At 35.6% G+C, this 54,259-nt stretch overlaps 3 protein-coding genes across 6 annotated transcripts; 2 read left to right on the top strand and 1 right to left on the bottom strand.

Annotated features, from left to right (window-relative positions):
• Nucleotides 1-2,701: 2,701 nt before the first annotated feature.
• On the bottom strand, nt 2,702-7,651 carry LOC108986397. Of its 3 annotated transcripts, none has more exons than XM_035686784.1 (3): nt 7,469-7,651; nt 3,589-4,552; nt 2,702-3,411 (listed from the first exon to the last, which is right to left on the bottom strand). In XM_035686784.1, exons 2-3 carry the CDS (start codon nt 4,524-4,526, stop codon nt 2,940-2,942), a joined length of 1,410 nt encoding a protein of 469 aa, XP_035542677.1. In that variant the 5' UTR covers nt 4,527-4,552; nt 7,469-7,651; the 3' UTR covers nt 2,702-2,939. The 3 variants fall into 3 exon arrangements, with proteins under 3 accessions (XP_035542677.1, XP_035542676.1, XP_035542675.1); XM_035686783.1 differs by having other exon boundaries at nt 2,702-3,414; nt 7,469-7,630; XM_035686782.1 differs by lacking the exon at nt 7,469-7,651 and adding an exon at nt 5,720-7,062 and having other exon boundaries at nt 2,702-3,414.
• A 15,637-nt stretch (nt 7,652-23,288) lies between these two features.
• Nucleotides 23,289-33,185, top strand: LOC108986399. Of its 2 annotated transcripts, XM_035686495.1 has the most exons (4): nt 23,474-23,581; nt 27,518-27,659; nt 31,692-31,976; nt 32,730-33,185. In XM_035686495.1, exons 3-4 carry the CDS (start codon nt 31,724-31,726, stop codon nt 32,762-32,764), a joined length of 288 nt encoding a protein of 95 aa, XP_035542388.1. In that variant the 5' UTR covers nt 23,474-23,581; nt 27,518-27,659; nt 31,692-31,723; the 3' UTR covers nt 32,765-33,185. The 2 variants fall into 2 exon arrangements, with proteins under 2 accessions (XP_018814559.1, XP_035542388.1); XM_018959014.2 differs by lacking the exon at nt 27,518-27,659 and having other exon boundaries at nt 23,289-23,581.
• LOC108986400 (COX assembly mitochondrial protein 2 homolog) lies at nt 23,331-28,765 on the top strand. The gene is made up of 4 exons (XM_018959015.2): nt 23,331-23,581; nt 27,571-27,659; nt 28,212-28,316; nt 28,410-28,765. The coding sequence occupies exons 2-4, from the start codon at nt 27,615-27,617 to the stop codon at nt 28,521-28,523; spliced, it is 264 nt and encodes an 87-aa protein (XP_018814560.1). The 5' UTR covers nt 23,331-23,581; nt 27,571-27,614; the 3' UTR covers nt 28,524-28,765.
• Nucleotides 33,186-54,259: the final 21,074 nt, after the last annotated feature.

Genomic DNA, 54,259 nt, shown 5'->3' with positions numbered 1-54,259 from the left:
TACTTTATGCTGAGAATTAAAATCATAAATAAACATATTGATGCGTATGCTATGCGTGACCAATTTATTTGAATTAACTGACTGATCTGGCTGGCCAACACACTTAATCATGTGTGTACTAACTTCCCCTACTGCAACAAAAGAAGCTGACTGTACAATACTTTGGCATTTTACGGTGGACCACGCTTGAGTCCGTGGCTTGCATGCCCACCCTGAAACTACATTGGTATTATGCATCTGAATGATCATATGATTAACTGTTATGAGCTTATCTTACATTTGATTTGAAGAAAAATTACATATCTTATGCAACGTAAGATGTATAATATATATATATATATATATATATATATATATAACTATAATATGCAGAAATGAAACATGATGAATAACATGTTTGCAAATATCATGACATACGTGATACATAAACACTGGTTTCCAAAGAATTGGTTTTAATAATAATATAACTATCTAATGTATATTAATTCTAATTTATGATCAAGTTACTTACCTTGTAATTTGCTTTTTAAAATTTTCGACACAAAATCGATCATGGTGCTGAACTGGGATATTTATGATTTTCTTTCTAAATAACACGCGTGGAAGGGAGATATTTATAGAGAGATTTGTGAGAGGGTGACAATTAGTTTGAATTGGACTCAATTAATACATTTAGTGACACAAATATGCTAAACACTCAGTCGTAATCATCTAAGAAGAAAGTTTGAATTTAAAAATATGATCTAGTAGTTTATTCAATATAAGATTGACAATAATTGAAATTGTGTATGAGACTTCAATCAGTAATGATTTTAAATTGAAATAAACTTCTAATGACCGATATTTAAGTTCTAAAATGAGTCTAACTCATTCAATAAATACTAAATGAGATTGAACTTAGTTATTGCGCCTAATTTAAGTCTAATAAGAATTTTTAATATTCCGACCTTAGAATTATTAGACCGAATCGTTACGAATACCTTGCGGGAAAAAAGGCAACGATGCTGTTGGTTCTATGATAAGTTCTTCTGCCATGATCTAAAAGGGTAGAGTCATGTATATAAAATACTACGAATGGGTTTAGGATTTTCCTTATCCATTATCTATTTCTTCCTTTTCACTTAAATATTTCAGTTTACTATATTTTGTTCCATCTATTTCGATACATTTCAGTCCTTTTTGCATGTTATGTTTTTGTTAAGCCATTTTTCTCAAATACTTTTTGAATTGAAGATTGTATTGTTTTATTGTGTAGTGAATAAGTTAGATGCATTCGTTTCTCTGATTATTTTGATAGGTATATATAGTGTTAAATCTAGAAGATCGCTGGGATTTTCATGTGCAAATCTTCCATTAAATTGAAAAAAATATTATTTTAAAAAAGATATTATTGTAATTTAAAAATTTTTAAAGATAAAATTGATTAAGTTTACACATGTAATCCCCAAATGGAAATTGTATGTAGCATCGCTCTTGATGTTTTTGGTCTCAATAGATTAGTCGGAACTAATAATGGAAGAGAAATGAAACTTTAATTAAAATGGCATTTAGGCCTCATTTGTTCGCAGATGAGATGAGATGAGATAATGTAAGATAAAAGTTGAAAGTTAAATAAAATATTATTAAAATATATTTTTTTAATATTATTTTTATTTTGAGATTTGAAAAAAATTAAATTATTTATTTTATTTTGTATGAAAATTTTAAAAAATTGTAATAATTAGATGAGATAAAAAATTTTATAAAAACGAAAGTTGTAATCGTTTAGAGCATTGGCAATGGTCTAGCCATTGCCAAATCTAAAATTTGGCTAGAATCTTAAGTTTTGGCTATAATAATAATTTTTGACTAAGTGAGTCTACATTGAACTAGCTATTATAAAGTTAAAATAATAATATAATATTATATTTTTTGTTTTTTTTTTTAATTTTTTAATTTTTTTTTTTTGCAAATACAATTTATATATTTCTTAGATCTTCATGCTTTGTAGAAATAATGTGTCTACTCTATCAATCAGTAGAAATAATGTGCATACCATGCATATTTTACCATTCAAAGAGAGAGGGAAGTGATGAAATAATTAAATATTGATTTCCATTGTGAATAGTAGTTAGCCATATTTGGAGAGAACTTAAGATTTACTATTCATCAAGTCTTAAGTTTTGGACCATTGGCTAGTCCAATGTAGAGGCTTTTTCTCCCATCTAGCTAAAGTTTAGACTTGTATTGATATTTGACTAGTCCATTGCTAATGCTCTTACTCATTCTAAACGCTTAAAAGTCCTGTTGCTTAAGTCCATGTGCACCCTTAATATCATGGATAGAGTTCTGTTCTTTTTTTTTTTCTTTTTCATTTGGACGATTGTCAGCAAAAGTTTCAATCTGTTCTTTGCAGCAGGTTGTCCCTTACACCACTACGAAATCTGAAACAACATGAAATTTAACAAAAGAGCGGTGCTACTCGGCTGGCACCGCTAGTTGTAAAACAAATTTTCTTTTATTTAATTTTTTTAATGTATTTAAATATTTTTAAAAAAATAAAAAAATATATCAATATATTTAAAATTATTTTCTTCATCATTCGGTTAAAAAAAAAAAAAAAAAATTGCCGTGCGGTCAAATCGAGCAGTATATTTGGGGCGGCATAGTAGACTTTGTCTTTAACAAAAACACTTGCCCCATTTTTTTCTAAAAAAATAACTCCGAATGAAACCACGACGAAACGTGGGACGGTTTCTGTCTCAAGCAACATTCCCCCTCCAACATATACACCCATCTCATATCATATTTATATGCAAAGGCACAACAAAGAATTTACATTAGACAGCCAAAGAGTCCAAGAAAATACATCGTGCATATGATATCAATGTAAAGCAGCCACTTCCCCCTTGTAAAAAATCAATCTTCACAACAAACAGGGTTTTGGTCGAAACTGCTTTCTAGAAAGGAGGTAACATCCACCCTAGGGTCCAACCCACGAGCAAGCCAGCACTGACAATACTCAACCCCAATGCAAAAGCAACAGCATACTTTGCGATATCATGCCTTGCTCGCCGATCCTCGACTCTTCTCCCCTTTGTAGCCCTTAGCCTGCTCTTTCGCTGTTTCTGACCTTTGTAAGGCATCCATGGAAGGAACATGGGGAAGAGAGTGGAAACCGACCCCTCATTCTTCTCAATCTGGATGTAAAGGGTCTCTAGCAGCAGTAGTTGGAACCACTGCTTATAGACAAAAAGTTGGGCGGCTTGTCTGAAAAAGAGTTTATGAATGTGCTCCTTCTCAGCATAAATCTGCTTTGCTATTGTCTCGGATTCCCTTGCACGTGTTTGAGAACGGCACAGTGCTTCCATTAGCTGAGCTTTGCCATGGTCACTTTCAGAAACTTGTGTATCCTTGTGGTTTCTACTATAACTGCTTTTATGCAAGGCCCACCAAGAATCTTAGCTAATGTGTGAACATATATATGTAGTTCTGAATGCTAGGCTAAAAAAACAAATAATACAGTTAACAAATATTCCTATAGTGAGTGAGATGAAACAACAAGATGGTGTCATCTCAGAGTAGAAAAATGGAAATATAAACTAATACCTGAATGACTTGTCAGATCCATACTGTGAACACCCTTCTTCGGAAGAAGCCCCCTGGTATCCATGTGGTTTCCCAGAACCAGGACAGCCCTGCGCATGACTCCTATTGGGAATACCACCAGTTCGGGCCTCCCTACCAAAAGATGACGCTATTGCTTCATCACGGTCAAGGCACCCGAGATGAGCATATGGGTGCGTCCTAACATACATTTTCTGAGGTGGGGGAAGATCGCAATTCTCAATATGGTTATGTGACTTCTTGAGGACCAAGGAGACCAATTCGTCTTTATCTGTAATTCGCCACCATGGCTCAGGCTTATCACCACCAATCCATGGAGATTCTGGATCTAAACAAAACTCGTTAGGTAGTTTGGAAACTGGACAACTAAAAGGATCCATACCCATAAGTTCAAGACATTTCTCGGGATTCTTGCTACACAGAGCCTTTACCTCTTGCTCTCCGACTTCAGGAGCTTTATTCATACAAATGGCAGAAAGACTACATTTCATATCAAGAGAAGAATCACAGTTGTCCTGATCGTCAAAATGAATATTGTCTCCTTTTAGTGGGTGGACCTCATCAAACTTTGTTGTTGATTTCACAGTGTCAACTCTCATGGAATCAACTCGGGCCTCTAAGTCGCTTAACTGTTCATATGTTAAACCCTTTTGGTACCCATAGCTAGAATGTAATTGGAGCCACCATCTTGTGTCATGGGGTAGATTGGAAAATGAAAGGTTCCTGTTAAGGGGCATAAAACCCAAGGCAGGGTGATCTTGCCCATCGTCTGTATTGGTAGGTCCAGCATTAACCTGTTTGGATGTTGAAGATGATGACTGGCAGCAGGTGAACTTGGGAGCCCTTTTGGCATCTTCTTGGACGAAGTACCGATTAGATGTTTTCTGCCATGCAGCTCTTGCTTCTGCTGCTGCCATCATGCTCCCATTTTTTGACCCATCTTACTCTGTCAAAGTAGAATTTCTTAAAATTTGATGAAGAACCATTCAAGTACAGCCTCGATGAGAACAAAGTTTCTTGTCAACTTGAACATAACTTAGACAAAACTAGCACCATGATATATGTTTTCACAGTTAGACATTATAAATGCCTACTCCCCCAATTCAAAACCCCCAACCAACCCCAAGGGGTTGGCCCAAGTGGTGAAGGCCTTGGTCTTGGGATATCACTCCCTTCAAGGTCCAAGGTTCAACATCTCATGGGTGCAAACAATCCTTTGGAGCCACACATCCCGGTGAAAAGCCAACGATTTAACTAGTTTCGTATAGAGAAACTTCCGAGAGTGCGGTGCACAGGACTGGGGTTTACTCTACAGGGGTGGGTCCGAAGGGTCTTGCCTTGGAGAGGTTCCCCGGCATAACAAAAAAATAAAAAAAATCAAAACCCCCACCCCTGAAGAATTAGAAAAGAAACAAAATGCAAAAGCAAGTATACAAGATGGGGTTCTAAGCTTCAATGAAAAAAAGTAAGGTTTTAGCACGTGGGACAAGCCTTTAGCTTTCTAAGTTTGGGCTATTGTTAGACCACACCAAACCATATTGTTTCTTTAAATGCATTTGACCATAGCTGTAATGATTTTTTTTCAGCATATTTGATGAGTAGCCACGAATATAATGTGCTATTTTTCCAACTTTTCTACAAGCTCTAGCTCTCTCCAAGCAGAAAAATCTTTTGGTAGCATGGTGAAATTGATAAAGCCAGAATAAATCCATAAACTTCTTTAATTACTTTCAAAGAATGAGTTCCTCTAGTTTTCTTGGTTCCATACCTACCAAGTAATGCTCCAATATGAAAAAGAAAAAAGCATTCACTCTACTTCCAGTTACATAAATTCCAATCCTCCTCTATGTTTCCCACTTAGTCATCATGTTAACTTCATAAGCAAGACTGAAATGATCATAGAAATGTAGCCATCTCTCCCATCTCTATCACCTACCAGTTCTCCAATGCAGCCATGTTGCTCCTTGCTCAATTAATGTTTAACAAACTACTAACTCTTAACCAGATGGCATCATTCATTACAGAACATGCTCAGTTAGACTAAGTGGATGAGAGTGATTCAATAAAATGGAGTTAAGCTCTCTCAACCAGAGTTTATAATGTATGGCCTTACAAAGCTGGAAGTCCTTCAGCATCCTAGTAAAGCTGGCCTTTCTCGCCAGCCAAGCGCCAGCCAAACACTTCAACCACGACCAAGATGCCTCTCTAGTGAAGGATCTTCAATCCCACCACCAAATCCTTGTTATAAGCCTCAAAAAAGCGAATAAGAACTCTATCATAATCTTCACCACATAAGAACCTTCCTTAGAAAGCCAATCTCTCGTAAAGGAGAGATGGGTGCAGACAATATGACATTCAAACCAAATTCTAATAAAGAAACTCCCATTAGCAAAATTTCTTCTCTCTTTAAGTGAATGACATGCTATGTTCAGTCACAAAAAATAGACAAAGAAACTAAGACGGGATATCACTTAAATGAAGCAAGATTAGATGGCTCTAAAATTAAATAATATGATAGTAGTAAGGAAAGCTTATTAATTTCAATACAGTTTATCCAAAGCCAACAGAAGATAAGAAGCATTAAATGATCCAAAATAGTTGTATACATGGTCGAGTTAATAGTAAAAGCTAGTATTTTACTAAAAGTCAGCTCTAAAGGACATCACTAAGAAAAGTCGTAGTGCATGCAGCATGAACTTACCAAAAAAAAAAAGAAGAAGAATGAAAAAAGAAAAGAAAAGAACAGACACTATACATTAAAAATCCATAACTAGAGCGAAAGGGGTGAGAACAAGAATTTCCTTTGAAGCATACTGCTCAGACTAAAGATAGAAAAATACTTGGTTTGCATAGAGATCATACAAAAATAAACCTACAAATTGACATGACTTAATGTGATACATTAGATAGTAAAGTTCCCTTTATACAAAATAGATATGACGTCTCACATCAAGGCTCGTCAATTTGTAAGTTTGCTTTTGTTAGATCACTTTGTAGATATAGAACTTTTTTTTTTTTTTTGGTTGACAAGTAGATATAGAACTTCTTATGTACTCTTAGTTAGATACCAGGAAATAATTGGGGTTGAGCAATCACCTTGAAAATATTAGCCTGATATGAAACTAAATAACTTTCCACCCGATAAGAGAATGCGGCATCAAAGAACTAGACAAACCTTTAATATTATGACTTTGAGGAGCCAATGGACACAGCGAAAAAGTACTTACTCGAGAAAAAAAAAATCTACAAAGGACATAAGAAATACCAATGCAATTATTAAATCACAGGATAACCCACCTAAAGCTCACAGTTCATGGATCTTGTCATGAAAGCAAATGACTGTTATTTCAAAAAAAAAAAAAGCTTCATGTCGAATAAAGAGAAAAATACGTCTTCTGCAGAAAGATCGCGGAGTGAAAGTTTCCTCTCTCTCTCTCTCTCTCTCTCTCTCTCTCTCTCTATATATATATATATATCAACTTGTCTAAATTAATCCACATCCTTGTATCTGAAAAAACACAACAGACTATAGAAATACGGTATCTACAAAGAAACAGACCCAAAACAATCAGCACACAAAGCAACCCGAGGAAGAAGTGATACATTAAAGTTGAAAATACCAGAAATGGAAGCAATTCAACAAGAAGATCACACAGAGAGGCTAAAATAACACACGAAACAACAGTTCAACTCTAAAACAATTCCCATAAAAGCAAGGAAACAAATGTAAACTTCAGAAAACACAAAAGGAAAACAAAAGACAAGAAATTAACAAAGGGAAGACAGGGAAAGACGGAGACAAATCAAGAGATGGAGCGACAGAGCAATGGATGAAGTTTAATGGAGATGGGGAAGTAAGTACGTTCAAATCGATCTGGAGGGCTTGAGATCCAGAGGAGGAGAATCAACGACAAGGAAAGGGAGAAGAAGATGACGATTGTCAGAGAATCCTTGGCGTTGGGTCTCCTTTTTTCAAGTCATCGTTTCATTGCTCTTTTGTCCGTTTCCAGTTGCGTTTCCAGTTGTACAGACAAGCCTTTTTTCTGAATATCCCATCAATCAAACGCTATAAATATGGTGAGAGAAGAAGGATGCGGCGTCGTTTTAATACTTTTAGTGGGGCTACACTGGATGTACTACCTGATATGACCCTTCATCTTTGATTATTATTATTTTATATCCTACGTCAACTTTCCTAATTATTGCCACATAAGAAAATCACAGATGATGATTCAGAGATTCAACGGCAGGAATCGAGCTTACTTCACTCAACTACTGGAACTTTTATAACCACTACCAAACAAGCATTTTATTTAACATAAATGAAAGTCATCCAAATTTTTTAAAAAAATGAGATTATAAAATTATTTTTATTATAAAATATAATTAATATTGAGGAATGTTTTGTATAAGCCTAAACCTCTAAGTATATATATAAATTTCACATAAGTCTTTCATAAAAAGTAGACTATTAGAAATTTTTTTTTTTTTATCTTTTTATATATTAGAATTCACTTTTTACAAAAGATTACATGGGATTTGTACACCGAAAGTTTATGTGATAAGAGAGAAACCGAGAGGGAGATCGAGAGAGAAGTTTAGAGAAAATTCAAGAAAATTATTATTGATCTGAATATGTATATACACAAAAGTATTTATATACTATGAGTAAAACTAACTAAAGCACATGCTAGTTTACCGTGCACGTGAGTGTAGATGATTTAAATAAAACGTATATAATATATGATAATAGCCCCTTCAAGCTGGAATGTGAAGATTAATAATACTTAACTTGCGAAGAAGACTAAAATATCTATTTGAAACTAAAGGTTTAGTAAAGAAATCTCCTAACTGATGTTCAGAATAAACACAAAGAGTTACAAGATCATTATTTTGAACCATATCTCTAACTATATGGCAGTCTATTTCAATGTGCTTAATTTTTTCATGAAAGACTGGATTAGCTGCAATGTGGAGTGTTGCTTGGCTGTCATAGTAGAGAACTGGTACTAAAGAAAAAGAAATTCCAAAATCATGGAAAGAGATAGTAGCTGATACTCAGCCTCTACAGATGATCTAAAAACAGTGACTTGCTTTTTGGATTTACAGGAGATTAAAGAATCTAAAAAAAAAAGATAAAAACCAGCAACTGACCGTCTAGAATATGGATAGGTGGCCCAATCAGAGTCACAAAATCCTCTAAGTTGCAAGGAGGAGTTGTTGGGGAAGAATAAGCTTTGTCCTGTAGTAGCTTTGATGTATCACTCAACTCGGATTGCTACATCATAATGTGATTGACGAGGCAGATCCATAAATTGACTCAATGTTGCAACAGAAAAAAAGAAGTCAGGCCTAGTAAGAGTCAAATAATGAAGACAATCAATTAATCTTCTATAAGAAGTTGAATCATAAGTAAATAACCTCCATAATCAATTTTGGATAGTCTTAAATTCTAATCCATTGGACTGCTAGCAGGTTTAGCAGCTAATAAACCAAAGTCATAAACAATTTCAAGTGCATGCTTTCTTTGAGAAAGAGATATGTCCTTAGCAGATCGTGCAACTTCTAGGCCCAAAAAATATTTCAAAGTACCAAGATCTTTTAACTTGAAATGCAAATTGAGAAAGTGCTTGAGATCAAGAACAAACTGAGAATGGTTAGAAGCAATGACAATATCATCCACATAAACCAACAAGGCCATAAAAGAGTCACCAAAACACTTGGCAAACAATGAATAATCAGACTTTAATTGAGTAAAACTATAAGCAATCAGTGTGGATGAGAATTTAGAGAACCATTATCTAGATGCTTGTTTCAAGCCATATGAGGACTTGAGCAATTTACAAACCCAAGTGTCTCCATATTTAGAAAAACTAGGAGGAAGCTTTATATACACCTCTTCATCCAAATTGCCATGAAGAAATGTATTATTGACATACAATTGATGCAATTCCCAATTATGAATAGCAGCTAAGGCAAGAAAACAACGAACAATGGTCAATTTGGCAACTAAAGAGAAAGTATTAAAATAATCAATACATTCTCGTTGTGTATATCTCTTTGCATTTCCAAAGTGCCATAAGATTTCAACTTGCACTTGCAAACTCATTTACAACCAATTGATTGATTGCCAAGAGGTAACTCAGTTAGGATCCAAGTTTTATTAGTTTCAAGAGCAGTGATCTCAGGTGCTATTGCATCCCTCCAATGAGGATATGAAATGGATTGGTAAAAGAATTTGGGTTCATAAAGTGAATCAACAGAATCACAAAAGTGTTTATAGGTGGGTGAAAATTTGAAATATGACAAATATGAAGAAATAGGATAAGGAGTACCTGATGAAGAAGAACCATCAACCAGAGGAGATGTATTAACTTTTATATTTGAGATCAATGAACAATGATAATACTGCAAGTAATCATGTGCCTTTCTATTTCTTGTATAGTTTCTGATAGGAACTGGTGGTGATGTATTTTGAGTGGAAGCAGAAGAAGTAGGAGGATTGAGAGATCCAGATGTTACTGTAGATGAAAGAGCAACATCTGAAAGGGGGATTGGTAAAATAGGATCCAATGAAGAAGTAGGAGGATTCTGTTTTTCCAAAGACAGGTGATGATATGGAGAATCTGGTTTAAATGGAAAAAGATGTTCATGAAATATGACATCTCTAGAAATGAGAATTTTATGAGAATGGAGATTATATAGTTTGTAGCCTTTGATACCAGTAGGATATCCAAGAAAGACACAAACTTGAGCTCGAGCAGAGAACTTGGTGGATAAAGAATTACCAAGTGAGGAAGTATAACAAAGGCAACCAAAGTTTTAAGGTGATTATACGGGGGTTTGATATAAGAAAGTACTTCATATGGTGATTTGTTATTTAAAACAGGTGTAGGTATTCTGTTAATAAGGTAAACAACAATGATGAAACAGTCATTCCAAAATTGTAAAGAAATATTTAATTGAAAATGAAGAGATCTAGCAACATTAAGAATATGTTGGTTTTCTTTCAACAATAACATTTTGTTGAGGAGTGTATACACAACTATATTGATGTATAACCCCTTTACTAGCAAAAAGACTTTTCATATCAAATTCCAAACCATTATCAGTATGGATAGATTTGATTTTACAATTAAATTGAGTCTCCACAAGAGTTAAAAAAAGATTGCAAATATGAACGTGTTTCAAACTTGGATTTAAGCAAATATATCCAAGTACATCGACTGTAATCATCTACAATGGTAACAAAAAACCTAAAACCATCATATGAAGTGACTAAAAAATGTCTCCAGATATCACAATGAATTAGTTCAAAAATAGAACTAGTAGTAGAACTTAAAGGAAAATGAAGTCTTTTCTGTTTAGTAAGTGGACAAACATCACAATGAGTATTATTTGTATTTGTAGAACAAGAAATATCAGGAGCTAAATCATGCAGTCTAGAGTCAGAAATATGTCCAAATCGACAATGCAAAGATAAGAATTGTTTGTAAAACTTGTGCGTAGTATTACTCTTAGACGTATAATATTAAGTTATTTAATGAGTTAATTTACTTTTACAAGATCTTTTTGTGAATATAGCACTTCTCAATTTTAAATAAACACTTTTATCTTATGGCAATAACATGCGGTGGTTTCAGCATGAGAACATTAGCTTTTTGAGTGAGCATTTTCAAGAAATTCTAAATGAAGTTCCCCGGGAGTGGAGTCTCGGCAAACACCTTAGGTGGCTTTTAATGAAATATTATTTCATTAAAACGATCTACGCAAGAAAGAATACAGGGAGAGATTCAAAATGTGCGAATTTGAGGTTTAGTGAAATGATACGTAGTGAGGGATACTGGGATATGGGATAAGGCTTACTTTACCTTAATTCACATCCATCTCCATTGCCCCAACTCGCACCCCTTCAAGCCTTGGTCCTTCATTTATAACGGGTTGTGTTGAAATATGTAAGGTGCTAGCTAAAATTTAAAAGATAAGTTAACCACTTCGAGGGGTTACTCTCCAGACTAATAAGCTGCAATAAAATATTCGATAGATTTTTATTCATTCTAATAAGTTAAATATAACTCGGGAATAATAGACTCAATAACAGACTTCAACCCAAATCACTACAATTAAGGAACAACCCCAACACTACGAAAGACTATATCTACTATTGATTCCTTGCTAACAAATTGCCTAAGACTCAACCCATTAACTTATTGCCCAAAGACTCGAACTAACAAAATAACAATTTACTTAACCCAATTGAATAACTCATCTACCAACTATGGCTACAACCCATTCAAGTAAGCCTTAAGCCCACAAAAGCCCACAAGCACATGACAATCCCTTCCCCATCAGAAGACCTTGCCCACAAGGTCAGGAAAATCCTTAGACAACTCTCGATATGTGACCCACTAAGCATCTTCAATCCCTAATCCCTAACATTTGACTAGAAGCTCAATCATAACTCTGTACCCTTTCTTCTTCATGCGCCTCTCCAAGATCTCTTCCGGTGCAGCTCGTAACCCACCATCTTCAGCATCCGAAGGTATGGTCGATATTTGCACATTCTGATTTCCTAACTTCTTCTTCAAGAACAAAACATGAAATAACAGATGAATGCGCGCAACAGAAGGAAGCTCCAATTGGTAGGCAACGCTACCAATCCACTCCAGGATCTTGTAGGGACCAAAAAACTTGGGCAAAGGTTTCAGATTTCTTCGACAAACAAAGAAATATTGTTTATACGTCTAGAGCTGAAGGTAAACTAAATCTCCAACTTCAAAACTCATTTTCGTACATCGTAAATTCGCAAACTGTTTCATCCTTTCCTTTGCATCTTGTAGATTCTCTCGCAAAATTCGAAGGATTTGATATCGAGATCTCAGAGTGTCTTCAACAACTTGGACAACAGTTGTACCAGGAGAATGCGACAACAATGGTGGAGGTGGGTACGCATAATCTGCTTCAAATGGAGTAATTTTTGTAGAAGTATGCAAATTCTTATTATACCACCATTTTGCCTTTGAAATCGACCTTGACCATTCTCTAGGTTTATCTCCTATCTTAAGTAATGCTCCACACATTTATTCATAATTTCAGTTTGACCATCTGTTTGAGGATGATATGTTGTACTAAACTTAAGTTCTATGCCATGTAATTTGAACAGTTTCTTCCAAAACAAACTTGTAAATGTTGGATCATTGTCATTGACAATAGAGCTAGGCATACCATGTAATTTAAAAATCCTTGCAATGAAAATCTGAGCTATCTTAGTTGTTGTGTAAGGATGCGCAACATGAATGAAGTGTGCATACTTACTTAGGCGATCCACCGCGACCAAAACAATAGTAAACCCATGGGAAGGGATTAGCTCTTTTATAAAATCCATAGAAATATCAGACCACGCCTTATTGGGAATGGGTAAAGGTTGGAGCATACTTGTTGGCTTGATATTTTCAGTTTTATTACACAAACATACTTCACATTCTTCTTCAACCCTTTTCAATAAAAACTCGCCCAAGCCCTATGAAGAGTTTTATGGAGTCCAGAATGGCTGCTTGAGGGCTACTACGGACTAAATTGAGGATCAGCTCCTGTAGACTAGGATCATTGGCAATGTATAATCGATTCTTGTAAAACAACAAACCATTTTTCATATGATACTTAGAGTCATCAAGTACCTTACTTTCATACGTCGAAATCAGCTTTTGTAAATCTGGATCTTCTCGATAAAAAAAGGTAAATCTACTAGCCAAGTGGTTGAGGGAAATTATATGGCTGCCAGGTGAGTTATTGATTCATCAAATTTTCTCGATAATGCGTCATGAGTGTTAAATGCTTAATCAAATTAGTATCTAATAGTTTTGGAGCTTTTGGATTAATGGTTGGGTCTTTAATAATTTGCATCAGAGTATGGATCACGTCACGAGTTCAAGTCACAGAGGGGTTGACCTATAGACTAAATTAAAATGTTTTGGTACTATGTATGGACATGGTGTTAAATCATAGAATACTGATAGATGAGTGAAGCCGCCAAAAGGGAAAAGACTACCTCCGGGTCAGTTTCGATAGAGTGGGCTACCGTGGACGTCGTATTTGGAAGTGTGGTGGAATGTTATAACCTTGAGGGTTAAAAGCTTAATCAAATTAGTATATCTAACTATTATAGGGCTTTTGGTTCAATGGTCGAGTCTTTAACAATATGTATCAGAGCAAGGACCATGTCATGGGTTCAAGTCATGGATGGGCTGACCTATAGGCTCAATTAAAATGCATTGGTATTATGTATAGACATGATGTTAAGTCATTGAATACTGATAGATGAGTGAAACAGCCGAAAGGAAAGGGGCTACTGTCGGGTCAGTGTCGATAGAGTGAGCCGTCGTAAATGTCGGATTCGAAAGCGTGGTGGAATGTTATAATCCTGAGAATTAAATGCTTAACCAAATTAGTATCCAGCAATCCTAGGACTGTTGAAGCTTTGGGTAGGAGTGGGGGACTAGCAATGCTATGGAAGAATGAAGTTCAATTATTTGTCCTTAGTTACTTAGCTTCTCACATCGATGCTAAGGTAACTAATAATTCAAGACAATAGTTCCTAATAGGTGTTTATGGTCAACCAGAAATTGCACAAAGAATGAAAACTTGGAATTTGTTAAGGAGATTGAAAAAGGATCCTAATTCTTGGTTAGTCATGGGAGACTTTAATGAAAGGGAAATACTCTAACCACAAAGGGATCACATAAAAGTAATCCTACAAATTGACGTGGCTTGATCTGGTTCGTCAGATTATAAAGTTGCTTTTATTGTAAAATAGATCTAACGGATAAGATGAAGCCACGCCAGTTTGTAAGATTATTTTTGTTTAATTCTTTTGTAGATGTAGCAGTACTCTTAATGAAATTCTAACATCAAAGGAGAAGGGGGGGGGGGGGGGAGCTAGACTTAACCAGCAAATGAATGCTTTTCAACAAATGTTTCTAGATTGTGACTTAAAAGACCTTGGATTTAGTGGGCCAAGATATACTTGGTGCAATGGAAGACATGATGCTTCTCAGATCTCTGAGAGGTTGGATAGGTTTGTTGGAAATGGATCTAGGTGTAATTTGTTTAATAGGGTTTCAGTCATTCATGGCTCTATTTCTTACTGTGATCATCTCCCAATTTGGATTGAGTTAGAAGGTGCAAGCATTAGAATGGGTGGTCCAAAACCCTTCAGATTTGAGGCAATGTGGCTTAGGGAAGTTGAATGTTAAAAAATAATCAAGGATGAGTGGATCAAGGCTAATTCTCATAGTGACTTGCAAGGTGTTATGAAGTGTATTTCTGGCTCAGATTATAAAGGTGGAATAAATAAACTTTTGGTAAGGTGCATGTCAAGCTGCAAGAGGCTAAGAATAAACTGTCACTGGAATAAGAGAAAGATCCAACAGTTTTAAACTTTAGTGAGGTTGGTATTGTTGCTGAAGAAGTGCAGAAATGGATGGATAGAGAAGAGATAATGTAGAAACAAAGATTGAGAGCACTCTAGCTAGCTGAAGGTGACCATAATACAAAATTCTTCCATGCTAAAGCTTCCCAAAGGAAGAAAAAGAATTGTATATCCAAACTGATGGATGATGGGGGCAGTTGGAAGGAAGGAGAACACTGTGATCAGTTGATTATTAACCATTTTCCTATCTTATTTACCTCTGTAGGTTCTCGAGAGCAAGAAGTCGTCCTTGATAAGATGGAGAGGAAGGTCTCTACTGACATGAATGAGGAACTTACTAAAGAATACACAGCTACTAAAGTACTCCAAGCTATGAAAGAGATGCACCCTACTAAAGCCCCTGGGCCTGATGACATGCCACCTTTATTCTACCAAAAATTCTAGCCTAAGATTGGTAGTTCTGTCACTTTTGTTGTGTTAAAAGTTTTGAATTCTTGTGTTAAAAGAGGATTGAGGCAGGGAGACCCCATTTCTCCTTACCTGTTCCTCTTATGCACTAAAGGATTGGTTAGCCTTTTGAAAGAAGTTGAGATGTCTAGATATGCTCCTGGTATCCAGATTTGTCGTGTGGCCCCCAAGCTTAATCATCTGCTATTTGCATATGATAGTTTGATTTTATGTACTACAGATGTGGCTACGAAATACTAAACTTCAAACTTTGCCAAGACAGTATGAAGTGGCTACAGGACAACAGTTGAACAAGAAGAAACCATTAATGGTTTTCAGTGCAAATCTAGACATGGAGAAGAGGCAGACTATTATGAACCTGTGGAGCTCATCCCAACCGCAACAATATAAAAAATATTTAGGGGTGCCCCCATTGATAGGCAGGTCTAAAACCACTGCTTTTGCTGATATCAAACATAGAGTTTGGCTAAAATTGCAAAGGTGGAAATGTAATATATTTTCTCAAAGAGGAAGGGAGATCCTTCTCAAGGCTATTGCCAAATGTTGCTTTGGCAATTCCATCTTATGCCATGAGTTGTTTCAAGCTCACAACCAAACTTTGTTCTGGGATTGAGAATATGATAGCTAGATATTGGTGGGGACAAAGAAATGAGAAAAAAAAAAGGTGCATTGGATAAGCTGGAATTGTCCCAATCAAAATCTGTTGGAAGGATGGGGTTTAAGGATCTTGAGATTTTCAATATGGCTATGCTGGCAAAACAAGTTTGGAGATTATTGCATAATAAAGAGAGCTTATTCCATAAGATGTATGCGGCTAGGTACTTTTCTGATGGAAACCTATTGGAAGCTTCTCTAGGTGGCAACCCCACCTATACTTGGAGAGGAATATGATAGGCCAAAAACTTGCTTGTGAAAGGTGGTAGATAGAATGTGGGAAATGGTAGATCAATTCACATTTTAAGAGATGCTTGGATTCCTAGAATTCGAATCTGAGGAATTGTGTCATGAAAGTAGTAACCAGAGGGAGCAGCAAGTCTGTCAACTGGAGGATCAAGTGTCTTCTTTAATTAATTCAAGTACCAACTAGTGGAATCTAGCTAAAGTGAGAGCTCTATTCAATCCAAAAATTGCAAAGGCTGTGCTAAGAATACACCCCTGTGCCTTAGGTGACATGGATAAGTAGATGTGGGAGTATGAAAAGTCAGGTAACTTCTTTGTTAAAAGTGCCTATAGATTCTTTAAAACCAATTTGGAGCACGATTGTGGTGAGCCTTCAAATGGTGCTATAATGAAGAAATTTTGGAATGCTCTTTGGAGATTGAGAATTCCTCACAAGATTAAAGTTTTTGCTTAGATAGCATGCAAGGAGAGTTTACCATTTAAGGCCAATCTGATTAATAGAAAGCTGGATATAAGTGGCCAATGTTGTTTTTGTAAACACCAGATGGAAGATCTAACCTATGCTTTGTTGTTATGCCCCCTGTTTCTGAGATATGAGTTAAAAAATTTGATGTTTTACAACATGATTTCCATTTCAGTTCCTTTATTTCAACTGCAATGGAAATATTTTTAAATGGTTCAATTGATGAGTTAACTGATTTCTTCTTAATGGCTTGGGGCTTTTGGTTCAGAAGGAATAAGATGGTCCACGACCAGATTTCTTTACCACCATAGCAAGCTATTGGATTTGCTTTATCAAAGAAGTTGAAGACAGATAATGCATTGCATCAGAAGGGACTTGCTATTACTAAGCATCTGCAGTATAGGTGGTCACCACATTCTTAAAATTGTTTTAAACTCAATATTAATGGGGCCCTCTTTTTTGAGTTGAATAAAGCTGGTTTGGGTGCTATCTTAAGGGATCATGTAGGATATCATGCGAGCCATGAAATGCATTGTCTTGTAAGCTACTTTTATTATGAGGAATCTCTAACACATTACAAACTCAACATAGTAGTATAACTCAAACCCTTATATTCAAACACCATCCAGAATGTTTTCGCTTAAGTTGGAGTAATTATCCTATATCTAGAGGGTCATATGTAAAATTAATCATGCTTTCTTTATCTTCAACTAGGTTCAAAGGAAACTGTCTGGTTTCAAAAACTATATTTTATTCAATTTCATAGAGATTTCCAGCCTTATATATTTTATGTCAATCCAACCCTGACAAGCCTCGCATGTGGAACATGTGGAATTGCCATTACTGTCTCCCCTTGTCTAAAGTTTTTCCTCAAGAAGTTATATACAAAGTTGACAAGAATCTTCTTAAACAAGGATGATTTCTGCTATGCCACCACTTCTGCTTCTCTTAGGAGATAAACCACACCATTTTCCTTGGCATTCTTCACAAGCTGCATCTCCTCTTCAATCCACTGGATCAGACAAGAGACAATTTGTTTGGAGGAATTTGTTGAGCTCTAGCAGTATTGAATGAGCGTACGGAACCTGATGGCACCCGTGATGAGCTACATTGTTTGGCCCACTTCCCAACAACTTAATATAAACTTGTGGATAAAACATGCTATTCAATTGCATCCTCCATGCTATTCAAGGAATCTTCACTCGATCTCATTCAAAATATTTTTCAAAGTTATCTCTACATGGAAAAAATATATGTTAAAAATATAATCAATTGCAAGTTCTCTGTTTTCAAAGTTCTCTGTTAAAACATATAATAAAAATATGTTAAAAATATTTTTCAAAGTTTTCAAAGTTCTCTGTTGCTCACCTCCCACTGCCTAGGTGTGAAACAACACAAATTGTTGTAATGAATAACCCAAGCAAAAACTAATTTTTAGGCTATAGAACTAATAGAGATTGATTAATAGTAGGTAACGTTGCTTTATAGTCAATAGAGCCTACCTTTCAAGGTTGGAGCAATCTAAATCATAACCCTTTGTCATAACAAGGCCAGATCATACCAAACATGTTCACCTCTTTTTCTGTTGGATGTTTCTCATAAATGCCATTCATATTTAAACATAAACTGGCTGATATTCTTTCCTTGACAATACTCTTGCCATTTGCAACCAGACTGGTTCATGTACCATACTCCATACAGAGGACCATGACATTGAAAATGTTAGAGAACTGAGTGGGATTTCTTATTGATTACCGTGAAAGCTATTAATAGTTATTACACAGAGGACCAAGTTCTAACCATTTCACGTACAAGGCAAGAATCAGCACAGGCATTACAAAGCAAGCCTAAAATTATCATCAGGATTTGGGTTTACCCATCTGAACCATTTTAAAACGAAGGGATCCACTAGTTCTAATTCCATGCAATCAGCATAATCTGTTAAAATTGAACGCTTCTCTCTCTCTCTCTCTCTTCATATATCATTGGTGGAACCTTTTTTTTTTTTATATTAAAGCTAGAAATCCACCATTTTGATTTGGGCAATGCACACAGCACATTAAACAATCTTCATCCACTTCTTTCACCATCTTAATTTAAGCAGCAGAATAAAAAACCCAGATAGAAAAGAACTAAAATCATTCCCAAGTTGAGAATTTAAATATTAATATTATATATATACTATATATTTACCTTGGGTTTGGCCTGTTCTTGATAGAAAATTTTCCGTACTTCCTCCACTTAAACCCATCATCCATCACCTCCAGCTCCTATTGAGGTTCTAAATGCAACCCTATGACCAGGGCAATCATTTCCAAGCGAAACGAACAACCTCACAAAACCCTACTAAACTTACAACCAACATCTTTCAAGCTTTCACATTATCAAATATGCCAAGAGATTACATTAAATATATAAAACTTAACTACCTCTTTTCTGTTGTTAGGAAAAAAGCAGAAACTCTGCCGTTGCAATGGTGTTCCTTTTGTAAAGAGCTCCAGCTCTGCCTTATATTCTTGTGGTGAGTCGACAAGTTGTGTTGGGTACGAGGTAACCCTGAACAAGTCGACGACGATTTAGAGACGGTTGGATTTGGTGCGCTAAGGCTCAGAAACTGCGCCATGGTTTTGGCTTTCCACAACGTTAGAACTTAGGGAATACTCTTTGTTCAGGTTCAAATCAGCCAACCCAAACCCTAACCCGGGCAAGTTTGGGGGGTGGGATGAGACACAAAATTCTCATCTTATCTTATCTCATCTCATCATTATACATTTTTCAAATCCTCATACAAAATATAATAAACAATTCAATTTTTTCAAATCTCAATTCACATTTTTCAAATCTCAAAACAATAATAATACTAAAACACAATATTTTAAACTCTTAAACAAAATACAAAATTCTCATCTCATTCTCCAAACTTGTAACAAGTTCAAGTAATCCTTACCTGAGAAAGTGAAGATGCGACTGAGAGTGAATATGTGAGTGAGAGCGGTGGAGGCTAGAGCTGCGAGAGTCGAGATTGAGTCTAAGAGACTGAGAGAGGACAAAGTTGGAACTTGGGAGATAGAGAGAAGAATCAAAGATGGGGGATGGGAGATGAAGACCCGATTATGAGAGAGTGAAGTTCAAACAAAAATGTAACTGTTGCAAACATTGGTCTTAATATTTTTGGGTAACGACTAATTACCCCATATCGAACCGTTTTAAACGGGAAAAAAAAAAGGGAAATGGAATCATTTACCCGTTTTTGTGTTTCGGGTCAGTTAATTAGGGTCAGGTCGGATCGGATCAGCAGCACAATTTAAATGTTCCGCGCTAGTAAAAAGGACATGGACTCCATAGATACAGGCACAATCTGTCTCTCAGACTCCTGGTATAAGTAGCAATTTCTAGGTATGATAATGCTCTCTGGTCTCTAGACTCTCTCATTATTTATAAATTTCTAAAATATTTTATTGACTTAGTAATCGAAGAGTCCCTAGCCCCAAGGCCGCCCTCTCCTAGTTGCTTTCTACTTCATTTTTGAAGGCCTAATTCTAAAGACATGAGTTGCTGGAACTTGGCTCAAAAGCGTACGAAACATGATGTTAACCGTTAATCAATTCTTGAGAGCTATGTGATGTTGAAGGTCCACCCCCAAGTAGTTTTAAAAAAGTTATAAAAGTTATGACTAAATTAATTGCTAAAGATTGGCATAAAGTGGGTAAAAAACATTGAAATGGAAAAAGAAGCATACTCTTGTAATAACACTTTATTGTGTGTTAGGCAACAATACTTCATCTATTGGGAATGAGCACCACTCGTATTAAGTACATTTTCGATAAGTTGGGTTGTCTATATTTGATTATATAAACAAATAAAATATATTCTTAAATTAAGATTGCCTGAATTTGATGTCATAACTAAATTAAATCTATTTTTCCTCTTTCTGTTTAGATTGTTTATTGGAAAATGATAAGTTTACAATGTCTACAACTAATTTACTATACTTAAAAAGAATGGTAGTTAAATAAAATTGAAACTATCCTTTAATGAAGTGTCACAATTATATTGGTTTGATTTAAAATGAATTGTAAACTAATTGTAAAGTAGTTGTAAGTGTATCATTATCCTTGTTTATTGATAGATTCTAGGGGTGTAAATTCAATCGGGAAACCGGAAAACCGGACCAGACCGGTTGGGAAAAAAAATAAAAAATTAATTTTATATATTAAATAAAATATTTTTTATATATAAGATTTAAAATTTTATATATAATATATAATTATATATGAAATTTTTATATATAATAAATTATATATCATATATCAGTGCATTGTGGCATATAGTTATTCTATATATAGTTATTCTAATATATAACAAATACTAAATTTATAATAATACTATAGTTATTCTAATCACTATAACTAATACTAATATTTATAATAATACTATAGTCTAATACTATATTACTATTAGTACATTAATAATATACTTTAAGTCTATGTATAAATTAGTATATAAATCACTATAATAGATAATCACATATAAAATAATGATATAGTAATAATAATACTAAAATACTATACTAATACTATCACAATAATAAATTACTATACTAATGCTATCACTATAATAAATTACTAAACTAATACTATCACTATAATACTATCAATAATATAGTTATAATAAATTAAACTTACTATAACGATTAACAAATACTAATATATAGTTATTCTAATAACTATAACTATAACTAATAGTCTAATACTAATATTTATAATAATACTAGAGTCTAGTACTATATTACTATTAGTAATATACTTTAAGTCTATGTATAAATTAGTATATAAATCACTATACTAAATAATCACATATAAAATAATGATATAGTAAAACTAATACTAAATTACTATACTAATACTATCACTATAATAAATTATTATACTTATACGGTCACTATAATACTATCAATAATATAGTTATAATAAATTAAATTCACTATAACAATTAACAAATACTAATATATAGTTATTCTAATCACTATAACTAATAGTCTAATACTAATATTTGTAATAATACTAGCGTCTAATACTATATTACTATTAGTAATATACTTTAATTCTATGTATAAATTAGTATATAAATCACTATACTAAATAATAAATTATTATACTAATACTATCAATAATATAGTTATAATAAATTAAACTCACTATAACAATTAACAAATACCAATATATAGTTTAAATCACTATAACTAATACTAATATATATCTATACTAATAGTCTAATATATTATATAGATATAACTAATATTAATAGTATAATATAGACTATAGTTATAGTTATACTAATATAGTTATATTAAATCACTATAATTCTATAAAAAAATTTTGTTTAATAGGTCAAATCACTATAACAAAATGAGTAGTACTAGAGAGCAGCCACTGTACCTGTGCACACATTGCACACACTACGTGGCTGCTTCTCATCCTTTTGTTTTGTTTTTTTTTGTTTTGCAAAACGCAGACGACTTCTCATCTCTCTCCATCGTCTCTCTCATCCACTCTCTCTCTCTCATCTCGGTCTCTCTCATTGTTACTCTCTCTCTCATCAGATCTCTCTCTCTCTCTCTCATCGACTCTCTCCCATTTGCCTGTCCCCCGCCCCGCACCATGCGGGTGTTGGGGGATTTTCCCCCGCCCCGGTGCCGGGGGGCGGGGGAAAAACCCCCATCCGCCCCGCCCCCGCCTAGGCACTATATTATATTAAAAAAAATATTTTTGGGTCTCAAAATATTTTTTTAGACCCAAATTATAATATAATTTAAATAATAAATTAAAATTTATAAATATAAAAAAAATCTAAACTCATTAGAGTTAGATTTTGGATTGCTTTGGCCTCCTAGACCAATCTTTATATAGGAGGTCAAGGCAATACAATAGTTATTTTTAAGTAATGTGGGACTTAGTAGCAATCCAATGACTTGAATATAATTTTAAGTCTTTTATAAATTGTGTATATCAATATACAATATATTTATTTAATATATATAAATAATTTTTTTTTTATATGTAGAGCGGGGGCGGGGGCGGGGCGGGACCCCGCTGGGGTCATCCCGCCCCCCGCCCCCGCTAGGCCCTCTCTATGCGGGGCGGGGGACCCTGCCTCGGCATGGGCGGAGCAGGATAGCCTGCCGGCCCATGCGAGGGCAGGGCGGAAGCAGGGCGGGGCAGCGGGGGCGAGGCCCCGCTGTCTACTCATAGTGAGATGTGTGATTTGAATGATGCCACATAATGTGTACAAAATGACTGACACCGAATAATGTCTTGTCTCCATATTATTTCTAACAAAAAATATATAACGATATATATTATTATATAGTATTAAATCACTGTAAGAAACGGCAGTTACCCCCCCCCCCCCCCCCGTTTTTTACTTTCAGTTCAGAAACCCTAGATTCCCCCCCTCCAGGAACTGGGCCGCACGTAACAGCATCCTCCAGTCCCTTCGTCGGCGTCCCTCTCTTCCTCATTCTCCGCCTCTCTGCGACTCGGCTCTCTCGAGTCTCGTCTCTGTCTCTTTGCCTCAAGTTCTCTCCGCCTCTCAGTCTCTGCCCAGTGCCCTCTCGTCTCTGTCTCTCTGCCTCACTCTCTGAGTCTCTGCACAGACTGCACCTCCCCTCACTGGCCGTCGCACATACCGTGAGCTCACGGCTTCGATTCCTCTCGGTAATTTTACATTATTATTAATTTTCATTTCACTTATTTAAGTTATTTGAAATTACTTTTGAAACCTGATATGAATCATTGGGGTTTTATGATTGTGTTTGTGTTATTAGGGGTTTTGAATCCGAAATTTAGGATTTTTGTGATTGACAGATTGTGTTTGTGTTATTAGGGTTTTTGAATCCGAAATTTTCGTGATTGACAGATTGTGTTTGTGTTATTAGGGTTTTTGAATCCGAAATTTTTGTGATTGACAGATTGTGTTTGTGTTTTTGTGATTCTCAGAAAGTTCCATGACTAAAGCCTAAGAATCTATGCTTGGTTTTAAAAGATTAACTGGGTTGTTAATGGCCGAAACAAAATATGGTTCCTTTTGAAATAATCATTTATTCATGGCAACAATTGATCTTGTCTGTTCATTTTCGAAATTAGAAACTGATTAATCTAATGATTTTTCTCTGACTCCTAATTATTTAAGATTTTGAAAACTAGATGAATTGTCATCATCGAAGTTCTTATGTAATTATTTTGGTCCCAAGATTTAGGTTAACTATGGATTATACTCAATTATCTTTATAGATATAATTTATCTATATTTATCTAATTTATTTATATAGAAAATGAAATCTTTGAGGTGGATATGGTCTAATATTAAATACTTAAACTACTTGGAAGTTGGAAGCTTGATTTTTATGTAATGGGTCTCATTTATTTTTCTTATTTTGTTTTGAATGTAATTGGACTTTGTTAGGTTATACAAGTGGAAAGAATTAATGGAAATGAGAGGTAGAAAAGATGGATAAAGGAAGATATATTTCTATATATTAGGTTACCTAAATTTCTATTATATAGTTACTTAAGAAACCATCATCTTTTAGTTCCCTTTTCTTTTTTTTTTTTATCATAAAATCATTAAATTGTCCGAATACGTCTTTCCTTTTAATGACAAACTTACATTTTAAAAAAACCGAAAAACCAGACCGGACTGGACTGGAAACCGGAGGTACCGGTTTAGGAGGATAACCAGTGCGTAATCGGTTTTGAAAAATGCAAAACCGGTACATACCGGTTAGGTCCTAAATATTGTCAAAAACCGGACTGGACCGGTTACACCCCTAATAGATTTTGACATTTCACATCTTTTTTACGGTAGGTACCCACCTTGTCATGACCTAGCCCGACTCTATACCCAAGCCCAATACCTAATGTCCTTAAATCCAGACCAGCCCGGTTTCGGCAAAAAAAAAAAAAGAAAAGCTCTTCAAAACCACATTGTTTTGAAACAAACCGTAAAACTCACTTCCCCTGTCTTCATTGGAGCACCACACCCACCCACCACCCCTGCGACGCCTCTCTCTCTGTTCATTTTCCTCTCGTCTCTCCCTCTTTTCTCTCCTCATGCGCAGATACCCCCCAAACGTCTCTGTCTCTCGCCCGTTTTCCCTCACTTCACATTCGCCCAGCTCCTGTGCAGACACTGTGAAGCTCCGCCGCATCAAGCCCTTGTTTTCCCATCCCGACACTCTCCTTTCTCTCTCTGCACCTTCTCACACGTGGAACGTCCAGCGCTGCCACCTGTCTTTCCCGTCGCCGATTGTAGCGCTACGCCACGCCTTTAAGTCCTCCATCCATCTCTCTCTCTTTCTCACTAACTCTTTGTCGGAATTTCCTTTTCTCCGATTAGGATTTCCTTGTCGTAATTTCACTGTTACTTTCATGACATGTATGTTTCTAATAAATATACTGGCTTTAAATTTAGCAAAAGAAATAAGCACAATGAAAACATCAGTGCTTCTCTCAACAGTTTCCTTCCTAAAAGCTTGTAGCCTTTCCTTAAATTTCCTACTATGTTCAAAGTTTGCTTTCCACTTCGAAGCATTCTGTTAAATTTCCAAAAGGAATGATAAGAACAAGGATGCCAACCAAATATAAGAATGAGATTATATAAAGAAATCTCACCTCCTCCTTGAAACATTGATCAAGCTTTATCTTGAGATCCGTACATTCAACAAAGAACTTTACAATAGGATGATCTCTATGACACTTTTGGAACTCTTGGTCCTCAATAATCTGGCATAAATCAGATATAAGAATCGTAGCCATGTTTGCCATCTTCCAACTTTTAATTGAATGGTCTGCTTCCAAGGAAACATACATTATAATCGATGTTACAACATGAAAATCTATAGTTTGCAAAGCAAAAGATGGTTCACATATGTTACATTGAGAATATTTCTCACTGACAATGATGAGGGTTCCATGACAAAATTGCCTTTCCCCTTACATCTTACAACTCTATCTACCCATATCTCAAGCATTTTAATTTGACTACAAATATCATAATAGTTAATACCAAGCAAATGAAATAAACATATCCAGCTAAATCTATCCATTTCAAGTACCCACAAAAAAAAAAAAGAAGCAATTAATATAAGCCTAAAGAACTTGTGGAAAATAAATAAGGAATAAAGCTAGAAGATAGAGATGGACTCACTTCGGTGCACATCGGGTGCTTGTGCAGTGTTAAAGGAGGATGCATTTTCCTTTTTCTTTTTTGTCGGAATAAATTCAAGTGGTGGCAACTTGCAACAATAACCACCAACACTGTTTGACACTCTAAACTGAAATTCTCCCCGAATGAATAACAATGGATAAATCTGACCCTATTCCTTCATTTAGTTCCTAAGAAGATCAAAATAAGGGAATAGAAAGAAAGAAAAAGGAAAAAAACTATCATTTTTCTTCACATAAAAATTAAGAATAGAAAGAGACAAATTTATGCATGAGCAATGACAGAGAATCCGGATGTATATTAACCAAGAAGCGGAAATCTACGGCGTTCTTATAATCCCAATAAGAAAGTGCGCACACACGCACACAAATATAAGTGAGAACACACAAAAAGTTCTTCATTCTTAAAAAGAGGAGAAAGCAGGAAATAAAATTGAAGAAAAAATGAGTGGATTTTAGATTTGACAGTATGTGAATGTGTGTGAGTTAGGGTACAAGCATAAAAACAGAAGATTGGAAGAACCGAAAAAAACTTAGATGAAAAAGAAAGCAATCTATTGACCACCTTAATTTGAGGCAAAAAAAGGTATCGTGTGTTGAGTAATTAAACAAAAAAAAAATAAAATCAGATAGCAAGTGGCTAGCAATCGAAGAATAAAAAATGAAAGAAAGACCATTTAGTTGGTAGGTGCCTTCACTTAGGGATTCTTCGCTACCTGGCCGTGAACTAGATATAACAAAAGAAAGCAGTTAGCACACAGGGGGAGACAAACAGGCGGTAAAACACACCGTTTTATGTTTTTTGTCAAATACTTTGGAATGAAGGATGGTTAGTAAATAGTGAGGTTGACTTTGGGTTTGAGATTTTTTGACCGTTACTTCTTCGGAGCAGCCCTGGGTGTTACACCGTCCTTTTTCTTTTTGAAAAAAAGAAAGATAGAAAGAAGAGATGAAATTTCGGATTTTGGAAGAGCATTTGATGAGAGGCGCTGACATTTGCATCCGGTCTCAGCGAGTCTCTCGTGGATGTGATGCATGCGATAAACATGAACATGCATAAATGGGCAAACAAAAGAACATATATACAAGATTATTATTTCAATAATGGGCCAAATCGTTCTCCTTCCAAAATTCATCTCATAATTGTTGCCACTTGTTTTCAAGAAATACCCTTGAGGGTTGGGGTTGGCTTTCACTTTCTTATTGGGATTTTAAGAACATCGTAGCTTCCGCTTCTTGGTTAATATGCATCCAGATTCTCTGTCATTGCTCATGCGTAATTTTTTTTTTCTATTCTTAATTTTTATGTGAAGTAAAAGAATAGTTTTTTCCCTTTTCTTTCTTTCTTTCTATTCCCCGTCTTCTTTTGATTTTCTTAGGAACTAAATGAAGACATAGGTTCAGATTCATCCATTGTTATTCATTCAGGGACAATTTCAATTTAGAGTGTAAAACAATATTGGTGGTGGTTATGGCTGCAGGGTGCTACCACTTGAATTTATTCTGACAAAAAAGAAAAAGGAAAATGCATCCTCCTTTAACACTGCACAAGCACCCGATGTGCGCCGAAGTGAGTCCATCTCCATCTTCTAGCTCTATTCTTGATTTATTTTCAACAAGTTCTTTTGGCTTATATAAATTGCTTTTTCTTTTTTTGTGCGTACTTGAAATGGATAACTTTGGCTAGATAGGTTTATTTCATTTGCTTGGTTGTTATTATGATATATGTAGTCCTGCGATTTGTAGTCAAATTCAAATGCTTGAGATATGGGTAGATAGAGTTGTAAGGGGGAAGGCAATTTTGTCATGGAACCCTCATCTTTGTCAGTGAGAAAGACTCTCGCTGTAACATATGTGAACCATCTTTTGCTTTGCAAACTATAGATTTTCATGTTGTAATTTTGATTATTATGTCCGCTTCCCCTTGAATTACTTGAGGTGCACTTGCGGAAACTCCTTGTCGAGGGCCTGTGCACCCCCAAGATTAGTCGGAACGCTGTTCTCGGACACCTAGTGCCAATAAGGAAAAATTATTATGTCTGTTTCCTTGGAAGCGCTCCATTCAATTAAGAGTTGGAAGATGGCAAACATGGCTATGATTCTTATATCTAATTTATGTTAGATTATCGAGGAGTTTCAGAAGTGTCATATAGACCATCCTATTGGAAAGTTCTTTGGTGAATGTACGGATTTGAAGATAAAGCTTGATCGATGCTTTAGGGAGGAGGTGAGATTTCTTTATATAATCTCATTCTTATATTTGGTTTGGGTCCTAGTTCTTATCATTCCTCTGTAACAATATGTTTCGGCAATTTGACAGAAAGCTCTAAAGCGGAAAGCTAACTTTGAAGAGAGTAAGAAATTAAAGGAAAGGCTACAAGCTTTCAGGAAGGAATCTGCTGAGAAAAGCCCTGAAGAGAAGAATTTTGTGTGAAGTCTGATGGCAAAGTGAAACACAAAGTCTTCCTGATAAAAATAAGCATTTGACATGAGGCCTTCTTACCCAATCCCATAAGATTTTAATGTTTTAGGGAACATGAGACAGTTTGGCTATTGTATTTTGGTTGACATTTCTTTGCACATGATGTTTTTATGGTGCTTATTTGTTCCGCTAGATTCAAAGGCAGTATATTTATTAGGTCATTTGATTAATGATATAGGTTTTTTTTTTATTGGCACCGGTAGTCCAAGAATAAAGTCTCGACTAATCCATAGGGTTTACTGGCCCTTAGCAAAATATGGATTGTTTCTTTAAGAGTTGGAGTTTGAGAACCTTTTTCCTCTGAAATAGAATAATTGGATGTGCTTACAATTTCTGCCCTTACTGCAGAGAGGTTGGCAGTGGCTAGAAGAAGTTGTATTGATTTTTGTGTTTTGTTTGGAAGTTTTGTGTTTTGATCAATGTTTTGAATACCGTACCGGACGTCGTACCGGTCAAGGCACTGGAACGAAATATTTCGGTACCGGTACCGTTTCGGGATAGCGTTTCGGGATAACGTTTCGGAATAATCGATATATAAATAAATTATATATATAAATATATATACAAATTATATTCTAAAATAATAGTCTATATATAAATAAATTATATATAAATACATATATATATAAATTATAAATAGTCTAGTCTAAATTATGAGTTAAAAAATAAGTTTGTAGTTTGAAAAAACGAAAAAAAAAAAAAAACACAGGCTGAAATATCGGCCGGTACCGGCCGAAATATAGTCCGATATGGTTGGTACCGGCCGGTATTTTAGCCGGTACGAAAAATATATATAGTACCTGTACCGGCCGGACAGCCGAAACGAAAAATTTCGGCCGTACCGGCCAGTACGGTACGAAATTTAAAACACTGGTTTTGATAATGATTAGATGAAAAAGTTGAATAATTGAAATCGAACTGCATTTGAGTTACTTTGTTCACCCGACCCGATCTGGTTGGAATTTTCATTTCCGACCTGAAATTGTACAAGTTGGAATGCAATTCTGAGCCAAATTGCATATTAACCAAAAAATTCTGCCCCGAATTTCGTTCTGGAAAACAGATTTTCCCCGACCTAACCCGTGTCGAATACTCCCAGATTGCACCAAAAAAAAAAAAAAAAAACACGGGAAAAGTCATGAATCTAAAATTATTGATCATTCGATATATGGCTATTTCAAGTTGGGTCGGGTTTTCGGTTCAGGTTGGAGATGCTCTTTTTTATGCATATGTTTTAGTGATATTTGGAAATAAAAGTATGAGAAGTTTTGAGAAATTCTCATGTTATCTCATTACTTGAACATGCCCCTAGTTTATTGGTCAAATATATAGCCTAGTGTGCAGCAATTTGTGTGTAAAGTTGCTGCTAGATTGAGATAGCAAGTTGTGATTCTGATCATTGTATGGTTTCATTTGTATTATTGCTGATACATCTAGTAATATTTTAAGAGAGTATGGAAATGAAATGAGATTTATTGAGTTACACCCTCTTTATATTTCTCATTCAAAGAGAAAAACACATGCACACACACACACACACATTTCTATTTCCAAATAATCTATGTTTCAAGTTTCAACCCAACTTGTTATCACTAAGTTTGTTAAACACATGAGAAGTGCTACAATCACAAAAAGCTCCCACAAAAGTAAACACACAAACTGATTTGGCTTCATATAATATGTTAGATCTACTTTACAATAAAAGTAATTTTACAATCTTACTTTTGTTGGATCTCTTTGTGGCTAAAATATTTCTCTAAATACATTAGTTAGAAGTTTCGAAATTTTCAGATTTGATGCTTTGTCTCAAGTTATTAAGTGTTGTGTTGTTTTCTTTTTTGACAAGTATTAAGTGTTGTGATTTTTACATCACGTAACGTTCCCTTTTGCTCTCTGGAGGCCACTAGTCGACAGACACGTTGGGAAAAATATTGTTGCACAAATATCTAGGGCTGCAGCATGCCTTCTACTTTATAGTAGCATTATGGTATATCGACACAAGTCCCCACTTTGTAGCTTGGTAAATAACTTGAGTTAATTGAGAATACATTTGGTGTCCATAAGGAACTTGAATCTTGAAAAAACATTACAAGGGGCACAGATGATATGTACTTTCTAATAGGGAAAACTGATTACAAAGCATCCAACTGCTTGCGATGGAGTTTTTCTTTTCTTTTTTCATTTATTTGCTTTGTGTCAACCCATAGTGATTAGGGAAGAAAAGTTATGATGAGCAGCAAAATTTTTCAGGTCTCAGTTGGCACAACTGATTTTAGTTTTATCTTAACCTATGCTTATTATGAGATTGTCCCCCCACACCCGTTTATTATCCTCTATTTTTTAGGGGTATTCTCTCTCTGTGTGAGTGAGCATGGCTCTTTTCACCTGTCAAGTTGTGTTTTATTTTTTGCGTTGAATAAGCAAGAGCTTGTGCTATATCAATTTGGTTTTTTTTTTTGGCTTGACTGATGTTCAAGTTGACATGCTACATTATAATTTCACGATATAGGTTCGTATGGTAAAAGTTAATGTACTAATTAGTCTTGAAAATAATTCAAATTGGTTATTCTAGAAAAGAAAAGTGCTATATTATTTAATAAATTCCTTTAGCCTTAACCATAATTCGGACTGATGTACCATTGGCTCTGATGTGGTGTGTTGGAGAGAAACAAATCATCCATACATTTAAGTGGCAATTTCAAATTTGAACCCGAACCTTTTGATACTTAGAACAGTCTATGATTGAATTGCAGCAACATATTTTTACTGATTAAAAACGTGTTCTTTTTACTTTCAAACACTCAGGCTTTTTAGATCAGTGAGCTTTGGATGTTACTTTTTATCTGTTCCTCTTGTAGACTTGGTGTAGTCAGTCCTTTGTTGGATTATTCTAATCAAATTTATTACCTATAAACAAAACTCTATGCCAGGTATTGGCTTAAAGCCCCAAAATATGGCTGTTATTGGGCATTTATGCTGTAAGCACGTACCCATTTGTGTTTAAGTGTTAAGTTTGAGTTTATTTTGTCACTAAGATCATGTCCATTTCCCTTTCGATGGGGTTTCTCTCCCACCAATGTGTCTTGGCTTCACGTACATTTAATGGCCTCAATTTTGCAGGCTTGAGCTGCTAGGCAAAGTAGGGTATAGTCATGGGAACTGAAGAGACAAAGGACCCCTTCAAAGGGGTTGACTGGAAAGCTGTGGGTAGTGACTTGCAGAAGGATCCCAGTGCCAAACCAGTTATAAAGAAGCGGCTACCAAAAAAGATAAGACAGATTCCAGAATTCTATTTCCTCCCTCGAAGATCCCTACCATATAACATTGCCTTCTATGGGGCATTTATTGCCGGTGGAGTTGGTGCTGGGATGTTGCTGGAGGTCTGGATAAACAAGAAAGTCAAAGGTATCAACTTGACTTCAGATTCTTGTTTACTTCTGTTTCTCATCTTCTAAGTAGTGTCGGCATTTACTTTCAGCTCAATATAACTATATTTGATAAGAAGGTCAAGATTTTATTTTCTGCATTTATAGTGTTACACTAACCTATTGAGGACTAGTCAGACAAAATATGTTGCTGCGCTTGGTAGGTCATAATTGCTAAGATGAAATGTTGAGAACTAAGGAAGTGGAAGAAGAAAAGATGACAGGAAGTGTAATTCTTTGCATTGTTTTGATAGGGATCAAAGTCTGTTCTTTTGAATTGTGAAAAATAAATAGACGCGAATTCCTACTATGATGATGATGATGATGATTTACCCCTGGATTACCTACTCATGGTTCTGGTAGGTGGGGTCATGTAGCCGGGGATGGTTTTGAAGGGCCCCCCCCACCTTGGTGAGGTTCCATGTTACCAAAACAAAACAAAAAATGATAAAGATGATCTGATATATTCATAATGAGTTACACTAAACTGACATGCATGCGTAGCTATCTTACAGTTCCAAAAATTGTCTGATAAGACTTTTATTAATAGAAATCTAGGCAAAGCCCGTCATTAACTAGGGAACTTCTGGAAATATTCCTCAGATTTAATTATCTATTTTGCTAATATGGCCAATATTCTTCTCTCTTCATTGTCGGAAGTCTGATTACCCTATTCTTACATATGTGATTTTAGATGGATCTGATGGCAATGTATCTTTGCTTTCCATTGCAGAGGATGGAGGCATCATATGGGAGTTCGACAAGTAGAGCCGGAATAGCATCACAAGAGTGCCTCTGGACCATCATGTCTTTCATTTTATCTCCCTTCTTTTGAGGGCTACTTGATGACACCAAGGCTGGAAAGAGAGCTGAAAATAGTTGTAGTGCTAAAAGAGGGAGTCTTAGCATTTAAGTTGCACACATTTTGCATTCATTCTAAACTTAATCTTCTTTTTAGGCAGCTTTAAGTTCAATATTTGGAAATTTTTGACATGGATATACAGGCTGCCTTGATTGTTCTGAGGACTTGATTTATTTCGTTGTGCATCAGTGAGAGTAATTCATCTATCAGCTGTCTGCCCCTTTTTTTCTTTATTTTGTTTCCTTCTCATGGGGTAACTTGGGAACCTTTTGTATGGTATGACATTTTGCCGAGTTCTATGTCATCAAATTGAGTTACTTTGGTGAATTGATGTTTTGTAGACATTAAAACGGATACCTACATGAAAATAAATCACTTTTTCATCGTGGGCTCTACTCTTTTTCTAAAGGAAATGGACGAGACTTGCACGTCATAAAATTATATTCATAATTACTCAAATAATTATCATCTGTCACACTCTTAAGCCAAAATGAGTAATTGATCTTGTACGTGGGCGATGCCTACTTACAATATTAGTTAAATCCTTTGTTTACTAATAAATAAGAACAGTTGTAATTGATCTTCAAAATCAAATTTTCTGTTGCAAGTTAAATTAGGATATTAAAGAGTCCTCATATTTATAATAAAAAGAAAAGGTCTATTTATAAGTACGTGAAACCTACCACATCAATTAACATAAAAGGATATTTGTATTTAATTTATTTATGATTATAATGAGTCCATTATAAGTGTTGTGTTTATACACCAACTTGTAACTAGTGGAATTCTAATAAAAATAACACAAATACCCCTATTATTAGTAAAATTAAATAACAATCTCACGAATGCACCCATGAATGCTAAATTTCCATCAAAACAGAAGGCTATCAAGTGGGTTTTGACTAAATTAACATGGCTCGTTTGGATTTAGAGTGTTTCATCTCATCTCATCTCATAATTACAATTTTTTTAAATTTTCACACAAAATATAGTAAACAATTCAATATTTTCAAATCTTAATTTAACTTTTTCAAATCCCAAAATAATAATAATATTAAAAAATAATATTCTAACAATATTTTATTCAACTTTCAACTTTCATCTAAAATCATTTCAGCTCATCTCACTATCCAAACCAGCCTATATTTTTAAACAGGAAAATATTTTAGACACAAAGAGATTATATAAAAATAAATCTACAAACTGATGTGATTTGATGTGGTATGTCAAATTATAAAGTTATTTTTATTGTAAAGTAGGTCTAACATATCTCATGAAATCAAATCAGTTTATAAGTTTACTTTTGTGTAATAAATTTGTATATGTATCAGTTTTCTTTTAAAAATATCTTGAGTTAATCTCAATGTATGAACATAGAAAACTCTCGTCATACCACATTACGGTTCATCATTTAAAGGGGGAGAAGATGTAAATAAGTTTAATGATATATAATTATGAATTTGTTAAAATTCTGAAAAAACTCCTAAAATCTAAGTTTTTATTATTTATTTATTTTTATGATATTAAGAAAGGCTTCATAAAAATTAAATTTTGCACCCCAAAAGGACCATTTTGAAAACTTTGCCCCAAGTTAGATATTCAAGTTCCGCATGAATCGGCATGTAATTAGAATAAGCGTAGGATTAGGATTAGAACTAATTATTAATTGGGAGGGTAGACCGTTGGACCAAGTTTTATTGTTTTAAGGCCGCGTGCACTGATAATTTTAAGGATCTCTCTCTGACAATTTTTTCGTGGGAAAAGAGTGATCTTCGACGATGGAGAACAACAGCAGCTCGATCTCGTGCGACAAGCTCGATCGGATGGCCAACTGGGTCGGTTCCAACGTCGCGTCCGCCTTCTTCGCCTCCCTCGAGCGCTGCTCTTGTATCAACCTCAGCACCACCGACCTCGACGATGACGACGAGAACGACGACCGCCCTCTCGTGCTCTCCACCTCCAATCCCATTGAGCCCGACCCCGAGACCTCGCCCAAGCCCAAGCCAGTTGCCGCTGCGGCCTCTCCCTGATCTGATTAGCTCCCGTTTCTTTCCGTATTTATTCACAGTCCATCGGATTCTCGTCCTCCTCATAGGGTTTGGTATTTTGGTTTGTAATATTTTTCCCATAATATCGTTCGTGTAAGTACGCGTCTTGGGGGTTTCATTGCTAATTTGCTACTCTATGTAAATGGGGCTCTATATGTATAGGTTTTGGTTGGATCACTATCCGTACGCTTTTTTGTTGAAGAAGAGAATATGAATATCAATTTGGTGCAATCTGTGTGATAATTGTGCGATATGGTAATATATGAAACGCAAGTTTGATTCTATGGAATTCGTTAGAAGTTTCAACCTGTATTTGAATTTTGTTCTGCAGAATTTGTGGTACTTCTTTCTTATTAGTATTAGATGTTCATAACGGGATGTCTGCTGCCTGTCAATTGGATTGCATTGGATCTTATATTCAATCGATTTCATTTGGGCCTTGAAGGGAATTTCCTCCAGATAATTTATCTCTCTTTTTTCCTTTGCCTCCAATGCTATCTTTTCCGTTTCAGTTTGTGGATGATTTGATGTTTTATTTAATTCCAAGTAAATAGTTTTTTTGAGTATTTTCTTGCCAACTATGGTTTAATTTCCTTATTGCGTTTTTTTATTTATCTAATCACAAACAAGCTTCGTTCTTTTTGTGGGTTTCCTTACTCAGAGGTATGGAATCTACCTTTCTTAATGGTTTATCTTCTCAAAAAATGGAATCTTTTGTCACTCGCAGAAAATGCTACATGCTTCAGATGGCAGGCTTAGAATCTTTTGGTGTTCCTCTATTTGGCAATGGGACATTAGCAATCCTAGGACTTTTGAGTTGATGTTAGTCCACTTATCTATTTTGTCCAATAAATGCTTATTTTTTACTCTTATAGATGATGTAAACTTTTAGGTCTCTTTAACAATGTATGATTTTCTATCTTCCTTCGTCATTGCTGAATACTAACGCTGCTGAAATCAGTTAGAGAAGGGGAAGCTGTATACGCAATTTTACTATCAGTGCATTTGATTTAGCATTAACTAACATCTATTGGATCTGCTCGACTCTGTAGCTAATGGAAATGGGATTCATCTACAGAACCTGTACCCCCGTGCATTTAATTTCCCTTATTACAGGCACCAGCTAGCTGAAATCTTGGTCATGCAGGTTGAAGAAACATGGTTTTACTTCTTGTTTTTTGTTTTAGTTCTTAATAATATAAAATCCCTCCTCGATATGTTGGTACTGCTGTGCTTAAAGCCGAGGGATATATCTATTATCCAACATGTTGGAAGATACAAGAGTAATTTGTTATGAAACACATCTGCTGGATATTGTTAATCTTCGTGATGCTCCTGGTGCTTTTTCATGACATACTGCTACGTGACTGCATTTCATGAGCCCTGAAACCTGGGACCACAACTCTGCTACCGAATGAAAATAAAGCCACAAGTAAGAGGGGTTATATCTGATTGTTATAGTCACTACTCAGACAATGATACGTATTAAGATAGTACACAAATAAGCTAAAAGGCAAACTAAATTCTGCAAGCCTCCTTAATTTCTGGCTAGATATAACTTATCACCATTTTGTCATCTCATTGAATGAGCTCATCCCAGGACTGCGGATGTATTTTGATGAATTAACTGAAGTTTCTGATTTGTGAACCTCCTTGTTTAGGTGATTTGGAAAAATGGTGCTGAAGAAAAGTAATTTGATTGAGTTTGCATTGCAATGCCTTTTTGTGGCTACATGCTAAAGAGATTCCTAGATGCCTTAAGTGATAGGGATTTCTTGAATCTAAAGTTGGTGAGAGGTATGAATAGTACATTTCACTTCAGTGTTGACACCAGATCAGAATAGAAGATTATTTTAACGGTTAGTTAAACAACGGAAGATAGAGATTGAGATTTTTTACCATGACTTCTTGGGATTTTTTATTTTTGCTAATGCCCTTGTTTTTTCAATGCTATGAGATCTGAGGCAAGGCATTTGGAAAATCCAGACTTGAAATGGCCGATACAAAGAAGTTGCAGCAAGGGCAGGTAAAACTTTAAGTTCCATTTTTACCATGTTGTCAACTCCACTTATAGAGGTTAAACTTTGGACAACTCAATAATAAAAGAAACCATAAGATCTCACGACGGCAGAAGGTATCCTTCTTTAAGGTTCTCAAGATGGAAGAAAAAAGGCTACAAAGATCGCCTAGCAACAAAGCAATCGGAGGTTGTCCAATGAGCTGTTAAAGACTACCTCTTGAAGTGAAGACTGTGTCAAACTGAAGCCTGTTCACTCTCCCGACTTATAAAGTGTAAAAAGCATTTGGAAGCTGATGAAATACCCCTTTGTTTGACATTCAAATTAATAGATAGGATATTTTACAAATGAAGATGCAATTTTCCTGTGAAACTTACAATTTCTATTGAACCACCCACTTGTCCAATATTTCAAAGTGAGCTGGGATAAATTGCCTTTGCAATGATTTCCATCTTGGAACCCATGATCAGAGGTCAAGCCTATCTGTTATTGTAGATGGACGGTTGGGATTTTAACTTTTCTTTATAGGCCACTCAATGTCTTAAGATGAGGGAGAGTTGCTGAAGTCGTGATTTAATTATATTCTTTTCTTCTTTTCGTCTCCAAGAAAAGAATAAAAGAATTGAATGTTGTTGGAAAAAATGTGGTGGCACTAATTCGTTGATGAGGATCCAACTCAACCCAACTTTTGTTGGGATTAAGATACAAATTAGATTAGTCGAGTCTAGTATGTCATGTTTGTGATTTTAAATGCTTTTAAATGTGTCATTTGGTTTTGATTGTAATTGATGTGATTTGTTTTAATTGGAAGTCGGATTCGATTCTTCCTGAATGGCTTGGATTCTCCCGTCGAGAGTCACTTTGAAAGTATTACCTAAACTCTTCCGACTGAATATGGTAAAGCCTACAAAACAACGAGCTACTATCATTTTGAAAGATGCAAGAACAGGGTTTGAAACAACCACAGCGGCTTGTGTAAGATATAAGGAAGCAATACAAACGCTATCTTGGGGGACAGAGAAAGCCCAAGAACTGGCAAATTGAGATTCATGTCCTGGTATATTTTGCCAGCTCCCCATCTAATCTGCTATCTAAGTAAGTTCAAATTGTCTCTTTGGCTTTTCAATTCTTTCTCGTTCTTCTCTGATTGTTGGCAAATGACTGCAAACTTGAGTAGTTATGTTGCTCCACGACATGGGTGCAAGTAAATTTGATGAAAAGTTTAGTAGTACTAATTTTTTTTCCCATCAGCGTCTTCCATTGCCCATTGAAAGATATGGGGGAGATCCCTGGTGCTACAAATGAGTTGATTTAGCAAATCACAACCCAGAATAAAAATTTGAAGTTCTGTTTAATAAAACTTGTTGACAGTTTTACCAGAACTCCAGTTGGCGATTAAATTTGTGGAAGCCTTGTGTGATGGAGAATCGTAACCGGTAATGTCCTTTGTGCAACCAGTTCGGTTGACTAATATATCTAGGAAACACTTTTTTTCACCTTTATACTCAAAGCAGATAGTCCCTCGAGCGTTTTCAGATCAGGGGTTCAGAGGTCCATCCAGTTTATTTGAATCATTGCCACTCCAATGCTCTTAAAGGCTAAGCGTAATGCCCTGCCAAGAGTAAAAGGCTTAGGCTATAGATCACCTCCCTTGGTAAAGAGTAGGAACGATGTAAAAATCCTCTCTTCTGGTGTCTCTCGAGTATGTTGCATTTAGGCAAGGAGTGGCCCAATACAAGTTGAGGCTTAAAACAAAATTTAAGTGAGTCATTCGTAATTATAATATAATAAAATATAAATTATTATATAGAATATTTTCAAAATTTTCAATAAAATGAGATTTTATTTTAAAATCTTTAAATATAATTTTTGTAAATTTATATTTACAACGACTTAAGATGAGGCCTTTTGTGCCTCAGTTTAGCAAAATCTTAAAAATATTATTTAATATATAAATAATTCATTATATTAAATATTAAATTAATATTACGGGGCCTTTCTCACATTGAAAACTATAAAAAATATTTAAAATTTTATTTAATGAAATGGTTTTTATTTTTTTCAAAAAAAAAAAAAAAGCTCATTTTTTATTTTTGGAGCCTTACATAGGGTGGGGCCCTTAGGCAATGGCCTAAATGGCCTTACCATTGAGCCGGCCCTGATTTAGTCCGTGTGTTAAAGAACACAACGGAATACCTCAAGCATAGCTTATTAAGTTGCTCCACAAGTTTATTCAGCATAAACAAATAATCCAGCAAGCCTCAAGCGTCTCCTCTTGGTGGTGAAGTATACTACATAGAATAAACTAAAATAATACTTAACAAACCCACAACCTAGACACTTTCACAAGAGAGAACAAAAAGAGAGAGATTATGTAATTTTTGTGAAATTTTCTTAGAACCAATTGAGGGGGGCATATAGCCCTCCCTATGTATCTCATACAGTTGGTCTTAAAAACCAACCTTTAAGCCATACAATAAAGTGGTCGTTTGCCACTTTAATTCTTAAGCATGTAATGCATGGTCATTAAGCCATGCGTTACATGCCGTTACAACACAGGAGGGGTTTGCCTATGTGGGCACCCCTCCATCTCACATCTTCCACTCGTATACAGTGGGCATGACCCCAGGTCTGCATCTCTCTAAAATTCTCAATCTTGTTCATACAAACAAATAGGTTGTGCGGCCACCAAGCACACCGGCAAAAAGAAAGGTGGGAGCATTATACCAAATCTCTCCCAAAGAAGACCAGCATAGCAATATCCCTAAAGTATCTTGTCATATCCTAGACTCATTCGTTCGCATCAGATCAAGCATTTTCGAATCTTCTTAAGTTAAAAAAAAAACTTAGAACAATGCATGACTACCTTCAAATCATTTCGATGTGTTCACAACCTTAGTCGCTACTAATGTGTAGCGTCATGGTTCGACGTCATCAAACACCATCGAAGATATGATGTCGAATAGTCTTCTCTTTGCCCTCATGTCATTCAACTTTGGTCGAATCGCTTTCCTAGCAATGCCTCTTTAGACCGTATCAATCATGGCCATAGACAGCATGCCAAAGTAGCAGATGTCACAATCTCAATCTTATGACATAGTCAAAGGTAAATAAATGACACTTGATAAAATATGAGACTCACACAGTGAGAAAGAAGTGAACCATTTACTCACTTACTCATTTGGTTGAATAAGCACATGTAGTATGAAATACATGCTATGGTGGATTTCTCTTCCTCAAAGAGCATATGTCTGTTTCAACATCGTACAGATCTTAGTCTAGTCGCTACTTAAGCGTCTAATCATAGTTCTTCCATTTGTTCACCCCCAAGGGGTCAAAGAAGATCTCACATTTGACTAACCACAGGCTACATGGATTATGGGGTACCTATGCATGGTCCTCTTAATATAATAGCCTTCATCTTAACTCTCACTAAGGCGACATATATTTGTGTCAACAAACTTATCCCTCTTGGACAAGTTCCTAGGGATACAATGTCTCATCTTCACTCGTTACTCAAGTGCCAGAGGCGATAGCTCGTGTGAGTGAACTGATCTAAGCCTGTTCACATAACTTGTGTGTGTATCAGGAAAATAATAAGATATAGATAAGAACTGAATAAAATCATATTGCATTAATATTCCAAATGAAAGTTTACATCTCAATGTCAATTGAAACACAAATTACATTAACAATCTACACAGTCTTAGATTCCTAACACGAGCCACAAAAACATTTTTTGTTATAGGCTTTGTCAAGGGATCAACAACCATGCGACTCGTAGAAAGGTATTTCATGACCACTTCCTTTTTCGCTACCATGTCTCTTATGTAGTGATATCTAATATCTATGTATTTGGTTCTTTCATAATACTTTGAGTCCTTAGCATATGCGAGAGCAGTCATGCTATCGCAGAATATTGTCACTAGATCTGAAGTATCAGTGCCAAAGTCTAAATGCTTGAGGAACCTTCGTAACCAAACGACTTCTTAAATTATTGTTGAACAAGTTAGTATTCTGTTTCCATGGTGGATAAGGCTATACAAGGTTGTTTCTTACTATTTCATGTAATGACACCATTGTTGAGCAGAAAGACATACCCAGTGGTTGATTTGCGTTCATCTAGGTCACTGCCCCAATCAGTATTGTTGTAACCTCTCAGCTGCAAATCTGAACCTTGATAGCACAACACAGTCCGTAGTTCCCTTGAGATATCTCAGAATTCTCTTGACTTCTTTCTAGTGAGCTAATCCGGGGTTAGATTAGAATCTATTCACCAAGCTAACTGCATAGCATATGTATGGCTGAGTACACATCATTACATACATCAAGCTACCCACAACATTAGCATAAAGGACACGAGCCATCTTTTCCATTTCTCTTTGAGTCTTAGGACACATTTCTTTGAATAAGCTCTCGCCTCTAGCAATAGGAGTGTCAATGGGTTTATATTCACTCATTTGGAAGTGCTCAAGAACTTTCTTTATGTAAGTCTGTTGGGACATACACAAAAGTTTCATTGATCGATCTTTATAGATCTTAACTCCCAAAATGTATTTTATCTCACCTATATCTTTCAACTCAAAATTGAAAGATAATCACTCTTTTGTGATTACTATCAACTCTTTGTCATTTCCAGCCAATAGTAGGTCCTCAACATAATGAGACTCTTCTTGGACCTTTTGAGATAAACACAATGGTCATTTGTGATCATTGTAAACCCATTCAAGAGAATGGCTCGATAGAATCTGAGATACCATTATCTAGATGATTCATTTCGGCCATATATAGATCGTTTGAGCTTGCACACCTTGCGCTCTTGACCTTTGACCACAAAGCCCGTGGGTTAATCCATATAGATCTCCTCATCTCGTTCTCTATTGAGAAATATTGTCTTAATGTCCATCTGATAGGGTTCCAAATACATGTACGCTACTATAGCTAGAATCAGGTGAATAGAGGCAAACCTCATCACTGGTGAAAAAGTTTCCTCATAGTCTATACTCTCTTGTTGGGTAAATCCTTTCGCCACTATATGTATTTTGTACATTTCTATTGATCCATATAACTTGTGCTTCACCTTTAGAACCCATTTGTTCCTAATAGCCTTGCACCCTGATAGTAGATCTATCAGATCATAGACCTAGTTAGTTCTCATAAACTCTATCTCATCATTTGGTGCTTTCTTCTACTCGTCTTTAGTAGAAGACAACTAAAGACGAGAGAGCCTCATGAATTGCCCTAGGCTCATAATCATCATCTTGCGGAGCTACCATGAAAGCTTCATCTTTAATCTCAAAACGATGACGGGGAACACTTTCACGCGTGTTTCTATGCGGCTGAGATTGTTGTGGTTGATTTACAAATGGTGTGCTCCCATTGGGATACAAGTCACTCACACAATTTGTAGGAGCTTGAGGAACTTCTTCCTCATTCTCAATTAAACCTATTGGAGCACCTTCCTCTTGACCCATAATCTCACGGAGTTCCAAATTCCTATCAACCTCACCCCTACTTGGAAACTCATCCTCTATGAAATCCACATCTCATGACCCAATCTCAGTAATAGCTCCATCAGATTGTTCACCTATTAGCACATGCCCTTTTGAGTTTTCTGAGTACCTTATAAAGATACATTTCTTTCCTTTAGGGCCTAACTTCCCATATTTGTGAGAAATATTGTGAACAAAACCCGTTGAACCTTATGACTTCAAGTTATTCAAATTGAGTTTCTCACTGGTCTATAGTTTATATAGGTTGGAAGATACTGATTTGGAGAGCAATCGGTTAAGAATGTAAGCAGTAGTCAAAAGTGCATCCCCCAAAATGAAATTGGTAGGTTTGTTTGCGCTATCATTGAACTAACCATCTCAAGTAATGTTTGATTTCTCCTTTCTGCCACATCATTTTGCTGTGGCATACTTGGCATCGTCAACTGTATTTTTATTCATTTTTCATCTGAGTCTTTTAAATTACTCAGAGAGATATTCATGTCTATAGTCAGTCCTCAGAGTTTTTACTCACAGTTTTTAAGCTCTTGTCTGACTGGTTTTCAATCATTCTAAGATATCACTTAAAACGCTCCAATGCTTCAAACTTATGGAGATTAAGTAGACATAACCATAACATGAAAAATTATCTATAAATATGATAAAGTAGACACCTTCGTGTCTTGCCCTCACACTCATTAGACTATAGATGTCTGAGTAGACTAATTGTAATGAAAAAGATGCCCTAGTAGCTTTTCCAAATGGTTCCTTTTAGCTTTTTTCATAAGACAATATTCACATGTGGGCAATGTGACCTAAGTGAGATTGACTATTAGATCTTCTCTTGCTAACCTAGTCATTCTCTCTTACCCTATATGGCCAAGTCTAACATGTTATTTATATGAATCCAAATTATCAAATGTAAAAAAAAAAAGCAATAGATTCATTCATACTTGAATAATTCAAATCTATTATCATAAAACCGTCTGATAAAAAGCACAACCATAAAAATATTGATCAAATATAAGGAAACACCATTATTTTTAAATACAATCTGAAAATCAAATCGTAATAAAATAAGTACAGAAAGTAAGTTTCGTCGAATTTCGGAAGCGTATAGCACATCGTGGAGAAATAAAGTGCAGCCACCCCACAAGTCCAGCTTAAAGATACCAAGTTCCAGCACCTCCACATTAGTTTCATTCCCCACCTTAATATCACGACTCCTAGCTGAAATTCGGCAATACTCCATAAAATCGCTCCTGAATCAACAGTCCATATAGAATATGAATGAACAACCATCATATGGCTAGTTATAAAAACAATGCGAGAATAGTCAGAGTATACATTCTTCGGCTCAGTGCAATCATGAGCGAAGTGGCTTTTCTTTCTGCAGTTGAAACACTCTATCTTTGACTTGTTCTTCATGCGTTTGCCTCTCTTGCTGTGCTAAGAAGTTTCTGACACTTTCTTCACTTGTCTAGCAACTATTCCTATCTTGGACTTCTTGTGCTTAGGCCTAGATGCCTTGCGCAAACCAAACTCAGCCATATAGGCTGAATGTTTGGGCTTAGCAGCCTCTAGGCACTTGGCCTCAAGCTCCAAGTGACGTGAGACATCATCAAAGTCATTAATGTTCTCATTGTGCTTCAGATTCTGGTTCATTGTCTCCCATGAATCTGGTAATGAGCGTATTACTGCTTGGACTTGTTGCTCATCAGTCAAGTTGTTTCCTGTCGTCTTGAGTTCGCAGATCATGGTAGACATTGCTCTATGATGCTGCTTCATCGTGTGGTCAGAGTGCATCTTATAGGAGTCAAACCTCATAGTCAATCCACGCAACCTCGTGGTTGAAGTTTTCCCAAACTTCATCTTCTATGCTTGCCACATATTCTGGGCAGTGTCATAGGTTTCAAACTCACACATGAGATCATTGTGCATGCTACTTAACATGATAATATGTGCACAATGGTTCTTCTTAGCCCATTCAATATTGGCTTCATGATCTCTCTAGTATTGGTTCAAGTCCCCACACTCGAGCTCTTTAAGGGAGTGAGTTAAGACTTCTAAAACCTTCTGCTCATCTAAAACATATTGAATCTTGCGATACCAAATGTCAAAATTATTTCCATCTAATTTCTCTCCCTTGTTTAAATTGTCAATTATATTCTTGGACGCTATTTCACTACAAAATGCGCAAAAAAAAAGATATTATACACACACCTAAGAAATTTGTCGCATCTATTCAAGCTAGAGGAAAAATAATACAAATACGTTGCAAGATCAAAAATTTGCTAGGCTTTATAATCATGTATTGTGCTATAATGTCTAATTATTAATTTCTAACCCAATTTTTACGCAAATTTAAAAAATTATATGGGAGATGTAAGCCTTCTGAATCTCAACCATACTCCCACATCTAAAGACAACCTACTAAAACTGCAGTAACCATTTGGGTCAGTCTACAAAGACAACTACTCAGACTACAGCAACCTATTAGGCCAGTCTACAAGGACAGCTACTTGGAGTACAATTCTTTCAGTCTATTATTCACACTGACAATACTAACTAAGACTACTTAACGGAAATTTTCTATTTTATCACTAAAAAAATGAAGGTTAATGTCTAAACATTCAAGCCTAACATACATAGTTGATAAATAATTATATATCCACATGTTCAATTCACACATACATGTAATCACATTTAATCTAAAATATTAAAAAAAAGATCACATGTAAAATAACATTATGGAATAAAATAAAATAAAATAAAAAGCATGTACCTAAGCATATATCCATATATTCAATTCACATATAAATGAAATCACATTTAATCTAAAATATTAAATAAAATATTTCATGTAATATAAAATTATGGAATAAAAAAAAAACCAACATGTATCTAAGCATATAAATAATAAAAAACTTTTTTTATTTTTTTTTTATAATTATTTATAAAATAAATGTATAATAAATACATTTATAATCTCTCTTTAAACTAAAAGAAACTTGTAGCCCACGTGTGTGCCCTGTTTGTTGGTTTTATTAGGTGGTCCTGGGTTCAAAACCCAGGTGTGCCATTTTGATGTCTTATTTTGTATTAAAAAAAAAGTGGGTTTCTTTAGTGCTAGGCCACGAAAATAGCTCAACCCATAAATTTTTTTTTTTTTAAACAGAATAGGCCGAATGGCCCAAGCCCCTAGATGAGTTTAAAAAAAAATAAAAAACAGAATGGGCCAAATGGCCAAAGCCCAGATGACTTTGAGTCATCCTCTACCTTCAGCTAGGGTACTATTCATGTGAACAGTACCTCTTCACAGCAAGGCAGCTGCTGCCACCACAAGCAGCCGCACCCTTACGCTCAGCCGCCGAGACATCGCTTTTTCTAGAAACTCAGTGGCGTCGTACCACCTCTTTGGTGCGCGCAGCGCCACTGTGGTGCGCAGAGCATCACCATGGAGTGCGCTGCACCTTGGTGCACACAGAAGCATTCGTGGGTGGGTTATGGCCCTTCCGTCGTGGCAACTCTAGTGCTTGAAGCGGTTCAACCTCACTCATGGAGTTTTCAAAAAAATAAAACAAAAAATGGTACCATCGCAAATCCAAAAAATATGCAAAAAAAATAATTTTTGGTAAACTGGAAACATCTAAAAACATGTTCTTATACCAATGTTAGAGAACACAACGGAATACCTCAAGCACAGTTTATTTAGTTGCTCCACAATTTTAGGCAGCCTGAACAAATAATCCAGCAAGCCTCAAGTGTCTCCTCTTAGTGGTAAAGTATATTACGTAGAATAAACAAAAGTAATACTTAACAAATCCACAACCTAGATATTTCACAAGAACGAACAAAATGAAAGAGATTATGTACATTTTGTGGAATTGTCTGGGAACCATTTGAGGGGGCTATATATAGCCCTCCCTGTGCATCTTATATGGCTAGCCTTAAAAACTTGCCTTTAAGCCATACAAATGTTGAGTGCACGAAAGTACACTTTAAATACCTAATAATTAGACTGAAATGCTAAAATATGAATAGAAATCATAGGAATTAATTTATATTCTTGAATTTAGTTTCTACTTATTTTGGAATACGCATAAGCACATTTTTAAGTTTAATTTCAGAATCCATAAAAGAGAGAGTTAAAACCCAGTCAAATTCAAAGGAAAATTTGAATTAGAATAATTCTTAAGAGTTTTCAACGAAGCATGGCTTTTGAATTGAGCAAGAATTTCAAGTAATAAGGACTCTTCATTTTCAACGTGAGCTGACTTTCAATGTAGATAGACGTGTGAACTTTCAACAAAGCAATGATGCTTCAACATGAGAAGACTTTAACGTTAGAATAACTTTCCAAAATATCAAATAAAAGATAATTTCAAATAATGTGGGTTTGAGAGTAATTCAAATAAAGAAAACAAGAAACAAATCACAAAAGGAAACTACAAGAAGTCTAAGTCCAGAACGCGCTAGGAGATAGCCTAGACATACTTTAATGTTTTGATTATAACTTTTCACTCACAGATCCGATTGATGTGATTCTTGATGCGTTAGAAATCTATTTTAAAAAGGCTACAAATCTTTATATGATAAGGATGTCTAAATTCTGATTCTTGGAGTGCGTACACGGCTACCAATCTGAATCCTAAAAGTTATGCATTTTTTATGCGGGAATGAGGAAAACATTAGGATTTCTTTTATACCCGAGAGAAGCATATCTTTAGGAGAGTTTTGAATGGAGGAGGAACAGTTCTGGAGAAGAGAAAAATACCATTTTTATTTTTTAGTTCTTCCATGGAGAATTTAAATATTGAGTAAAGCCTAATATAAAAATTGATTGGTGAAAATAATTTAACTTTATTTCAATTCATAGATTAACTATTATTGTTTAAGATTTTAGGATTGAATTCTCAATTTGTTTTGAATTTATATAAGTTTTAGACAATTATATTAAATCTTCCTATAGTTTGATTTCGTGAAACAATAGGATTATGAATACATGATTGTGACTTAAACAGTTATTTTTTATGTTATTGATGTGATCGTTTGCTACACTATTGTTTATGAACATAATGTTGTCTTTAGATTTAATATTTATTTTTATATATGAAAACTGTGGTTTGTAAAGGGAGAATATATTGTAGAATTAAATTTTAGAAAGTATATGAATATAATGTCATATCTTACAATTGGGAATTTGATGTTATAATTCTTAATTGTGTATATCGTTTAGATTGAAAAAGTTAGAATATTGGATCCGATTGATGAAAGTTTGAAACTTTACTTGCATTTTTATCCGTGTTCTAATTTCATTTTAATTACGTACTTTATGTAGAATTTTCATATTCTTGTCATACTGTCATTTAATTATTTCCCTTAAACTTGCATCTTATAATATTTCTTTCGACTCCCTGTAGATCGACACCCTAAACTATACTATACTATCGTGTAATAATTTGGGCATAATCAACAATAAAGTGGTCATTTATCACGTAATGGCCATGCGTTACATGTCGTTTAGACACATGAGGGGTTTGTCCATGTGGACGCCCCTCCATCTTACACCTTGGAATTGTGGGCATCAATCAATCTCTTAGTTTGTTCCAAGCTGAAAAGATATTTGGAGCTGGAAATACAGACTACTTGGAACAAATCCTATGATCTTGATTTCGGTGTAAAGATAATGATTCTATTTTGTTTCAAGGGAGAAGTATCAGGCGAAAGTCAACATATAAAGTTGCTTAACCTACTTTCCGGTGGAAATATTGCTGCAAGGTAAAGTTGTCTAAATTCCTATTTTGTGGTAATTTATGAAATATAGTGGTATCATCTTCTAGGAGAGAGAGAGAGAGAGAGAGAGAGAGAGAGTTGTGGGCTCTGAATGGTGGAGTGTGCACAATTACTGTTCCTGTAATTGGGATATTTATATGAGACTTATTTCATGATCACTTGTATTTCAGAAATGGAACGAAGATATTGAAAATTGATACAAAAGAGAAAACAAGCTTTCCAATTGTTCTCTTTGTTGGAAACCATTTTGATGGCTGATTCTATTGATGAACAGTGGATAGCAATACCAAACTGCCTTTCTCGTCTCTATATCACTCAACAAAAGCAACATATGTTCTTTTATTTGACACCACCCCTCTTCTCACATTACAAGATCCCCAAATTCATCTTGCAATGCGCTCTCTCTCTCTCTCTCTCTCTCTCTCTCTCGTATTTTTTGGTGATAGATTGGATGCACCCCCCTCCATCCTCCAACTCCTCTCTCTCTCTCTCTGCTGTATTTTTTGGTGATAGATTGGATCCACCCCCCTCCATCCTCCAACTCACCTGTTGTCACCAGCTGGTGGTGGTACCGCCCCTCTTCCTACATATTCATCAGAACCGAGGGGTCTGTAGGAGGTGAATAAGAAACGGAGTAATGCGTCGTGTAATTTTTTTTAAAAAAAAATTAGATATATTGTTAAAAATTAATTTTTTTTATGTGAATCTTATATTTATTCAATTTGTTAAAAAAAAATTCATGATATTTGCACATCCACATCCACAATTACAAATATAATTTCTTATAATAAAAACAATCAAATTTCTAATCTATTTCTGATGGAATCTCAGGTTCTCAGCAAAAATCATTGTCTCTGATTTGGCACCAATGTGGTCTCGTCTCATACCCGGTTGTATTGGAGGATCAGAACCTCCAAGCATTCAATATATATACATATATATATATATATGTATATATATATATATATATATAAAAGAATGGAAAATGATACATCATCCAATTTATTTTATAATATTTTATATAATTATGTATAAATCAGAGATATTTTTATAAAATAATTTATAAAAATAAGTATATATTATTATTACTCGTACGAGAAGATACGGTCCTAATTTCAAACATCTTGATTGCTCGTCCCTTTTTATTCTTTGTTTTTTTAATCATTCAATAAAAGAAGTTATAATAATAATGTTTAAGTATTGTATAATTATTTTAAAAAAATAAATAAATTTAAATTTATATAAAAAATTTAAATTTTTAATAATAAATTTTACTATTTTCAAAAGGGGTATACACACTTTCGTACTCCCGGCAGCATTTACTCTCACGCTAATAAAAGTGCAATATAGCGCCGGTTTGAAAACAAACATATAAATAAATAGCATATTTGATTTGATTGCGTTTGAATGTTAAATTGAATTGAATTGAATTAATTTGAGATGATAAAATATTATTAAAATATTAATTTTTAATACTATTATTATTTTAAAATTTAAAATAGATAAATTCTTTATTATATTTTATATTAAAATTTATAAAAATTATAATAATAAATTGAAATAGATTTACGATCAAACAAACCGGCAAAAAAGAATGGTCAGATTCAAAAGAGACACGTGGAGTGGAGGGCGATCTTGACGATGGCAAGGTCGAGGAGTGGACAGTGTCGCCTCTTTCTATCCGACGGTTTTGAAAGCAACATTTGGATTTTGAGATCCGCACTTGACAACTACAACACTAGCTTCTGCTTGCTTGCCAGCTCAGCTTTAGTGTTCCTTCCAATTTTTTTTTTTAAATATATTTACAATTCTGTTCATTGATTTATTAAATTAAATATTTCGTTTATTTTTATATAAAGACTTTTTAAATTTTAATTTTATAAAAATGTAAAGCATCTCATAATAAATAAAAAAAACTTGTTTATTCATCAATTTATAAATAAATAAAAGTACTCTAAAAACTAATGTTTAGCTCCAACTCTATTCTCCCCCAATTATTATTCAATTCTTCTTTGGAATGGCACATCCAATGTAATGGCTTTATCGGCAGGCAATAAGGAGTTGACACGTTACCTAAGCACATAGAAAGTTGTTGAACCGCATCGCATCATAGCGCAAAATCAAAATCTTTGGGAACCCACTTCGATAGAAAGGAAAATCCTTGTGAACCATTTCGACAGAAAATCCCTTCGCACCATAGCTCATTGCAAGCCGTACAACCTCCAGTCCCCGTGGATGAGCTCCAAACCATACCAACGCACCCCACCATAGTCGCACGAACCATCACAGTGCTGTCCTCCACCCCGTGCGAACCATCGCACTGCTGCCCATTCGTACAGATTCATTCCATTGTGTAGGAAATTGATGTTGCAAGAAAAAACCTCCAACCTTATTTTTCAAATACCAAAATTAGTTCCCAAATGTCCATCAATTATCGGGATTGTTTTTTATAAGCATGATCATTTTTGATAATATAGCACCAATCAAGAGAAGCTTGGTCTTTTGCTATCCATTCAACAACACAATAAACTAGAATAAATGGAAAGTCCAAGAGGGTTCTTTGTGAATCCTAGTAGCAGAGTCTTTGTGATTCCCATTGAGGGATTATAATCTAATGCGCATTGTTGTTAGATTCCCAGTAGCTGATATTGCTTCTTTGTGAATTTTTTTTTTTTTTGGTAAGCATTAGACTATAAAATCAGAAAGTTATGAGTCTTGGATGAATTCCAAACATCGATTGAGGGCGGTTTAGGGGGGTTTCAGTGGAGGAGTCGAGGGAGGGAGGGTTACAGTGGAGATGTTATGCCTGGCTCAGAGAGAGAGAGAGAGAGAGAGAGAGAGAGAGGGTGACTTACGAGACTCATGGAAGAGGGAGAGAGGGACAAGAGATCGAGAAAGGGAGTGGGTTTCAGTGGTCTCTGGATCTCGAAGAGTTTCTTGGGAAGGAGAGAGAGAGGGGGGAAGGAGGAGGACGGGAGTGACGGTGGCCTCTAGATCTCAAAGGGTTTCTTGAGTGAGAGAGAAAGGGGGGGAAGGAGGAGCATGGAAGTGACAGAATTTTTTTTTTCCTCTCCAATGCAGTCCACCATTAGAAGAATGTGGGCTCTACGTGACAGGCTACCATTAGATGCTGTTGTTTGGAGTATATCGGACATACCTGCTTGAAGATATTCTCATTATTATTTTAAAGAACTTCATTTTTAAAAACAAAACCCCCAAAGATGCATTTAAATAGTTTTTAAAATATATATATATATATATATGGATAATGTCGTGTTTCGTACGCCTTTAAGCCATGTTCCAATAACTCAAGTTTTCAAAGTTAGGCCTGCAAAAAAGAAGAAGAAAAAAGCTGGGAGAGGGCTGCTTTGGGGTCAGAGAGTCTCCGATGCCAAAGTCAGTAAAGTATTTTGAAAGTTTGCAAATAATAAGAGAGTCTAGAGACTAGAGAGCGTTTTCGTACCTAAAAATTACTATTTATACCGGGAGTCTGGAAGAAACAAATCATGCCTGGACCTATGGAGCCCATGTCATTTTTATTATTCCTTTTGTCAGAGTCCTTTAAATGCGGCGTCCATATGTGACGGTGCCATTAATGTGGCGTGTTGCTCAGATAGTAGTGTCATTAATGTAGAATGGTTTCCGATTTGTTTTACTCTGCTAGTGTCTTCGGTGATATGTTCCCATGTCAGAATATCAAATATTTTCTGTCTTTCTCATTCTGTCCTGTACGAGTCCCCATGAGCGAGGTGCGGCCGAGCGGCGTTAGGCCTGTCTGTCCCATCAACCATCATTGTATACTTTTCCTTGCACGCGAGTTGCTTATTGGGCAAGTGGAGGGCAATGTTGACGATGGCAAGCTGAGGAGTGGATAGATTCAAAAGAGACACGTGGAGTGGAGGGCGATGTTGACGATGGCAAGGTCGAGGAGTGGACAGCGTCACCTTTTTCTATCCGACGGTTCTGAAAGCAACATTTGAATTTTGAGATCCACACTTGACAGCTACAACACCAACTTCTGCTTACTTGCCAACTTAGCCCCAGTGTTCCTTCCATTTTTTTTTAAATATATTTACAATTATGTTCATTGCTATATTAATTAAATATTTCGTTGATTTTAATATAAAGACTTTTTAGATTTTAATTTTATAAAATTGTAAAGCATCACATCATAAAAAACATGTTTATTCATCAATTTATAAATAATAAAAAGTATTCCAAAAACTGATGTTTAGCTCCAGCTCTATTCTCCCCCAATTATTATTCAGTTCCTCTTTGGAACGGCACATCCTATGTAGAGGCTTTATCGGCAGCCAATAAGGAGTTGACACGTTACCTAAGCACATAGAAAGTTGTTGAACCGCATCGCACCATAGCGCAAAATCAAAATCTCTGGGATCCCACTTCGATAGAAAGGAAAATCCCTGTGAACCACTTTGACAGAAAATCCCTTCGCACCATAGCGCATCGCACGCCGTACAACCTCTAGTCCCCGTGGATGAGCTCCAAACCAGACCAGCGCACCCCACCGTAGTCGCACGAACCATCGCACTACTGCCCATTCCTACAGATTCATTCCATTGTGTTGGAAATTGATGTTGCAAGAAAAAACCTCCAACCTTATTTTTCAAATACCAAAATTAGTTCCCAGATGTCCATCAGTTATCGGGATTTTTTTTTATAGGCATGATCAGTTTTGATAATATAGCACCAATCAAGAGAAGCTTGGTCTTTTGCTATCCATTCAACAGCACAATAAACTAGAATAAATGGAAAGTCCAAGAGGGTTCTTTGTGATTCCCAGTAGCTGAGTCTTTGTGATTCCCATTGAGGGATTATAATCTAGTGCGCATTGTTGTTAGATTCCCAATAGCTGACATTGCTTCTTTGTATTTTTTTTTTGTAAGCATTAGACTGTAAAATCAGAAAGTTATGAGTCATGGATGCAATCCAATCATCGATTGAGGGCAGTTTCAAGGGGTTTCAGTGGAGGAGTCGAGGGAGGGAAGGTTACGATGGAGATGTTATTCCTGGCTCAGAGAGAGAGAGAGAGAGAAAGGGTGACTTACGAGACTCATGGAAGAGGGAGAGAGGGACAAGAGATCGAGAGAGGGAGTGGGTTTCGATGGCCTCTGGATCTCAAAGAGTTTCTTGGGAAGAGGAGAGAGAGAGAGGGGGAAGGAGGAGGACGGGAGTGACGGTGGCCTCTAGATCTCAAAGGGTTTCTTGAGTGTGAGAGAGAGAGAGAGAGAGGGAGGAGCATGGAAGTGACATAATTTTTTTTTTCCTCTCCAATGCAGTCCACCATTAGAAGGATGTGGGCTCTACGTGACAGGTTACCATTAGATGTTGTTGTTTGGAGTATACCGGACATACCTATGTGAAGATATTCTCATTATTATTTTAAAGAACTTCATTTAAAAAAAACCCCAAAAATGCATTTAAATAGTTTTTAATATATATATATTGATAATGTCGTGTTTCGTACACCTTTGAGCCAAGTTCCAGCAACTCAAGTTTTTAAAGTTAGGCCTGCAGAAATGAAGAAGAAAGAAGCTGGGAGAGGGCAGCTTTGGGGTCGGAGAGTCTCCAATACCAAAGTCAGTAACGTATTTCGGAAGTTTGCAAATAATAAGAGAGTCTAGAGACCAGAGAGCGTTTTTGTACCTAAAAATTACTATTTATACCAGGAGTCTGGGAGAAACAGATCATGCCTGCCCCTATGGAGCCCATGTCATTTTTATTGTTCCTTTTGTCAGAGTTCTTTAAATGCGGCGTCCATATGTGACGGTGCCATTAATGTGGCGCGTTGCTCAGATAGTAATGTCATTAATGTAGAATGGTTTTCCGATTTGTTTTACTCTGCTAGTGTCTTCGGTGGTATGTTCCCATGTTAGAATATCAAAGATTTTCCGTCTTTCTCATTCTGCCTTGTACGAGTCCCCATGAGCGGGGTGCGGCTGAGCGGCGTCAGGCCTATCCGTCCCATCAGCCATCATTGTATATTTTTCCTTGCACACAAGTTGCTTTGTGGGCAAGTTTGGGCCCTA

This window comes from Juglans regia, chromosome 16 (genome assembly GCF_001411555.2).
Source record: "Juglans regia cultivar Chandler chromosome 16, Walnut 2.0, whole genome shotgun sequence".
Taxonomy (NCBI): domain Eukaryota; kingdom Viridiplantae; phylum Streptophyta; class Magnoliopsida; order Fagales; family Juglandaceae; genus Juglans; species Juglans regia.
Note: the sequence above shows the minus strand (reverse complement) of the source record. Positions and strands in the feature narration are given on the sequence as shown.

What these genes read in the sequence shown, in the direction of transcription:
- LOC108986399 (XM_018959014.2), top strand. Translation starts at nt 31,724, where the DNA reads ATGGGAACTGAAGAGACAAAGGACCCCTTCAAAGGGGTTGACTGGAAA. An exon ending in GATAAACAAGAAAGTCAAAG is followed by an intron (nt 31,977 to 32,729) that starts GTATCAACTTGA and finishes TTTCCATTGCAG; the next exon opens with AGGATGGAGGCATCATATGG.
- LOC108986397 (XM_035686783.1), bottom strand. Translation starts at nt 4,526, where the DNA reads ATGATGGCAGCAGCAGAAGCAAGAGCTGCATGGCAGAAAACATCTAAT. An exon ending in GGATCTGACAAGTCATTCAG is followed by an intron (nt 3,415 to 3,588) that starts GTATTAGTTTAT and finishes CTTGCATAAAAG; the next exon opens with CAGTTATAGTAGAAACCACA.
- LOC108986400 (XM_018959015.2), top strand. Translation starts at nt 27,615, where the DNA reads ATGCATCCTCCTTTAACACTGCACAAGCACCCGATGTGCGCCGAA. An exon ending in AGCACCCGATGTGCGCCGAA is followed by an intron (nt 27,660 to 28,211) that starts GTGAGTCCATCT and finishes AATTTATGTTAG; the next exon opens with ATTATCGAGGAGTTTCAGAA. An exon ending in ATCGATGCTTTAGGGAGGAG is followed by an intron (nt 28,317 to 28,409) that starts GTGAGATTTCTT and finishes GCAATTTGACAG; the next exon opens with AAAGCTCTAAAGCGGAAAGC.